The sequence below is a fragment of the Nannobrachium achirus genome (assembly GCF_963921795.1).
Source record: "Nannobrachium achirus genome assembly, chromosome: 1".
In the NCBI taxonomy this organism is placed as follows: Eukaryota; Metazoa; Chordata; class Actinopteri; order Myctophiformes; family Myctophidae; genus Nannobrachium; species Nannobrachium achirus.
In genome coordinates this window covers 9,141,779-9,213,867 of record NC_137810.1, presented here as the reverse complement: position 1 = coordinate 9,213,867, position 72,089 = coordinate 9,141,779, and the positions used below count along the sequence as shown (strand labels likewise).

At 43.0% G+C, this 72,089-nt stretch overlaps 7 protein-coding genes across 7 annotated transcripts; 1 reads left to right on the top strand and 6 right to left on the bottom strand.

The window, feature by feature from the left end:
* Window positions 1-3,225: 3,225 nt before the first annotated feature.
* On the bottom strand, window positions 3,226-4,432 carry LOC308285911 (large ribosomal subunit protein mL62-like; the record flags this gene model as incomplete). The annotated part of the gene is made up of 2 exons (XM_080726810.1): window positions 3,226-3,618; window positions 4,403-4,432. 2 exons carry the CDS (start codon window positions 4,430-4,432, stop codon window positions 3,226-3,228), a joined length of 423 nt encoding a protein of 140 aa, XP_080582936.1.
* Window positions 4,433-17,265: 12,833 nt separating this feature from the next.
* LOC308283592 (large ribosomal subunit protein uL13m-like) lies at window positions 17,266-17,805 on the bottom strand (the record flags this gene model as incomplete). Its single annotated transcript, XM_080724029.1, has 1 exon — window positions 17,266-17,805. One exon carries the CDS (start codon window positions 17,803-17,805, stop codon window positions 17,266-17,268), a length of 540 nt encoding a protein of 179 aa, XP_080580155.1.
* A 1,050-nt stretch (window positions 17,806-18,855) lies between these two features.
* On the bottom strand, window positions 18,856-35,442 carry LOC308285904 (uncharacterized protein; the record flags this gene model as incomplete). The annotated part of the gene is made up of 11 exons (XM_080726800.1): window positions 18,856-19,510; window positions 19,879-20,340; window positions 24,640-24,762; window positions 24,899-25,051; window positions 25,897-26,016; window positions 26,640-26,800; window positions 27,315-27,550; window positions 27,864-27,883; window positions 28,453-28,574; window positions 34,038-34,686; window positions 35,024-35,442. 11 exons carry the CDS (start codon window positions 35,440-35,442, stop codon window positions 18,856-18,858), a joined length of 3,120 nt encoding a protein of 1,039 aa, XP_080582926.1.
* A 3,535-nt stretch (window positions 35,443-38,977) lies between these two features.
* LOC308282116 (apelin receptor B-like) lies at window positions 38,978-40,388 on the bottom strand (the record flags this gene model as incomplete). The annotated part of the gene is made up of 2 exons (XM_080722460.1): window positions 38,978-39,632; window positions 39,970-40,388. 2 exons carry the CDS (start codon window positions 40,386-40,388, stop codon window positions 38,978-38,980), a joined length of 1,074 nt encoding a protein of 357 aa, XP_080578586.1.
* Window positions 40,389-43,923: 3,535 nt separating this feature from the next.
* On the bottom strand, window positions 43,924-45,776 carry LOC308283005 (apelin receptor B-like; the record flags this gene model as incomplete). The annotated part of the gene is given in 3 exon segments (XM_080723392.1): window positions 43,924-44,583; window positions 45,426-45,761; window positions 45,765-45,776. Coding segments are annotated over 3 exon segments (1,008 nt in total).
* A 6,432-nt stretch (window positions 45,777-52,208) lies between these two features.
* Window positions 52,209-52,799, bottom strand: LOC308285897 (ATP synthase subunit s, mitochondrial-like; the record flags this gene model as incomplete). Its single annotated transcript, XM_080726786.1, has 1 exon — window positions 52,209-52,799. One exon carries the CDS (start codon window positions 52,797-52,799, stop codon window positions 52,209-52,211), a length of 591 nt encoding a protein of 196 aa, XP_080582912.1.
* Window positions 52,800-54,546: 1,747 nt separating this feature from the next.
* LOC308282319 (apelin receptor B-like) lies at window positions 54,547-56,075 on the top strand (the record flags this gene model as incomplete). The annotated part of the gene is made up of 2 exons (XM_080722664.1): window positions 54,547-54,965; window positions 55,421-56,075. The coding sequence occupies 2 exons, from the start codon at window positions 54,547-54,549 to the stop codon at window positions 56,073-56,075; spliced, it is 1,074 nt and encodes a 357-aa protein (XP_080578790.1).
* Window positions 56,076-72,089: the final 16,014 nt, after the last annotated feature.

Below are 72,089 nucleotides of genomic sequence, written 5' to 3'. Positions count from 1 at the left end.
TCACCATCTATGAAGATAACAATTGAAATAAAAATATTATCATTAAATATAATTAAAACGATCATTCATTAGTGTGCAATAAGTGTTAAATGGCTTTATAGTATGAATAGCACTATAATCATTTCTTGATCACCCCTTGTCTTGATTGTTTAATCGGGTTTGTAGCAGGCCCTTGTTTTGAGCTCCATCCCTACATGGCGGTGGGAGTGTCACTGTGGGTGTTCTCCAGTGGTCATTAGTAATGGTCTTCACTCTGCTCACCGGTAGGGTGAGCTGTCCTCAAATTACTGGATAATTATATCCCCTACTAGCTTAACAGGGGTTTATTTTTGTATTATCATTATTTTTTTAATATTTTTATCCCACGTTTTTTTGCAACCCATTTTCTCACCCAGTGCCAACTACCTAACCTGTAGTCCTGGTTTCCAAATTTCACCCTTTGTTAGCCTCCTGGTTGGTCCCTGACTGACCAACCAGCAGGCTCTATCTGCAGTAGGAGCGAGATCATTTAGCGACCTACAACCGGGTCGCGACGTGGTCGGTAGTTTTCAGCGACCGGGTCGCTAAATCGAGCGACCGGGTCGCTAAATCACCGACCGCGCCGCTAAATCGACCGACCCGGTCGCTAAATCTACCGACCTGCCTGCAGTTTTAGGTCGGTAGATTTAGCGACCCGGTCGGAAGATTTTGCGCCCCAGTCGGTCGATTTAGCGACCCGGTCGCTCGCTTTAGCGACGCGGTCGGTGATTTAGCAACGCGGTCGGTGATTTAGCGACCCGGTCGGGAGGTTGCGTGGCAGGTTAGCCTAACTGAGGTAACGGTCGGGAGGTTGCGTGGCAGGTTAGCCTAACTGAGGTAAGGTTACTGAGGTTAGGTTTAGGGTTAGGGTTAGGGTTAGGAGGTCGGTGGAAGCGACCACCGGTCGGTGGATTTACCTACCCGGTCGCTGGATTAGCGTCCCAGTCGGTGGAATTAGCGTCCCGGTCGATGGAATTAGCGTCCCAGTCGGTCGATTTAGCGACCCGGTCGCTCGCTTTAGTGCCGCGGTCGGTGATTTAGCGACCCGGTCGCTCCATTTAGCGACCCGGTCGCTCGCTTTAGTGCCGCGGTCGGTGATTTAGCGACCCGGTCGCTCCATTTAGCGACCCGGTCGCTCGATTTTGCGACCCGGTCGCTGAAAACTACCGACCACGTCGCGACCCGGTTGTAGGTCGCTAAATGATCTCGCCCTCTCTCTCTATCTGCCTTGTCCCGCCCTGGTTCTGCCTTTTTTATGTTGAATTAGCTAAAACATAATTTTTGGAGAAATAAAAACTTTTAAAAGCATGCTGATTCACTATGCTGCCACTGAGAAGCTACAATTGACTGAAACAAAGTTTGAAATTAGAATAAAGCACACAGAATAACAATATGAAGCAACTGAATTAACATGGCAGTGGATGGAATGTCCCACTGAATGTCCCACCAAGACACAGCAACCAATGGGTGTGGAGAGGGGCAGGACAATGGGCGGGACTTGACAAAGGGTGAATTGTGGAGCACCTGGCTGGCTAGGGGGAGGTAGCATAGAAACCAGGACTACTGCATGTTTTTGTGAGGGCATCTACCCTAGGAGACACGGGGAGATCATGCAAACTCCACACAGAAAGGCCCTATCGCCAACCCCACCCCCCAGCGGGAATCGAACCCAGGACCTTCTAGCTGTGAGGCGAAACCACTGCGCCACTGTGCCCCCTAACAGGGGTTTATTTTTATTTTTATTACTGAATGAAGTATTACAGTAGTAGTAGTAGTACTATCAATCAATCAATCAATCACTAAAAGCTGGGAAGATAACTCTGTTAACCACATTTTTGAGAAATACTTATTGTTTCCTGTATTTTCTTTGCCCAGACATACACATTATTGGAAACATTTGTATTATTTCATGTGATACAGAAATACATTTAAATACATTTTTTGAACTTGAGCTTTTCGTAGAGTGAATCCTTTAAGTGTGTTAGTGTTTAAGGTATCTATCACCCACGCTTGGCCTGCCAGCTGATTGATTCAGCCTCGACACCAAGTCTAGAGGGTTTAAGTGGTTAAATATCTCATGACTTACATATTCATAAAAGTATTTATCATGGTCCTTCAAACGTGCATTAAAAAAAAGTTTTAACTAAACAATCCACTCCATTGAGCCTCTGTGTTCTGAAGCCTTTCGAGTTTCCATGAAAGAATACTATTTCTCATTAGTCAGACACATTTGCACTCAAAAACCACTGTGGAAATAAACTCTTGAACTTGTTTGTGTTTAATCACTTTTACATACACACATGTACAAATATCAAGTATGGTCAAAGGTCATCGTGTAGGCCTTGTGTATTGTAGGAGCCAAACAGGGTTACATTTGAATTTTGTTCACTGAATGGGTTCATTGATGGTGATTTATGTAGGCAGCACATTGGCACCTCATTGGTGGGAGTCTCTGTGGGTGGCCTCCAGCAGCAATAAATAATGGCTCTCACCTGGACACCTGCTCACCTTTATGGCTGGATGGTCTGTGGAGGTAGGGTGAGCTGGGAGAGCTATACTTTGTTGACCACACTTTCACACTTTAACATTTTCATCACTGTTAATTTATTGGCACATATTTATTGCATATATGTATTGGAAACATTGTAGGTAGTAATTGGTGTCACTGAATTAAGTAAAGCATTTTAAACTCATGAGCAATCATTTGTAGTTGTGCACGTCCTACATATTTATCATCTCCCTGGCTTAGCCTACCAGTTGACGGTAATGCTAATCTATTGCGGCATAGCGGCATAGCTCAGGGGTAGAGAAACTGGTATTAGAGCACGAAGGGTATAAATCCCGAAGGGTTCCCAGTTCGAATCCGGGCTCCCCCTGAGTTAAAGTCGAAGGGTCCTTGGGCAAGACTCTGAACCCCTAATTGCCTCCGGTGAGTAGGTTGGTGCCTTGCATGGCTTCCTCCGCCACCGGTGTATGAATGTGTGTGTGAATGGGTGAATGTAATGCACAATCTATGTAAAGCGCTTTGGATTAAAAGCGCTATATAAATGCACCATTTACCATTTATTGCATTGTTTCCAATTTGCAGCACTGATATGACCAATATGCCTATAGGCATATATGGAGATTCGGTTGTCCAGAACCTCTGGTTGATATGCCCATAAATGGGCTTGTCCATATATGGGCGTCAGTCAAAATCCATGGGCATCAGTCAAAATCCACTCGTCTGCTCGTCTTCATTGTTGAATGCATCTTCTTCTCCTTCAGCCGCTCCTTGTTCCTCCTGTCAAGCCTGGATTCTCTAATGGCTATTTCTTCTGCAGTTGGTTCATATGGCTTCTCACTGGCTTCAGCTATAATGTCAGAGATCTTCTTTATACAGTCACCAAGGTTACGCTGCTGGCTCCTACTTAGCTCTGAGGACACGAAAAGCTCCCCTGCCTTGTTGATCCGCGTCTTGTTCTTTACAAGGATGCTTTGTCTGACATCTTCTGCTATCCAGTCTGCTGTTTTCACATGGAATCGCACCTCAGCTTTTGTACTGACTTTATTGACATGCTGACCCCCTGGACCACCGCTTCGGCTGTAAGATACTGTAAGCTGATCCACAGGAACGTGAACCTGGGCGTCCTGCGTTTTATCGGTTCCTCGGTTTCTGTACCTGACAACACTCAGATAGGTGGAAGATCTGATCCGAGTGTTTCTTTCGCACACAGCACACGTTTGATTTGCTTGAAGATTAATCAATCTGTTTAAACACGAATAGCCACTAAGTAAATTCAAACGTGCAATGGAAGTCGCCATGTTGAATCAGCCTCTATTTCTTTTTTTCAGAGCCGATAGCCTAAGATTTGTGACCACGTGGAGAAGGGAAATGTTTTATTTCAATTAGCGTACAGTCCGTATAATCCACTTAATTCACGCATATGTTATTACATACAGTACAGTGGGCCTGCTCGAAGGACCATGAAAAGTACTTCTTGTAGTATTTGGCTGGAACCAGGACCCACTGAATTGTGTCCGATCAGGACTTTGTTTGCCCTGTATGTTTACCTGTGATCTGGAAATAGCTTCAGGAGTGACCTCATCAGGAGCCCTGAAGTTCTCTTGACTCTTGACTGAGAATGCACTTGACTTAACTGTACATCATTCAGCTGTGTTTGCTTCTGTCATTGCAATGACGTCACAATGAGTCATTCATGTCCAACTATGGAGTCCCGGGTAGTAGAAAGGTAGCGCTCTACCCTGGGCAGGGGGCTCAGGGTCTGCCAGGTTGTGGTTCCAGCTCGGCCATGAACACACAAAACTGCTCCAGGTCTCACTTTCTGCAGCGCGTCCTTCCTTCTTCTGCCCGTGGCGGTAAAAGTTCCTGCTAGAAGTTCACCGGGAAAGAGGCCAGATCGCTGAAATCCATGGTGTGCTAGCTAGCTGTTTGAGAACCACTGCTCTATCCCATTAAAACCGGGGATCAGTGTCATCTTTCAATCTATTCAATCAGTCTAGATCCCCACCTACTGTATCCGGTAATATACACGTACACATAAATCTTAAAGTGAATCTACAAAGCTGTTACCATGTCCCTAGTGGAGTAGTAGTAAAAGTATTGGAAATTGGAAATACTCAAGTAAGGTACAAATACCTGGAAATTGTCTCACTCCAGAGGGCCACATTGCATATACAGTCAAAAATAGCAAAAGCAATGGGCAAAAGTCTTGCAAATTCTCCATCTTCTCAGGGCGAACCCACTGGCATTTATATCAGGGGTTCTCAAAGTTTTTATAACAAGTCGTGACCCCATATATTGAAGTAAATCTCTCTTTTTTTTTCCTTCTCATGGCCTCACAGGTCGAGAAGCACAGCAGGGGTGCTGCTGAAGATGAAAGAGCCTTCCTTTACATCAGAGATGGTTAAACCAACTGCACCAGATGAATGGTCAGGGTACTAAAGTATCGTTAGATTTTCAATAGGAATTCAATTTTAAAAAATCTTTTTTCTCTCAATTTTCAAATTTTCTAGCTCCCCATAAAATCAAATATTGGTTCATTTTTCCAATTTTCTAGCTTGCAAAAAAATCAGGAAAATGCTTCAATTTTTTAAATGTGTGATTCATATTTGTCATTATTTGATTTGGAACCGACAAAGGAAAAACATCTTTAAAAAAGGTATTTTTCATTTTTTTACCACATTACGAATATCAAAAAATGGACCAATTTTTCCAATTTTCTAGCTTGCAAAAAAATCAGGAAAATGCTTAAATTTTTTAAATGTGTGATTCGTCTTTGTCATTATTTGATTTGGAACCGACAAAGGAAAAACATCTTGAAAAAGGTATTTCTTAATTTCTTACCCCATTACAACAATCAAAAAATGGGCCCATTTTTCCAATTTTCTAGCCCACAAAAAAATCAGGAAAATGCTTAAAATTTGCTCAATTTTTTGAATGTGTGATTCATATTTTGGCATTATTTGATTTGGAACCGACAAACAAAAAATAGGCCCATTATTCAATTTTCAAGTCCAGGAAAGAAATCGTCATCATGAATGTCACGTGACCACGTGTCAAGTCACATGGTACACAACTTCAAAATAAAAGATAAAAGATCAACATGCAGGCAGGCAGGGGGTCCATGAGGGGTTTACAAGGGGGTCCATGGCTGGTTCCCAAAGTGTGGTTTGGGGACCCCCAGGGTTTCTATGGCTGGTTCACAACAGCCTGGTACACGTACAGCCATGGCTGGTTCCCAAAGTGTGGTTCGGGGACCTCTGGAGGTCCATGACGGATTTCCAAGGGGGTCCATGGCTGGTTCTCAAAGTGTGGTTCGGGGACCTCTGGGGGTCCCTGAGGGGTTTCCAAGGGGGTCCATGGCTGGTTAGCAATAAGTGTGTTTAATTGCGACCGTAGTAGGTCGCAGTTACTTTTACACTCTCTACTATCCAAACCTCCACCAGCCATCAGCCTGTCCTTCCCTCCGTCACGTCACTCGTCACACGTCACACTTTCCCCCTACTCATATCTCCGCCACCGTTGCCCCGATCCATGCCAAAATTTCCATACAAACTCCTTGCCTGCCAAACTACAACCTCGAAGGACCCCCGGAGCTCCAGGGACCCCCAGGTCCCTGGGGGACCCCCAGGTGTAAAAAATGACCAAATGTGCAAAAAAGACCACCCCAACGGGGCTGCTCACGGGGAATTCCCGGGGACCACCGACTCCTGGTGCTCCAGAACGGATGCAAAAGTGGTGGCGCCCCCAGTGGAGGACCCCCTCCACTGCAGCTCACATAAAATGCCTTAACTCGGGCTAGGAGCGACCGGGAGAGCCGGGGCCGGTACCTATTCGTCCGCCTCGGCGGCGCGGAGACCCCACCTCTCATTTCTCATATGGCCCTCTTCTAGCGCCACCATGAGGCCGATTCTGCAAAACACATTTTTGGACACTGCTCCTAAAATTTTTGCCCTAAAATCACACAAATCGGTACACAGTATGTCTACACTCATGTCATCAACTTGGATCTGTCCCATATAGCGCCACCTTCAGGCCGATTTTTTAAAACACATTTTTGGACACTGCTCCTACAATCTTTGCCCTAAAATCACGCAAATCGCTACACAGTATGTCTACACTCATCTCATCAACATGGATCTGTCCCATATAGCGCCACCTTCAGGCCGATTTTTTAAAACACATTTTTGGACACTGCTCCTACAGATTTTGCCCTAAAATCACGCAAATCGCTACACAGAGACACTGCTCCTACATATTTTACCCTAAAATCACGCAAATCGGTACACAGTCTACACTCATCTCATCAACATGGATCTGTCCCATTTAGCGCCACCTTCAGGCCGATTTTTTTAAACACATTTTTGGACACTGCTCCTACAGATTTTGCCCTAAAATCACACAAATCGCACAGTATCTCTACAGTCATGTAACCAGTAAGACTCCCTAATCGGGAGATAAGCGACCGTAGGTCACATGTATACACAAAGAGGGCTGTAACTGCCATTGGTTCCTAGTTGTGTGGGCAATGTGTAGACATACTGTATACCGATGTGCGTGATTTTAGGGCAAAATCTGTAGGAGCAGTGTCCAAAAATGTGTTTTGCAAGAATCGGCCTCATGGTGGCGCTAGAAGAGGGCCATGTGAGAAATGAGGGGTGGGGTCTCCGCGTTGCCTTGGCGGACGAATAGGTACCGGCCCCGGCTCTCCCGGACGCTCCTAGCCCGAGTTACGGCATTTTATGTGAGCTGCAGTGGAGGGGGTCCTCCACTGGGGGCGCCACCACTTTGGCATCCGTTCTGGAGCAGCAGGAGTCGGTGGTCCCCGGGAATTCCCCGTGAGCAGCCCCGTTGGGGTGGTCATTTGGTCATTTTTGCATATTTGGTCATTTTTTACATCTGGGGGTCCCCCAGGGACCTGGGGGTCCCTGGAGGTCCGGGGGTTGTCCCTGGAGGTTGTAGTTTGGCAGGCAAGGAGCGTGTGTGCAAAATTTGGCATGGATCGGGCCAACGGTTGCGGAGATATGAGCAGGGCAATAGTGTGACGTGTGAGGTGTGACAGACAGAGGGACAGACAGACAGACAGACGGACAGTTTGTGCAGGCTGTGATAGTAAGTAGCGACCTACGGTCGCAATTACACTTATTGCTAACCAGCCATGGACCCCTTTGGAAACCCCTCAGGGACCCCCAGAGGTCCCCGAACCACATTTATTGCTAACCAGCCATGGACCCCCTTGGAAATCCGTCATGGACCTCAAGAGGTCCCCGAACCACACTTTGGGAACCAGCCATGGCTGTACGTGTACCAGGCTGTTGTGAACCAGCCATAGAAACCCTGGGGGTCCGCAAACCACACTTTGGGAACCAGCCATGGACCCCCTTGTAAACCCCTCATGGACCCCCTGCCTGCCTGCATGTTGATCCTATTACTTGGATGTTAGACTAGCCTAGCCTACAGCTTTTATTTTGAAGTTGTGTACCATGTGACTTGACACGTGGTCACGTGACATTCATGATGACGATTTCTTTCCTGGACTTGAAAATTGAATAATGGGCCTATTTTTTGTTTGTCGGTTCCAAATCAAATAATGCCAAAATATGAATCACACATTCAAAAAATTGAGCAAATTTTAAGCATTTTCCTGATTTTTTTGTGGGCTAGAAAATTGGAAAAATGGGCCCATTTTTTGATTGTTGTAATGGGGTAAGAAATTAAGAAATACCTTTTTCAAGATGTTTTTCCTTTGTCGGTTCCAAATCAAATAATGACAAAGACGAATCACACATTTAAAAAATTTAAGCATTTTCCTGATTTTTTTGCAAGCTAGAAAATTGGAAAAATTGGTCCATTTTTTGATATTCGTAATGTGGTAAAAAAATGAAAAATACCTTTTTTAAAGATGTTTTTCCTTTGTCGGTTCCAAATCAAATAATGACAAATATGAATCACACATTTAAAAAATTGAAGCATTTTCCTGATTTTTTTGCAAGCTAGAAAATTGGAAAAATGAACCAATATTTGATTTTATGGGGAGCTAGAAAATTAGAAAATTGAGAGAAAAATGATTTTTTAAAATTGAATTCCTATTGAAAATCTAACGATACTTTAGTACCCTGACCATGAATCACACAGGAGAGCAGGAGAGAGGCTCACCGTAGGCAGTGTGGGAGAAAGTTCAGCGATAGGACTGTTCTCAACTATCACCAGCGTATTCATACAGGAGATAAACCCTACCACTGTGATAAGTGCGATGAATGGTTCAGCACTGACAAAGGCCTCAGATCTCACCAGAGGATTCATTTTGAAACCCATTACTTTTGTGACGAGAGTGAGAAAATGTTCAAACGTTGCAGTGACTTAAAAAAGCACCAGAGGATCTACCACCTACTACCTACCACTGCGACCGGTGTGGGAGAAAGTTCATCCACAAACCTCATCTCAAACGGCACCAGAGAATCCATACAGGAGAGCAACCCTACCACTGTGAGCAGTGTAGGAGAAAGTTCAGCCAAAAAAAACATCATCTCAAACAGCACCAGAGAATCCATACAGGAGAGCAGCCCTACCACTGTGAGCAGTGTGGGAGAAAGTTCAGCCAAAAAAAAAACATCATCTCAAACAGCACCAGAGAATCCATACAGGAGAGAACCAGTGACCGTCTGACTGTGAATTGTGTGGGAACAGTTTTCCCATTGATGAATATGCTACCTCTTTTCTTTCTGTTCAACATGTTTTGAGGCATTATTTATATTCCCATTGAAGAAAACATTGAAGAATAGGCTACCTCTTTTCTTTTTGTGTAACATGTTTTGAGGCATTATTTATTTTTTCTATAATTGACATGAGGTTATTTTGAAAAATGGTCTACCTCACTTTTTCTAAGATGTTATTATATTTTATTTTGTTTAAAAATCTGAATATTCATTCAGAACTGAAGTCAAGAACTATAGAGCATATTTGTGTGTGACTGATTATTTTGTTGAGGAGAAATGCTGTAGATAAATAAATATATTATTTATAAAGCAACTTTGTGAGTATTTTGGGTTATTTTAGTGTCTCCAAGAGGCCTGGTAAATTGTCCTTTTTGGGGGAGTTCAGAATATGTGTTTAACTGAGTTAGGAGCGAGTATGGCACCTGACCCAACCCGAAAAAAAACGAGGGGAAAAGAATATTGTGCTCCCCCCACCCCGCATGGCAGTGTCCTCTTTTTGGGGATTCAGAATATGGTCACCTCACCGTACTATTGACGTTACTGGGGAAACATTATTTGGGTAATTAGCTATTTTGTAGCAAAAATGTCAATGACCGATGGTGATTTCTTTTAAAGCAAGCCCCCAGAGCGAAAGAATGTCTCATGGTGCGGAACTACCGCCTCAAGTCACTTGGGAGGCTCACCATCATTGCAGTGAATGGCCAATGCAAAGGGCCAAATAAATCTGTCCTTAAGTGTATTTAACACAGAAAACACCTGCTCTTTCTATGGCATACACATTTTAAAAACAAAATACAGTGCATTTTGTCACCAAGATGCCTAATAGGCTGAAAAGTTACGGGCTGAAGCCGAAGCTTATAATACCCACCTTATTTCAATTTAAAATTACATGATCAACAAAGCATAGAGAAATAAAAAAATAAAAATAAAATAAAATAAAATAAGAGCAAACAATGACATTTTAACTATCATGAAGCTTCAAATATTTCAGATCAGACAAAAGAAAAGAAGATATACTGTAAATATACACATAACACTTCTATGTAGTATATTATATGAGCTGAGTAGTAGTCTTTTTTTTCCTGTTCCTTTTACTTAAGTAAAACATTTGAGTATTTTTTTCCACCACTGCTTGGACGTGGCATTGTTGCAAGCAGAGATGTAGCTTTACAATGCAAAGCATTTGAAAATATACACTGTGTTGTCTGTGGCCACATTTTTTTTTCAATCCTGCAAACTCTAACATTGCCTAAGATAATAAAAATCCTGAGAATCTGTACTTAAGTAAAGTACTCAGGTACATTTACTTGAGAAATATCCACCAATGCATGCTGGGAGGTGATGTACGAATGTTGCCAGATTGGGTTGTTTTCTGCCCAATGGGATAGTTTAAGACTTATTGAGCTGGGAAAATAGTATTAAGCAGACACTTAAAATTTGGTATAGTTTTTAGCATATCTGGTAGGTTTTATTAACCTCACAATCACTATTTTTTCGTGCAGTGTGTAAAGCCTGGTTTCTGTCTACTGCTGAATACTTTGATCTAGCTTAGCACCATATGGCAACCCTAGCCTGCCACATGTTGACACAGCAGCCAAAGACGTATCATTTCGTTGTGGTGTTGTTTCAACTGGTGAGTACCTATAAATGATAGTTACATGGTAAGGAAATTAGAACAGGATTAAAAAAAAGTTTACAATTAAAATCTTATGTGCTGGGGAGCATTTTCATTGGACTGAATGATTTGAGAATCTGTAACTCTGTGCTATCATAGTGGCTGGTTGTCTGTCTGTCTCTCTCTCTCTCTGTGTGTGTGTGTGTGTGTGTGTGTGTGTGTGTGTGTGTGTGTGTGTGTGAGTGTGAGAGAGAGAGAGAGAGAGAGAGAGAGAGAGAATGAGAGAGAGATTGTTTAATTGCTGTAGATGTAGTATGTTTGAACTGAATAAATAGGCCTACATTATATTAAAAAAGAGTGAAAGAGAACAGATCTGCAAACTAACAAGGCTGTGTTGAGATGGATTGACACGATAGGCACCACGTTGACTTTGTAAATGGAAATGTAGCTCAGTCAAAATGTTACCCGAGTAATTTTGCGTTCAGATGGGCTCAGGCAAGCGGTAGACGGCAAACCGGAAGTCATTTTAGTGGACGGGAGTAGAACGGCCAACGGTACGGTAGTCCGGCAGTCGAAACCGGTGACAGTAAACGGCAGTCGGCATGCCGTTCAAAGTTAAATTATGTTATCTTTTTACCGTAGTACAGGATGCCAACACACACAGAACACACATCAGCCAGCAGCAGCAGACAGAGCAGCATGGAGCGAATGGAGCCACCTCAGCCACCACAGAAACCGCCTGATCCGATCGACAACGAGAAGTCAGTTATCATTATCAGTTCAAGAATACCCTATTTTATATGACACCACATTGAAGACATTTCGTGATTCAAACAGAAAGGCTGGTGTTTGGCACATGATATAAGAGTAAAACAAGTACTTGCTTTTAAATGTACGTATAAGTATTCAAGAGAACATGCTTTTACATTTAATTAAAGTAAGAGTAAGAGTACATTTCTAATTTTTCACATCAATGAATTACTGTAATTTTTCCACAATTAATTCATAGGACCTTGGACGCAGTGTTGTAAAGTAACTTTGTACATTTACTCAGTACTGTACTCAAGTACACTTAAGTGTACTTAAAAACCAGATGTGAGGTTCGAAGGTGACGTCATCCCCACAACCGACCACTATAATTTGCGCTATACAGTTGTCCTTCCTTCATCGCCAACGTGGACTGCTATTACCATGGGCCGAACGCAAATGATGGTGGTTGGCTTCCCAGGACCCGCGCCGTCTCCAGCGTGTTGCCTTCCCCTCGGAGAGGTGGGCCTTCTGTTTAGGTGGGATGAAGGGGCGAGTGGGGCGTTTCCACCCGGATTCCCTCCAGGGCTGTGGGTTGGTGCAGCTCCGTTGGAATGTGCGGGTCTCGGACAATTCATCACTTGGAATGGCGGGATCGCCTTCCCTTTCCCACTTTTCTTTAGTGTGTTCTGTGTTGTGTTGTTTTTTTTGCGGTGAATTCGAAGTGAAAACTATAGATGAAAAAAAGAATGAAAAGAAAAATTGTCATGTATAGTATGTGCATTGACCTGACAGAGTTAACAACAACCATCCATCCATTTTCTTGCAATTAAAAAAGAACAATTCGGCAATTCGGTTCAGCGGCACAGGGTTTTACAACTTCCACGTCCTATTCGCCACACAAGCAGCAGCCAGGCTGCAATGTCGTTTCAAATGCATTGCTTTTTAGAGAGTAAAAAAGAAAAAAGACCCATGTGATCTTGGCAGGTTGCCCCAGGAAATGTGCCAAACTCAACAGGAAGTAACGGTACCTCCCCTGTTAACCCGCATGTGCTCTGCACCCCCCCCCCCCCCCCCCCCCCCTCCAATAGTGCCCAGACCTCGTCAGCCACTCAGTCCAGTGCAACTGACAAACAGGGGAGGCCCATATCGGTACAGGCGTGTCGTACCATATGTAACAATTTCCTCACGATAGCAGGTCGTTACGAGCAGCCAGACACCATCTCTCCCCTTATGCAGTTAAACCAGCTCCACCCCAACCCCTCGCCCTCCACCCAGGAAGCGCCCTCAACCTCCGGGTGCCTCCCACCTCCCCGGCTTCAGCCAGTACAGCTGCCCCAGACCTCATCTCTACCTGACCCAGCCCAGCTTTTCTCCCTACTGTCCAACATCTATTCTCACAACGCCCACGCAGTCCCCAGTACCTCTTCGGCTCCCATCCCGCCAATCTCCACGGCCTTCGCCTTCAACACAGTCCCTCCACCGGCTTCATCCTTCACCCTAGCTACAGCCACCCCAGCTTCAGCACCGGCGTCCGACACAGCACGGCCCTCTCCAGATATTGAGTAAATCATGAACTGCCTACACTAACTACCCAAGTTAATGTATGCTAAAAAAGTTATGTGTATTTTTTTCAATTGCCTCAGGGATACTCTTATTTTGAAGAGATCGTCAACCGGAAGTCTTATTGCTACTCCGATAATGCTGCCCACCCCCCATAACTCTATGCTCTACACAGTGCGTTGACAGCAACAATAAGAACAGAAGAAAAGTGTGTTACTTGAGTGGCCACAGCAGCGGTGAAGAGTTAAGGTAATTTCTACTTGTTTTGAAATGTTTTGACCCGAGTCCAGAAGTTGTATCATATCCAGTGTTTTTTACTTTATGTAAAAGTATCAATACTACAACGTAGAAGTACTCTGGTTGTTGTAAAACGTTGAACCTGTGTGACCCAAAACGTAACATGACGGTCGTTGATAATCTGCAACGACCGTCATGTTTCAGGGCTAAACCTCACTGTCTGGAGTTAACGGCTAACGTTGTTGTTCGCTAAACAGACTTTTGGGGCATAGGCATATAGGCCACTAGCTTGGTAATTTTAGCTTACATAGTTGTTCGTTTGTTTACTAAACTGTTTTTCGATGTATTTATTAAACAGACTTTTGGGGCATAGGCATATAGGCCACTAGCTTGGTCATTTTAGCTTACATTGTTGTTCGTTTGTTTACTAAACTGTTTTTCGATGTATTTTCTTTATTATTTTACGTTATTTTGTCCTTCTAGCGACCACGACCATGCCTTCCAAGGCGGCGAAAGCTGGTTTTGCAAAGCAAAGTAAGTGCGTCGTTGGTCAAGTATAACAATAAAAAGGCTACTCGCATGTTCACTTTGCATTGTGAGCTAGAACTAGAAGTGTTATTGATGATAACCAAAATCTACAAAGTAACTAAGGTTTTCAAATAAATGTGAAGTATCTATTATCCTAGATAAAGTACTATGTTCTATCCGTCTGTCTTTCAATGTGATATGAGATACTTAAAGTGTGGTTCCTGTGGAAATAAGCCTTGGCATGAAACTGTACTTTTTTCTATTGCAAACTTATAATAAATTCTTCAATCAATCAATTAAGTATATATATTTTGGAACTGCAGCCAGCGGTGTATGGTAGACAGGACCAAATGCTGCACTCCAATTGGCTATAACGTCCTATTGTCAAGGTTACGGTTCGGCCATCAAATGCTGCACTCCAATTGGCTATAAAGTCCTATTGTCACGGTTACAGTCCGGCCAGTCCAGGGGATCTTATCGTCCGCCCAGCCCATGGGATCTGTGTCATTATCATCACCAAAGTATCGGAGAGAGGGAGGGGGGCGGGGGGCAGATGCACCGAGAGAGAGAAAAAGAGAGAGATAGAGGCGGGGAGAGAGACACGGAGGGGTGTGTGTGTGTGTGTGTGTGTGTGTGTGTGTGTGTGTGTGTGTGTGTGTGTGTGTGTGTGTGTGTGTGTGTGTGTGTGTGTACAGAGAAGAGAAGGAGCGCATCGACGAGTTGTCTGTGTGAAGATCTGATGTTTTCCACACCGGAATGTGAAGCCAGTTACAAAACATTTTGTTACCCATTGAATTCCGTTCACCTCTGCATGGATCCATGACGCCACAGCAATGGAGTAGCAAATTTGCTGCAGCTTACAGCAGAAAAGGGACTTAATTGTGTTACCTTTTGCGCTCTTCTGTGCACAGAAATAGATATTAATGATGAATAATAGTAAATGGATTTGGAAATGGCACGTATATGTGAGCGATGGCTTGGAGGACATTGCATGTGCGTGTGCGTGCATGCATGTTCGCGCACGAAGTGCGCGAACTCTGGAAATTGGAAATACTAAAGTACAAACATCTAAACTGGACTTAAGTACAGTAATTAAGTAAATGTAGTCTACTTCGTTACTTTATACCACTGAAAAATGGGCCCAGAGAGAGTGCAATAATTCATCTGGCTGCTCTTGTTTTTCTGTGCCTGCTACAGACATCTCTTCGAACCTCCAAATAAAGAATAATAACAAGGTGCTGGCCCTGGCCTTTGGTTCCTTTAAAAACAAGAACATAAATCTGGTGATGTGCAACCTACAACTATGTCGAGAAAACATGGACCTGAAGTTCATGTTGGCCACTTGCAGACACAAGGAGAGGAAGCTGGTGAGTGTTTTATCATCATAATCATCATCATCTTCACATGTTTTACTCAAGTAAATGTATCAATATGGCTGAAGTGTTTTGTAATGATAAGTAAATGTTCAAATACATTTAGTGGAGTAAAAGTACAATATTTGAATCTGAGATGTAGTGAAGTAAATGTACTTAGTTACTTTACACCCGTCAGTCATATAGTGCAGTATGTTCTCAACCTGTGGTCCCCAGATGACGTGAAGTGACTTTAAATTCTAATGACTTGTAAAGCCTTTTTAATTCCTAAAAAGACCAAACTATTCACCTTATTCCTGGCCCCGCCCACTGCTTCCTGCTCATATCCTGAAAGTTCCTAGAAAACATCAATATTAGATGTCTAATAGACATCTATATATAGACATCAATTAGACATCTAATCAATGTCTAGTCTATGCTTAGACATCTAAAAAAAAAAACGTTCTAGACCAGAGTTAGACAAATTTTAGTCCTGTGCTTAATGGATTGTTTGTGCTGTCGTGAGAACACAGCATTTTCCAAGTCAAATTGTGTGCGTTGTTGAGTTTTTAGATCTTCCTTTTAGAAATAAAACGGGGTCATACAAAAAAGCTAAACAATCTGGGATCAATTGGGGAAATAAATGTCACTTTTGACCGTTGTATAATTTGATGCCAATACTTTTGTACTTTATCTCAAGTTACATTTTGAATGTAGGCCTTTTACTTGTATAAGTTGATGCCAATACTTTTGTACTTTATCTCAAGTTATATTTTTAATGTAGGACTTTTACTTGTACTGTATATCTATATTATGCTATCGTTTTAGACTGGGAAAGCCTCTGTGTCAGTTTACAGTAGATTTTAGCAGATCCTCTCGCAGATCATTTTGGGAAAACTACTGATTTAGAGTTTGTTTTTCTTTTTTTGTATCTGCCTCAGGACATAATGGGTTATGTTAATACTTTAATCATTAAAGATAACCTCAAACTTAACACTGAGCCAACAAACTGACAGCATCAAACAATGAACTAGAAGGCCTGACCACTCAGGCACAACAAGCCAACATAACTGTTATCTCAGGCAGTCTTTATAGAGGCTCAGCTCGTTGGCACACCAGTCACAGCTGGTCATCACAGGTGAGTCTACTCAAAGCAATCAGACACAGTAGGAGTAGGAGGGGACTCAAGGCAGTAAGGCACAGGGGTTGGTTCCTGGAATGAGAACAATGTTTCACAAAGTGGGGTCCAGGGACCTCCAGGGGTCCTTGGAGGGATTCCAGGGGTTTCTCCAGCACCAAAATAAACTCAAACACTTTAATGTTGGCCTTTTTGAATTAGGTGATCTACAAGCTGCTGCTGGTGCTGTTACTACTACTACTACTACTACTACAAAAAGAAACTCTCTCCTGAATTGAAAATCAATGTTATGTTTACTTAAGAGCTGTTGTTACTGAACAAACACTATGTGTAGGCAGCTGAAAAATAATGTTCAAAACCACTGTTGGGTTTTCTTGGTCTAAATGAACAGTATTGTACATACTCAACAGAATGATGGTAGTAATGCAGTTTACTGTAAGCCTAATACAGTTTATGCTTCAGTGAAACATTTCATGTGACACGCAACGAAAATGATGCTTCAGTGTTTAGATAAGAGTTACTTTATAATAGAAATAAATGAATGAAAAGCGCAAAAGTTTTAAAAAAGTGTAAAAAGATAAAAAGTTAAAGAAGATAAATATATTAATGTATCCAGCTCCCGATGAAGACACAGAGCCATTGGCTCCCTCTACACATCAAGAGGCAATCTGGCACCATCCAAAACAGTCCGATATTCCTTTTCAATCGATCAACAATTAGCTCTAAAGGACAACAAATGGACATCATATGGCCTGGCCCAAACTCTGTTTCTGATCTTCTTCTTTCGTATATCATCGTCCTTGATGATTGGTTGACGACATTTTATTTCACAAGATCTGATAACGAGTTCACTTCATCTTGTAGTCTTCAGGCGGTGTCCACAGCATGGGGAAAGCATCCATCTCCTCCTGTGTGTACTCATTCAGCTTCCTGGGTATCTTTCTGGGCTGAGGTAGCTCCTCAGTCAGGTTAGCCAGGATATGATCTGGAACAACGTCGTCGGCATAGAGGTGCAGGTGTTGCATCATTGTGCGCCGGTGCAGGTTCCTGGGTAGCATTCCATAAACCGCCAGCTTCACGATAGCTTTTGGGTCTTTGAGGTGGAGCTGGGTAGCCGTGACTTGTTTGAATCCGCCCGGATACCCGGTGTGTGACGAGTACACCTTCTGTTCCCACTTGTTCCCAGAGAAGGCGATGTGTCTGGTGTTCATCACCACCACGTGGTCACCACAGTCACTCAGTGCGTGGTAGATGGGTTTGTGTTTCCCTTGTAGTCGAACAGAACACATGGCAGCTATCTTCCCCGGTGGCTGCATATTGACGTCGATCAGGAACCACGAACGGGCGAAGGTTGCCCATTGCTGGGCAGATCTGGAGAAACTGGACATTCTTCTCTTTGGTTGCTAATTCAAATAGGCTCATTTACCTCGACATTGACTTCTTTTATTATTTCATGATAATGCCGGCGCAGACAGTATTTATACAACTCACGGCACAGCCAACCTATTAAAGTTTACTGAAAAATAGCTTTGGGAGTTGAATTTGATTTGCTAGTTGAGTTCAAGGCTGCAGTGCAATTGGAACTTTACTGATATCATTCCGATGAAGACTAGTGACAGTCTTGATAAGTTGAGTCCAAATAGAAATGGATTAAGTTGGTTCTGTGGTCGAACGAGCGTCGGTCTCTGTGCTACTTTGAACTTGCTGATCACGTCACTGACTCAGCCGTAACCATATATAGATTTCCCACTGCAGCTACACCCAAATATGGGGTCCGGCGTCTAACCTAACTGTGTCAGCATGACATCACACCCAAACAAATCAGCCACAGTAACAGACGGAGCAGTGTAATAGTTTTGGTTAATCCACCTTTTTATTACACATTATAAAGATGAACTTTATGTAATGCACATTCACAATGTGTATTCACATATTTACACAAATAAGCACACAAATAACCAGCCAACAATAACATATTGTTGGCTGGTGTATGTACATCCCATAAGAGGAAGTGCACCTCAAGTGCTTGCAAATGAAAACAACAACAAAAGGCATAAGGCCAAAAGCATGAATAATAGACTACAAGCTAGAATATATCAGAGTTCCAAGTGCTATAAGCACTATAAGTGCTACATGTTGCATATCAAAAGAAGTTCCATTACATACGTAATGTTTGACACAAATCCTACTGTGTCCCAAATGTCCCCTTGTTTTAAGAAGTTTGGTTTCGCCTCAAATATCCCTTCGTCTCAAAGCCACAGAGGAAAATGAGCTAATACACAACAATCCTCACTTAACTTGTTTTCAGTCAAACAGGTGATGTTTCTGTAGCTCTGTTCCTGCACAGAAAATCATAGTAAAGTAAAACATGTCATCATGCTCAGCAGATACAATTTTTATCTGCAATGTTCAGTTGGAGGTAGTTAATTGTGGTGAAATCACACCTTAGTGACCAGGGACTGCACCTGTGTCTTTTGGAAGGACAGCAGGATGGCAGGGCTGGCTTGCAAAGCCTTCTTCAGGTTGAGCAGGCCCAGGCACTGGGAGCGAAAGCGCGGGTCGAAGAAGGCATACAGGAAGGGGTTGAGGCAGCTGTTGACGTAGGCCAGACAGGTGGCGTAGGGGTGAGCCAGCAGGAGGAAACGTAGGAAGGAGCAAGAGTCAGGAGCCAGGTTCAGGTAGGAGAGAGCGTCAGCACTCTTCAGCACATGGAAGGGAGTCCAACAGGCAGCGAACACCACCACCAGCGTGCTGATGGTCTTCAACAGTCTCCGCTTGCGCTGCTCTTCCTTGCGCAGGCCGTGGAAGTGGCGGGTGACGGTGCGTCCGATGAACCAGTAGCACACCATCATGGCCAGGAAAGGTAGAAGAAACCCCAGGACTGAGGAGCAGAGGCTGAGGCCGGCCACCAACAGGCTCTCCTGGTTCTTATCTGTCACCACCAGGCTGAAGTCCATGACGCAGGAGGTCCAGTTGCTTGTCTCCTCATGTTTGGTGGTGCGGAAGATCAGAGTGGGAGCAGCCAGTAGAGCAGACAGCAGCCACATCACTGTCAGGGAAGCCCTCATGTGGCCCCGGGTACGAAGCTGGGAGCTGGATATGGAGGAGAGCACGGCTGTTATAGTTAAATAAAAATAACTAAATACAAATAACTTAAATTTAACAAGATGAATGAGATTAATAAATAGTTAACTGAAATAATATTAAAGAATATAACTAACTGAAACTCTATTGTTTGTTTAAAAACACCTACAAATAAAAACCTTTCATAGAGAAAGAAGTGCTCAGTTTTTGACTTTGTTAATGTTTCACTTGTAAGCCTTAAGTTTTCTTTATAAGTAGTGAAAACAGCCAATCTACAAGGTCACATCACAACACATTGTGGACTTATAGAGAGGGATATTCTCTCATAGTCAACAGACACTAACATAGCAAACAAACTAAGTGAAAACTGTAATCACCTTGAGGAGGAGCGTACGATGGCCAGGTAGCGGTCGTAGCTCATACAGGTGAGGCAGTAAACGCTGGCGTACATGTTTAGATGGACCATGTAGCTGCTGATCTTGCACAGGGCCACTCCAAAGGGCCAGTGGTAGCCCATGGCAGTGTACACTGCCCACAGAGGCAGGGTGAGCACAAAGGTCAGGTCAGCCACAGTCAGGTTGCTGATGTAGACGTCAGCGGTGCGCCGTTTGCCCTGCGCTCTCCACACGGTGAGGATGACCACTCCGTTTCCAGACAGGCCCAGGATGAAGATGAGCATGTAGAGCACTGGGATGACAGAGTATGAAGGCCCCCACTCTGAATAGTCACACATGATGGAAGTCTGGTTCTCCTCATAGTCATAGTAGTCATAAGCACTTTCATTTTGCATCTCCATCTCCATTTGTTCCTCTGTGATGATCCGTTGTTGTATTTGGAATCTGTTAGGAAGTATTTAGTCTCTGTATAGGTTCCAATGAACTTCACAATGTCCAATGTGAAGATAGACAAATATTTCTGATGGAAGTAAATCCCAGGAGAAGTTGTCAGCACTCTGAAGTGTGTTTGTTACATCAGGGAGGTCTGGTCTTTATATACCCTTCATGCACTGCATGCCCTCCTTGGACATGCCTTAGCACCTCCTCCTATATGTTCTAGCCCCTCCCTCTTAGGACATGTCCGAACCACTCCTAGGACATGCCCTAGCTCCTCCCTCCTAGGACATGTGCCACACCCCATCCCCTACCCCTCCTCCTCCTCTCTGGAGTGAAGAGCATGTCCAGTTCATTGCTCTCTGATAATTTCATATTATGTGCTTGAGTTCATTCATTCACAGAAAGTAATCTTCTCCAGGTCCATGTCATAAATCAACATGTCATAATTGAAGTGGACATACATTACATGAATGCATTTTACACAAATGCACAATAATCAGGCTATCAAATAATTTAAATTCAAATTGAATTCAAAGAAGCTTGGCATTAGAAAATGTATGGCCTGGACCGCTGTCCTAGTGGTCCGGGCACTTAGGCTCCAAGACTGACAGAGAATCGCGAGGTCCAGTCCCGATCGCAACAGCCTTTAGTTTACTTACTCTATCTCCCTGTTTCCTGTCTGCCTACTGTACTGTCAATAAAGGTATAAAAAGCTGAAAAGCAGGCTCACTAAACATTACTATGACCACCCCTGTGTCTTGCTACTGTGGGCAGTTGGTTAGAACATGTAGCTCTGTTTCCACCACATGTGTGCATTGGTTGCGTTATCTGTCTTCCTTTCTCTATTGCAAGGCTGCGATCACAGAGTATGTAACCTTTCCTTAGTTTTGGGCTAGTCACAGTGCTACTGTGTATTCTCTATTCAGGGCCAAATAGGATTCCATTTTGCTTTAGCTTTGTAAACATTTTATGTTTTATGTTTTTCTCATCATTTGGTTTTGTTGTCTTTGTATGTCTGGTAGCGGTGCTTGTTGTGTTTCTATCACAAATGATGTTGCAGCATTGACAAAAAAGTTTGTTCAGGTGAGATTAAGCAGTTTCCATGGTATACATTTATTGTATCAGTAGTCATTAATTACACATCTGTACGACTATGTCTGGACATGTCATGGGTTGTTTCACTCATGAGGAGTTGTACAATTGCTGTGTCTTTCACTGGAGCACTGTTACTCCAAGTTGAATAGACTGCATCATTTGCATTTGAATGATTGTTGTTTCAAGGTTGAAACATGTACAGGCAACTAAGGGGGTCTTTATACCAGGACGATTGGAAACGCTGCCGGTCTCGTTTTGGATTTATTACCCAAAAAACGTCGCGTTTACACCTTGTTGTTGGTTCGTTTTTCTGTGTTTATACTACAAGTTGACAACGCATGAATTCAAGCAAAATGTGTCATGTTCCCAGCCTACATAGGCCTATACTGTGTATTTACCCTTCAACTATAAAATATAGGCCTATATTGTTTTTAATGAGACATGCTTTGTAATTAGGCTATGCTCCCAAATCCATATTATTATCATCTGTTCGCATATTCAATGAGTCCCGCAAAAGGAGGTTTTTAGCGAGGTGAAGTGAAACACCAACAAAAGTCACCTGGAAGATGAAGGTCGGAACATTTATAGCCTATGGAGCATATTTCTGGACATTATCTACGGGGATGGGCTATATTAAGTGAGTTCTGTCTTCTAGCTGCAACACAGAAGTATAACGCACCATGCGAGGCAACTAACGGAGTAGGCTAGCCTACAGAGGCACATATGGGTATGGTAGTCTACCATACCTTGATTACAAGGGAAAATAATAAAATGTACTTCTTAAAATAAATTCATCATGCCTGTTGCTAAGTATTGGCAACATGACTGTCTTGCATGCGTGCCTTGCACGTGCAAGACCAGACAACAGTCATGTTGCCATACCTTAGCTCTTACTGAACTGACGCACTGCACTGGGATGCGGCGCAATGGAGGATGATGTGCCGTCGCCGTTGCAAAATAAATGTGGGAATCCAGGTGAGTGCACCTGACCTAGTCACATGATAGGAACCAGGAAGTATAAAAGCCTGGTTCCTCCCTTCAGAAAGCCATTTGACTCTGGCGCAGAGAATGGCATTTCCCTCTCATAGGGTGAAAGAGATCGAGAACACATGGTAGGCTAATGCTACTGCTAGCCTTGTCTTTGTTTGCCGAGCACATGCACTGTGTTTTATCCTATTTTAATTGTATTTATTATTTCAGTTCACAAATGAAGCAACCTCCAGTGCTGTGCTGAATTCACCGGTTCCTGTGAGATCTGGATATAGAGATACTGGTAAAACAGTATACATTCTATGTGTTGCCTCGTATTGTATTTTAATGCATTGTTTCGTTTTGTAACATCAATGTCTTCTTTTACACAGTAGCTGTTGGTGCTGATGGTCCCCTGCCTTTGCCCTTGCATTGTGTATGCATTACCTGCAACACAAAGTAGGTTTTAAGCTGTTTTGTTCTTTTTATGATTTGAATTCGATTTAGATACTAGGGCTGGCAACTGATGTATTTTATGATTTGAATTCAGTGGTTGCTGTCTATTCTACTAGGGCTGGCAACTAATGTATGTTTTGTTTCCTTAAAGGGACCAGTCCAGCCACTGTTTTCCCCACTGTTATTTTACCATTTTGATTTGTTTGGTTTATGAGTTGTTTATTTGAGGTACAATAGTTTGGCATGATTTTAGGTTGTATTTACAGTGACATGTTTTAATTGGTTTTCTCTCCTCCCTCTGTTACAGTGTAACCTTGTTCAAGGCCGGGTCCGCCCTGTTGCACATAGCTTCTCCTCTCTCCTGGGACTGCACTGTGGGACCTTTGGTTTTTATTGGTGTGTACGTTTAATTTCTGGCACTGCATGTTTTGTATTGAATCCTTTTTTATTATTGCATGAGTTATATTGGTGCCAGGCCTGTCCCCTCTTCTTTCCCTAGTATTGTTGGTACATAGCATAGTGTGCACGGGCCGACCCGCCCTTCCTCATAGGAGAGTTTTCTGCTAACTTGTCACTTTATTAATTAAGTCTTGCCTTACTTACCTGAGTGCCCTGATACTTTTATTAAAGTTACATTAATGTATTTGGTAGCTACTTTGTAATAAAGATTTGTACTATTTTTCATAACAAAGTGCCTCTGTCCAATTGTTCCTGTTTAAGGGGAAGTTTGGTCACACTACATACAGTGTTGTATATTTAAAGGTCTAAACGTTAAGGGGTTCCTCCTGTCCCCTCTATTTACGGGAGGTGGCGTTGTCAGGCTTATTACGCCGGTACTACATTATGGCGTTGTCGGCAGGATTTAAAGAGGCATTTTGTGTATGAACTTAGGGTTTTATTTTATTTTTGCTGAGTGGGAAAACAGTGGTTGGTGTTGGACGGCAGAGGAAGACTCGTGGACTGCCACAATCGACCCGTCCTTGAACCCAAGGCCCGTGGCAACGACTGGACCCCATTATTGGTTTCGCTGTGATAACCTTTGTCTTTGTCATTATAGCGAAGTGTTGTAAAACAGTGCTGCTGAAATGGGTGATGAACAGGAGGAGGAACTATTGGCTCTGCGTGAGGAGGTACTGAGGCTCAGGGTGGCTAATGAGCAACTCACTCAAGGAAGAGGTGCCAGCTTAGATGCAGGTAATACTACTCCTACTACCAGTAGAAATTCTGCCGGGTTCACCCCCAGCGACAATTCGGCTCCAAACGTGCTCGCACCACAAGCTGAGCGTTTTGTCTATATTCAAAGAGAGAGGAGATGCCCACATTTCTCTGGCTCCAAATCTGAACAATCAATCCATGATTGGCTAGAGAATGTAGAGTCATGTTTGAGAGATAGGCACATGAGTGCCAGAGAGAAGGCCCTCTTCCTTTATGACCACTTGGAGGGGGAAGCAAAAGCAGAAATTAGTTTCCGTTCATTGGCAGAACGGGAGCAGCCAGATACCATATTGTCCATTCTAAAAGAGCTGTATGGTTCCTCCTCTTCTTTTGTTAGCCTTCAGAAACAGTTCTTTGATCGAAAACAGAAAGAGGGGGAGTCTTTAAAAGAGTTTTCTCATTCCCTATCGGCATTAATCGAGAATATAAAACGTGCATATCCAAATAGGTTGACAGACCTAGATACTCTTGTTCGAGACCAGTTTTTGGAACATGTGCGTGATGTATCCTTGCGACGAGAGTTAAAGAGCATTGTAAGGCAACGCCCCTTGATTTCTTTCTTGGCATTACGTCAAGAAGCCATTAAGTGGGCGGAGGAGGGGGAACGGCCTTCTGGACAGACTCGGGCTGGTCTTCATCACTGCGGGGTTGATGTAGAGGGGGCCTGTCATGCGGTGGGAGGCGGGAAGGGATCTGAGTTTTCAGTGTTGCAGGAACAATTTAAGCAACAGCAGTCACAAATTGACAGCATTATGAAAAGTCTATCTAAAATAGAACGTGTACTAGACCAGCCTGCTGCTCGTCCCTATAAACCAAATCTCCAGTTTACCCCAGAAGGCCTGCCCATCTGCCTCCGTTGTCAGCAGCCGGGACATGTCCTCCGCCAGTGTCGCCAGGGGCCGAGGCCACGTTCATCCAGCATGCCCAGTGTTCAGCCCGAATCAGGCCCAGCCCACCCTGCTGTGGGATCTTCAGGTATGGGCTTTGTAAACAGTGCAAATGTTAGTAATCAGACCATTGGCAATGCTCAACCTACACAGCTCCCACCCTTTTCGACCGCTGCCCAGCAACTTATAGGTAGATGCCCTGAAGTAGAGGTGGAGATGGGTGGAGTAATGGTGAAATGCTTGCTGGATACAGGTTCCATGGTTACTACCATTACAGAGTCATTTTTTAATGATGTATTTAAGCCCTGGGGTGCCCATAAACTTAAGTCATGTGGGTGGTTGGCATTGAAGGCAGCTAATGGGTTAGCTATCCCCTATGTGGGATACCTAGAGTTGGATGTCCAGGTTCTGTGTAAAAAGATTCCAAGTCGTGGGATTTTGGTTATAAAAGACACTGCTTGTACACCACAGCAACACGCTGTCCCAGGATTATTGGGGATGAATGTGGTCATAGAATGCTACAGAGAGCTATTCATTGAGCATGGGGAAGCTATTTTTGCCTCTTTATCCGCCATTCAGGCAGATGTAAGCTGGGGGTCAGCCCTACGCCACTGTCATAGGCTGGAAGCCTGTCCATTGCTTCCTGAGGGCCGTGTCCGTGTTCTTGACAAGGCAGGGGAGTTTATACCAGCAGGGTCTGTCAAATTTGTCCAAGTTAATTGTCCAAAGGTCCCCCATGCCCCGACAAAAACTATGCTCTTGGAGCCTGGTGGCTCAGACCTTGCCCCTGGCCTGTTAATGTCCCCCGCCCTTGTGACTGTCAGCAATGGTGTGGCATATGTACCTGTGGTTAATGTTGGAGCTACAGGAGCTACCGTCCACTCTAAACAGGTATTAGGTGTGTTACATCTAGTTGAGGGAGTAGAAGAACCTCAGCTACACTTTGAGGAAGGTAGCAAAGAGGTTGCTCAGGTGACATTGGTCAGTGCACAGGCTGCAGGAGGGCTTCCTCCGACCATCCCTGACTCCATTGCAGCGTTGCACTGGCCAGAACTCCCACCTGTAGCAGAGAAACAGGCAAAGGAGTTATTGGGGAGGTATAGCGAAGTCTTTGCTAAACAGGAGGGAGATATAGGGTGCACTGATGAAATTACACATGAGATACCCCTTCTTGATGAGGCCCCAATCCGTCAAAGATATAGGAGAATACCCCCTACTCAGTGGCAGGCTGTGAAAGACCACATCAAGCAGCTCCTTGATAGTAAAGTGATCAGGGAGAGCAGCAGTCCTTACGCATCCCCCATTGTCTTGGTGAAGAAGAAGACTGGAGAGCTGAGGATGTGCGTGGACTACCGGCAGCTCAATTCTAAAACAAGGAAGGATGCTTACCCACTACCCCGTATTGAAGAGTCTTTGGATGGCCTTTGTGGTGCTCAGTGGTTCTCCACCATCGACCTAGCAAGCGGTTACCATCAGGTCCCTGTAGCTGAAGCTGATAAAGCAAAGACAGCCTTTTGTACACCTTTTGGCCTCTTTGAATTTGAACGAATGCCTTTCGGCTTATGCAATGCCCCTGGGACCTTTCAAAGGCTCATGGAAAGGATCTTCGGTGATCAAAGCCTTCAGTCTGTTCTGCTTTATCTTGACGATGTCATTGTCTTTTCCACTTCAATCGAACAGCACCTGAAGAGACTTGAGATGGTTCTCAGCCGACTACAGCAGAAGGGGCTGAAAGCAAAACTGAGCAAATGCCAATTCTTCAGGACGGAGGTGCAGTATCTTGGACACCGGGTGTCCAGAGAAGGAGTAGCAACTGATCCGGAGAAGGTCTCGGCAGTGGCGAACTGGAGGCGGCCCCAGGATGTATCAGAGGTCCGTTCATTCCTTGGCTTCTGTAGCTATTATCGCCGTTTTGTGAAGGGCTTTGCTCAGTTAGCTGCCCCTTTGCACCAACTGGTGGCTGATGTCATCAAAGTAGCCAAAGAAAACAGAAAGAGGCCAGCCGCTGTCCTGCCCACCATGTGGACCGAGGCGTGCGAGCGGAGTTTCAGTGACCTGAAGAAGATGTTTACGAGTACACCTATTTTGGCTTTTGCTGATTTTACCAAGCCCTTCGTCTTGGAGGTGGATGCTAGTCATCAAGGCTTAGGAGCTGTCCTTTCACAAGAGCAGCAGGGCAAGTTAAAGCCAGTAGCCTATGCTAGTCGGTCACTGCGGGGTTCTGAGCGCAACATGGAGAATTATAGCTCTATGAAATTGGAGTTCCTAGCATTGAAGTGGGCATTGTCTGAGAAATTCAGAGACTATTTGCTGGGTAGTAAATGCAAAGTGTACACTGACAATAACCCTCTAAGTCACTTCCAGACTCTCAAGCTGGGTGCCGTCGAACAACGGTGGGTAGCCCAGCTGGCAGCCTTTGATTTCACTGTGCACTATCGACCAGGAAAGAACAACGGAAATGCTGACTCGCTCTCCCGCCAGTACAGTGAGCCAGTGAGACGGCATGAGGAGCCTGACCAGCAGGCCCAAAGTGCTCCAGACTCTCAGCATGATCCAGAGGAACCAGAAGTTGTGACACAGCTGCAGATTGGTGCCTTGCCCAGTAGAACAACAGCTGAATTGGTAACCTTACAGGGTTCCGACCCAGTTCTAAAAGCTTTTCTTACTTTTTGGAGGATGGGGAGGCCTCCAATTAAAGAACAGCGGTCACAGCTCCCAGAGGATCTTCGGCTTCTACTTCGGCAGTGGGATCGTATCTTGGAAAAGGACGGCCTGCTGTATAGACAAATCAATGCACCACAAGGGGGGTTGTTAACCCAATTTCTTCTTCCCACATGCCTTCACCAGGAACTGTTAAACAGCATCCATGACCAACATGGACATCAGGGCGTGCGAAGGACCACTGACCTGGCAAGGCAAAGGTGTTACTGGCCAGGGATGGGAACAGAAATTGAGAGGTACTGTCAGAATTGCCAGCGCTGTGTACTTTCCAAGGCTGTTCAGCCTGGGGTGAAGACCTACCAGGGTGCCCTCCTTGCCAGTGAGCCACTAGAGGTACTTGCCATTGATTTCACCCTGCTTGAACCGGCAACAGACGGGAGAGAGAACGTGCTTGTGATGACTGACGTTTTCACTAAATACACACAGGCTGTGCCGACTAAAGACCAAAGTGCTGTGACCGTAGCAAAGGTCCTGGTTGACAACTGGTTTACCCGGTTCGGAGTGCCCAAAAGAATACACTCGGACCAAGGGAGGAACTTTGAGAGTGCCCTGATCCGCCAACTTTGTCAGTTGCATGGCATAGAGAAGTCCAGGACCACAACATACCATCCACAAGGAAATGGTCAATGTGAGAGATTTAACAGGACCCTTCATGACCTGCTTCGATCTCTTCCCCCTGAAAAGAAGCGCATGTGGCCAAAGTACATCTCGCAGTTAGTGTGGTCGTACAACACCTCTATCCATCGCTCCACAAGTCATTCCCCTTATTCCCTACTCTTTGGTGTACCACCTCGGCTTCCAATTGACTTCCTTCTGGAGGCAGATGACTCTGCTGATACGAGGTCCTGGGATGAGTGGGTCTGTCAGCACCAGGAACGGCTTCAGGTGGCACGAGATCTAGCCCGCAAGAACCTTGGGGAGGCAGCAGAGTACCGCCAGCAACACCACAACCAACATGTGCGTGATCCAGGTTTCAAGGTGGGACAGTTGGTCTACCTAAAGGATCATCACGGTCAAGGTCGTAGGAAGATCCAGGATGTTTGGTCACCAGTCCTTTATCAAGTGGCCAGAGTGCCGACCGAACCAGGCGGGCCATACACTATTACACTAGCTGATGGCACTGGTAACGTGCGACGTGTCCATCGTACAGAGATGAGGGCAGCACAACTTGAGGCACTACCTTCTGTGCCAGAGGTGACAGAGCCATCTCCTCAGTCTAGCCACCAAGATAAGGACCCTGAGAGTAGTGGAGACGAGGACACCCTGGCATGGATTGGTAGGGAAATGCCAACTCGGCCTGCTGCTGCAACTCAACAGCCCCCTGTACTCAACAGAGCTGAGAGCATGGATAGAGTGGAACACGAGGCCCCTGAAGACGATTCCATTTCATCCCATAGTGGCCAGGAGATGCCAACCGTTCGACGCACTACCCGGCCTACCGCTGGGAGGAATCCTAACCCACACAATCTGCCACGGTCAACAGTGGCAAGCCACAATGCAGGGGTGGTAGGGACTGCTGCTCTATTGGGTCTTGAGACAACAGTTTAAGCCACTGTTATGAGTCAGTTGATCGTCGGGGCGACGACAATTTTTGGGGGGGATGAATGTGGGAATCCAGGTGAGTGCACCTGACCTAGTCACATGATAGGAACCAGGAAGTATAAAAGCCTGGTTCCTCCCTTCAGAAAGCCATTTGACTCTGGCGCAGAGAATGGCATTTCCCTCTCATAGGGTGAAAGAGATCGAGAACACATGGTAGGCTAATGCTACTGCTAGCCTTGTCTTTGTTTGCCGAGCACATGCACTGTGTTTTATCCTATTTTAATTGTATTTATTATTTCAGTTCACAAATGAAGCAACCTCCAGTGCTGTGCTGAATTCACCGGTTCCTGTGAGATCTGGATATAGAGATACTGGTAAAACAGTATACATTCTATGTGTTGCCTCGTATTGTATTTTAATGCATTGTTTCGTTTTGTAACATCAATGTCTTCTTTTACACAGTAGCTGTTGGTGCTGATGGTCCCCTGCCTTTGCCCTTGCATTGTGTATGCATTACCTGCAACACAAAGTAGGTTTTAAGCTGTTTTGTTCTTTTTATGATTTGAATTCGATTTAGATACTAGGGCTGGCAACTGATGTATTTTATGATTTGAATTCAGTGGTTGCTGTCTATTCTACTAGGGCTGGCAACTAATGTATGTTTTGTTTCCTTAAAGGGACCAGTCCAGCCACTGTTTTCCCCACTGTTATTTTACCATTTTGATTTGTTTGGTTTATGAGTTGTTTATTTGAGGTACAATAGTTTGGCATGATTTTAGGTTGTATTTACAGTGACATGTTTTAATTGGTTTTCTCTCCTCCCTCTGTTACAGTGTAACCTTGTTCAAGGCCGGGTCCGCCCTGTTGCACATAGCTTCTCCTCTCTCCTGGGACTGCACTGTGGGGGACCTTTGGTTTTTATTGGTGTGTACGTTTAATTTCTGGCACTGCATGTTTTGTATTGAATCCTTTTTTATTATTGCATGAGTTATATTGGTGCCAGGCCTGTCCCCTCTTCTTTCCCTAGTATTGTTGGTACATAGCATAGTGTGCACGGGCCGACCCGCCCTTCCTCATAGGAGAGTTTTCTGCTAACTTGTCACTTTATTAATTAAGTCTTGCCTTACTTACCTGAGTGCCCTGATACTTTTATTAAAGTTACATTAATGTATTTGGTAGCTACTTTGTAATAAAGATTTGTACTATTTTTCATAACAAAGTGCCTCTGTCCAATTGTTCCTGTTTAAGGGGAAGTTTGGTCACACTACATACAGTGTTGTATATTTAAAGGTCTAAACGTTAAGGGGTTCCTCCTGTCCCCTCTATTTACGGGAGGTGGCGTTGTCAGGCTTATTACGCCGGTACTACATAAACTAACGGAATAAATTAATGAACTGACGCCATACGCCACTGGCAGTCTGTTATTTCACTGGAAGTCACAATCATAGCCTTCCGTTATGGCTTTAAGTAAATTGCCTAGTTTGGAAGCAACATGCGTGCCTTAAGAGGAGGCTAGACGCACTGGAGAGAAAAAGCGACATGATTTCTTTGACTGGAGGAGAGGGAGCGAGGATATGGAGGAAGTTTTTGTGATGGTCTCTGACTGACTGGACAGTTATGTTTATTCTGTCTGTCTGTCTGTCTGTCTGTCTGTCTGTCTGTCTGTCTGTCTGTCTGTCTGTCTGTCTGTCTGTGTCTGTCTGTCTGTCTGTCTGTCAGCAAGACTCAGCATATTACAATAACTCACTCATTACCTGAAGTCCGCTGCGTCTGTGATGTGGCGCGGTGCATGAAGAATTAATCCAGTATTTTTTGGTGAGAAGTTGAAAAAGGGGGACGCAAAATAGTCATTAATCATAGCTTTGCTTAGAATGGAATACCATAGCCTAATGGTTTAATTTAACTTTGCGGAGAGGAGAGCTGTTGCAACTCCGACAGGCCAGCTAGGGTACCAGCCCAGGTGCGACGACTTGTGCGTAATTAGACATTTTTAAAAGGCTTTCATATAGACTACTCCTGACATTTTTCAAATGAGGTTTGTGCTAATAGATCACTGGGCTATTTTCTGGGTTTTAATTAGGCCTACAACAACACAAATAATAATAATACATTTTCGGTTAGTCTGACAGACTGACACTTATATGCAGCAGGGGAAGGGGAGCAGAGGAGGGGGTGCTATGACATCATCACACTCTCCCTCACGGCCGAATTCCGATATTACACCGTTGCGAAACTGATGCGAAACCGCAGAAATGCACTTTCAGAGCCGAATTCGGAAAAGTATCGGTTAGGGTCATGAAACCGCGTCTCCGTGTGTCAAAATGGCCGAATCAATAGTAAAAACTATCGTCTACAAAAAAATCGACCTCATGTAATGACCCCCTAAATGTAAATGTCTTGTGCCCTGCTGTGCATTGGCAACATGTCCAACTTTTTAACCCTTAAGTTCTGTTCAGATTCACTACACCTTCGTTCTGTTCGGGTCATTTTGACCCGGTGGATATTTGGTTTAAAAAAAACAACACCAATATAAATTTTAACTTAACAAATCATCATGATACATTGACTTTGACTCAATACCAAACAATTCATATGATATATTTGGTAAATGTTTGCATTTCTGCTTTGCTATATCACATTAAACACTGAAAGAGCTAGGCGTTTTTACTGATTTAGCTGAAATCCATGTAAAAAAAAACTACTTCATTTAATACTGGGCAATATTGCTCATGCTTATAGGAAGGGGGGGAGGGTTCGGAATGGGGCTTCGGAAGGGGGTGTTAGAAGTGGGGGTTACTGTGTGTCTGTGTTTTGGCATAATACTGTGTATTTCTGTGCTTCCGGGTCAAAATGACCCGAACAGCACTTAAGGTTCAAAACATATGAGGGGGGTGTAGCATGGGTGTAGTGCAAAAATATTTTTTTACATGTTCTTCTCAGAAGAATCTTTAAGGCCAGAGAGTTTCAGGTGGAAACATTTTTAACTTCTACCTTTTTTTTCCAAATGAAAATGTAAAACGGGTCAAAATGACCCGAACAGCACTTAAGGGTTAATGTAACTTTGCAGCCATAATGAATACTATGCAGTGAGCGAAAGCGAAACAGTGAATATTTTGAAAGTATAATTGAACATATACAATTCCAGGGGACAGTTGAATATAATGGACGTGACAGTGACACAGACAGTGTATAGCACTTTTCAAAACAATATACAAAATGTGTTTTGTTTATAATGGAAAAATCACACTATCTGGCACCACATGAAACACGAGTCAAAGTGAACTCATAGTTCCCCATTGTCCACCGTATTGGCCCAGGAGTAAGAACACGTGAATAGCCTAACAGTGGTTCTCAATCTTTTTTGGCTGCAGTACCCCCTTACACTGATTTCCGAAGCCAAGCACCCCCTTCCCCTGGCTACAACAAAATTGACATTAAAAGTCCAGTTCCAATACCAATACGTTCAAAATAAAACAGCATAATGGCAAATAAACATTGCTAATAACAGTTATTACTATAGTCAAGTAATTGATGTAATTTGGTTCACACCATCTCTGTCAACGTTTTATCATTAACCATAACAGTAAAATACATATTCCCATTTTCTAGTTTTTTCTCATGTACCCCCTGCAGTACCCCCGTATACCCCTAGGGGTACACATACCCCCATTTGGCTTATAATATGCAACATGCGCCAGCGCAGCTCTCATCTTTTGAGCTATCATCAATTGAAAGCGAGACAGTTTCACCCTTGTCTTTCTAATGGAATACACAATCCCTATAGCTAGTACTGTAGTCTACAGTTCAATGCTGCACAGTCAGCACGTTAAAGCCTGATTTATTTTTTGTTGCACATTGGTGGATAACACATGTGCGTGTGTGTGTTGCAAGGCGGAGCACAGAGGGGCCGCCGGTGACATTTTGTATTCATTATATTATTATATTATTTATTATTGCTGCTTTCGTGCCCGACTCAATCTGGATAGAATCCTGTAGTGTGCGGAGCGCCCGATTAATTAAATTGTGTAGTGTGTGCATGTTTAGATTATCTGGTAAGAGCATCTTAAACGATTATCTTGTAGTGTGTGATGCTACCAGATTTCATTGCCCCGATTATCTGCTAGTGTATGGCCACCTTTACAGTACCTTTAAGATGCAATAAAAAGGAAAAGACAGACCAGTGTAATTATTTTAGGTTAATCCACCTTTGTATTATACATTATCAAGATGAACTTTACATAATTCATATTCACAATGTGTATTCTATTCACATATTTACAAAACAAGGCTCCTTACAAAAATAACCAGACTCTCAATCACCCCTTGGTGACTGGAAAATACTATTCACACAAACTCAACATATTGTTAGCTGGTATATATTAGCTATATACATCCCATAAGAGGAAGTGTAACTCAAGTGCTTCCAAATGAAAACAGTTACAGGCAAAAGTATGACTAATACACTTCAAATAAGCTAGAAAACATCAGAGTTCCAAGTGCTACAAGCACTAAGTGCTACATGTTGCATTTCAAAAGAAGTTACCTAACGTTTGACACACATCATAGTGTGTCCCAAATGTCCCCTTGTTTTAAGAAGTTTGGTTTCGCCTCAAACATTCCTTCGCCTTAAGAAGTTTGGTTTCGCCTCACACATTCCTTTGACTCAAAGCTACAGAGGTAACGAGCTGATACACTACAATTCTCATTTTACTTGTTTTCAGTCAAACAGGTGACATTTTAAAGCTCTGTTCCTAAACAGAAAATCAAAGTAAAGTAAAAAAGTAAAGTTGAAGATAGTTCAGTGAGGTGAAATCACACCTTAGTGGTCAGGCTCTGAATCTGTGTCTTTTGGAAGGACAGCAGGATGGCAGGGCTGGCTTGCAAAGCCTTCTTCAGGTTGAGCAGGCCCAGGCACTGGGAGCGAAAGTGCGGGTCGAAGAAGGCATAGAGGAAGGGGTTGAGGCAGCTGTTGACGTAGGCCAGGCAGGTGGCGTAGGGGTGAGCCAGCAGGAGGAAACGTAGGAAGGAGCAAGAGTCTGGAGCCAGGTTCAGGTAGGAGAGAGCGTCAGCACTCTTCAGCACATGGAAGGGAGTCCAACAGGCAGCGAACACCACCACCAGCGTGGTGATGGTCTTCAACAGTCTCCGCTTGCGCTGCTCTTCCTTGCGCAGGCCGTGGAAGTGGCGGGTGACGGTGCGTCCGATGAACCAGTAGCACACCATCATGGCCAGGAAAGGTAGAAGAAACCCCAGGACTGAGGAGCAGAGGCTGAGGCCAGCCACCAACAGGCTCTCCTGGTTCTTATCTGTCACCACCAGGCTGAAGTCCATGATGCAGGAGGTCCGGTTGCTTGTCTCCTCATGTTTGGTGGTGCGGAAGATCAGAGTGGGAGCAGCCAGTAGAGCAGACAGCAGCCACATCACTGTCAGGGAAGCCCTCATGTGGCCCCGGGTACGAAGCTGTGAGCTGGATATGGAGGAGAGCACGGCTGTTATAGTTAAATACAAATAACTAAATACAAATAACAGAAATTAGAAAAAATATATACAACTGAAATATTACTAAAACAATAATAAACTAAAACTGGATTGTCTGTTTACAATAGTCACAAAGCAAACTAATCATGTGGGAAAACAATGGGTTTCTTAATATTGCATTCATAAGCTTTATATTTTCTTGTAGTTAAAACATGATTCAATCTACAAGCTAATAATTTAGAAACTCCACTTTGAAAACTAATCAAAACTAGAAACAAACAAACAAGTCAAAACGAAATAAGAATACAAGTGAAAACTGTAATCACCTTGAGGAGGAGTGTACGATGGCCAGGTAGCGGTCGTAGCTCATACAGGTGAGGCAGTAAACGCTGGCGTACATGTTTAGATGGACCATGTAGCTGCTGATCTTGCACAGGGCCACTCCAAAGGGCCAGTGGTAGCCCATGGCAGTGTACACTGCCCACAGAGGCAGGGTGAGCACAAAGGTCAGGTCAGCCACAGCCAGGTTGCTGATGTAGACGTCAGCGGTGCGCCGTTTGCCCTGCGCTCTCCACACGGTGAGGATGACCACTCCGTTTCCAGACAGGCCCAGGATGAAGATGAGCATGTAGAGCACTGGGATGACAGAGTATGAAGGCCCCCACTCTGAATAGTCACACATGATGGAAGTCTGGTTTTCCTCATAGTCATAGTAGTCATAAGCACTTTCATTTTGCATCTCCATCTCCATTTGATCCTCTGTGATGATCCGTTGTTGTATTTGTAATCTGTTAGGAAGTATTTAGTCTCTGTATAGGTTCCAATGAACTTCACAATGTCCAATGTGAAGATAGACAAATATTTCTGATGGAAGTTAATCCCAGGAGAAGTTGTCAGCACTCTGAAGTGTGTTTGTTACATCAGGGAGGTCTGGTCTTTATATACCCTTCATGCACTGCATGCCCTCCTTGGACATGCCTTAGCCCCTCCTCCTATATGTTCTAGCCCCTCCCTCTTAGGACATGTCCGAACCACTCCTAGGACATGCCCTAGCTCCTCCCTTCTAGGACATGTCCAACCCACTCCTTGGACATGTGCCACACCCCATCCCCTACCCCTCCTCCTCCTCTCTGGAGTGAAGAGCATGTCCAGTTCATTGTTCTCTGATAATTATGTGTTTGGGTTCATTCATTCACAGAAAGTAACCTTCTCCAGGTCCATGTTATAAATCAAAGTGTCATAATTGAAGTGGACATACATTACATGAATGCACATTAAACAAATGCACAATAGCAGTCTATCAAATCATTTAAATTCAAATGTAATTCAGAGAAGCTTGGCATTAGAAAATGTATGGCCTGGACCACTGTTCTAGTGGTCCGGGCACTTAGGCTCCAAGCCTGACAGTGCATCGCGAGGTCCAGTCCCGATCGCAACAGCCTTTAGTTTACTTACTCTATCTCCCTGTTTCCTGTCTGCCTACTGTACTGTCAATAAAGGTATACAAAGCTGAAAAGCAGGCTCACTAAACATTACTATGGCGGCCACCCCTGATGTCTTGGTACTGTGGGCAGTTGGTTAGAAAGTGTAGCTCTGTTTCCACCACATGGGTGCATTGGTTGCGTTATCTGTCTTCCTTTCTCTATTGCAAGGCTGTGATCACAGAGTCTGTAGCCTTTCCTTAGGGCTAGTCACAGTGCTACTGTGTATTCGCTATTTAGGGCCAAATAGTATTCCATTTTGCTATGGCTTTGTAAACATTTTATGTTTTTCTTATAATTTGGTTTTGTTGTCTTTGTATATCTGGTAGCGGTGCTTGTTGTGATTCTATCACAAATGATGTTGCAGCATTGACAAAAAAAAAAAAGTTCAGGTGAGATTAAGCAGTTTCCATGGAATAAATTAATTGTCTCAGTAGTCATTAATTACACATCTGTACAGAAACCTATGCATTATATGTCTGGACATGTCATGGGTTGTTTCACTCATGAGGTGTTTTACAATTGCTGTGTCTTTCACTGGAGCACTGTTACTCCAAGTTGAATAGACTGCATCATTTGCATTTGAATGATTGTTGTTTCAAGGTTGAAACATGTACAGGCAACTAAATGTAAATGTCTTGTGCCCTAATGGACTGCTGTGTATTGGCAACATGTCCAACTTGTAACTTTGCAGCCATAATGAATATATATTACTATGCAGTGAGCGAAACAGTGAATCTTTTGAAAGTATAATTGAACATATAAAATTCCAGGGGACAGTTGAATATAATGGACATGACAGTGACACAGACAAACATAAACAAAAATGTGTATAGCACTTTTCAAAACAATTTACAAAATGTGTTTTGTTTTTAATGGAAAAATCACACTATCTGGCACTACTGGGTGAAAAGATGAGAATTTGACAGTTAATTATGAATGCTTTATGAATAAATAACTTACTTAAAACTTGAAATAATTGCAGCAGGATTATGTACCTAGAATTGTTTCAAAGCTTGTGAATCGTTTCAGAGGAAGAGAGCATAACAGTTATTAATCAACATGTATATTATTAAAGTTTCTATTCGAACGTGGTGCGGATGGGACACATTGTGGTATTGGAGATCTTGTATGTTCTGCGCGTGCTACATAGTCTAATGACTGATCAAAAATCAGGCATGAGAAGAAGCAAGCCGCAGCGGCAGCAGCAGTGTTGAAGCAGTGGAAAGAGAGGGACAAGTCAAAGAGTTGAACAGATCCATGGATGGACATGAAACACATGTCAAAGTGTCAAAGTGAACTCATAGTTCCCCATTGTCCACCGTATAGGCCCAGGAGTAAGAACACGTGAATAGCCTAACAGTCGTTCTCAATCTTTTTTGGCTGCAGTACCCCCATTTCCGAAGCCAAGCACCCCCTTCCCCTGACTACAGCAAAATTGTCATAAAAAGTCCAGTTCCAATACCAATACGTTCAAAATAAAACAGCATAATGGCAAATAAACATTGCTTTCTATTCAATAACAGTTATTACTATAGTCAAGTAATTGATGTAATTTGGTTCACACCATCTCTGTCAACGATTTATCATTAACCATAACAGTAAAATACATATTCCCATTTTCTAGTTTTTTCTCATGTACCCCCTGCAGTTCCCCCGTATACCCCTAGGTGTACACGTACCCCCATTTGGCTTATAATATGCAACATGCGCCAGCCCAGCTCTCATCTTTTGAGCTATCATCAATTGAAAGCGAGACAGTTTCACCCTTGTCTTTCTAATGGAATACACAATCCCTATAGCTAGTACTGTAGTCTACAGTTCAATGCTGCACAGTCAGCACGTTAAAGCCTGATTTATTTTTTGTTGCACATTGGTGGATAACACATGTGCGTGTGTGTTGCAAGGCGGAGCACAGAGGGACCGCCGGTGACATTTTGTATTCATTATATTATTATATTATTTATTATTGCTGCTTTCGTGCCCGACTCAATCTGGATAGAATCCTGTAGTGTGCGGAGCGCCCAATTAATTAAATCATGTAGTGAATCTTAAACGATTATCCTGTAGTGTGTGATGCTACCAGATTTCATTGCTCTGATTATCTACTAGTGTAAGGCCACCTTTACAGTACCTTTAAGATGCAATAACAAGTAAAAGACAGACCAGTGTAATTATTTTATGTTAATCCACCTTTTTATTATACATTGTCAAGATGAACTTTATATAATGCATATTCACAATGTGAATTCACATATTTACAGAACAAGGCTCCTTACAAAAATAACCAGACTCTCAATCACCCCTTGGTGAAAATACTATGCTCACAAACTCAACATATTGTTGGCTGGTGTATATTAGCTATATACATCCCATAAGAGGAAGTGCAACTCAAGTGCTTCCAAATGAAAACAACTGTTATAAGGCAAAAGCATGACTAATACACTTCACATAAGCTAGAATACATCAATCAGAGTTCCAAGTGCTACGAGCACTAAGTGCTACATGTTGCATTTCAAAAGAAGTTACCTAATGTTTGACACACATCATAGTGTGTCCCAAATGTCCCCTTGTTTTAAGAAGTTTGGTTTCGCCTCAAACATTCCTTCGCCTTAAGAAGTTTGGTTTCGCCTCACACATTCCTTTGACTCAAAGCTACAGAGGACAACGAGCTAATACACTACAATTCTCATTTTACTTGTTTTCAGTCAAACAGGTGACATTTTATAGCTCTGTTCCTAGACAGAAAATCAAAGTAAAGTAAAAAAGTAAAGTTGAAGGCAGTTCTGTGAGGTGAAATCACACCTTAGTGGTCAGGCTCTGAATCTGTGTCTTTTGGAAGGACAGCAGGATGGCAGGGCTGGCTTGCAAAGCCTTCTTCAGGTTGAGCAGGCCCAGGCACTGGGAGCGAAAGCGCGGGTCGAAGAAGGCATACAGGAAGGGGTTGAGGCAGCTGTTGACGTAGGCCAGACAGGTGGCGTAGGGGTGAGCCAGCAGGAGGAAACGTAGGAAGGAGCAAGAGTCAGGAGCCAGGTTCAGGTAGGAGAGAGCGTCAGCACTCTTCAGCACATGGAAGGGAGTCCAACAGGCAGCGAACACCACCACCAGTGTGCTGATGGTCTTCAACAGTCTCTGCTTGCGCTGCTCTTCCTTGCGCAGGCCGTGGAAGTGGCAGGTGACGGTGCGTCCGATGAACCAGTAGCACACCATCATGGCCAGGAAAGGTAGAAGAAACCCCAGGACTGAGGAGCAGAGGCTGAGGCCGGCCACCAACACGCTCTCCTGGTTCTTATTTGTCACCACCAGGCTGAAGTTCATGACGCAGGAGGTCCGGTTGCTTGTCTCCTCATGTTTGGTGGTGCGGAAGATCAGGGTGGGAGCTGCCAGTAGAGCAGAGAGCAGCCACATCACTGTCAGGGAAGCCCTCATGTGGCCCCGGGTACGAAGCTGTGAGCTGGATATGGAGGAGAGCACGGTTGTTATAAATAAATAAAACTATTTAAATACAAATAACAGAAATTAGAAAAAATATATACAACTGAAATATTACTAAAACAATAATAAACTAAAACTGGATTGTCTGTTTACAATAGTCACAAAGCAAACTAATCATGTGGGAAAACAATGGGTTTCTTAATATTGCATTCATAAGCTTTATATTTTCTTGTAGTTAAAACATGATTCAATCTACAAGCTAATAATTTAGAAACTCCACTTTGAAAACTAATCAAAACTAGAAACAAACAAACAAGTCAAAACGAAATAAGAATACAAGTGAAAACTGTAATCACCTTGAGGAGGAGTGTACGATGGCCAGGTAGCGGTCGTAGCTCATACAGGTGAGGCAGTAAACGCTGGCGTACATGTTTAGATGGACCATGTAGCTGCTGATCTTGCACAGGGCCACTCCAAAGGGCCAGTGGTAGCCCATGGCAGTGTACACTGCCCACAGAGGCAGGGTGAGCACAAAGGTCAGGTCAGCCACAGCCAGGTTGCTGATGTAGACGTCAGCGGTGCGCCGTTTGCCCTGCGCTCTCCACACGGTGAGGATGACCACTCCGTTTCCAGACAGGCCCAGGATGAAGATGAGCATGTAGAGCACTGGGATGACAGAGTATGAAGGCCCCCACTCTGAATAGTCACACATGATGGAAGTCTGGTTTTCCTCATAGTCATAGTAGTCATAAGCACTTTCATTTTGCATCTCCATCTCCATTTGATCCTCTGTGATGATCCGTTGTTGTATTTGTAATCTGTTAGGAAGTATTTAGTCTCTGTATAGGTTCCAATGAACTTCACAATGTCCAATGTGAAGATAGACAAATATTTCTGATGGAAGTTAATCCCAGGAGAAGTTGTCAGCACTCTGAAGTGTGTTTGTTACATCAGGGAGGTCTGGTCTTTATATACCCTTCATGCACTGCATGCCCTCCTTGGACATGCCTTAGCCCCTCCTCCTATATGTTCTAGCCCCTCCCTCTTAGGACATGTCCGAACCACTCCTAGGACATGCCCTAGCTCCTCCCTTCTAGGACATGTCCAACCCACTCCTTGGACATGTGCCACACCCCATCCCCTACCCCTCCTCCTCCTCTCTGGAGTGAAGAGCATGTCCAGTTCATTGTTCTCTGATAATTATGTGTTTGGGTTCATTCATTCACAGAAAGTAACCTTCTCCAGGTCCATGTTATAAATCAAAGTGTCATAATTGAAGTGGACATACATTACATGAATGCACATTAAACAAATGCACAATAGCAGTCTATCAAATCATTTAAATTCAAATGTAATTCAGAGAAGCTTGGCATTAGAAAATGTATGGCCTGGACCACTGTTCTAGTGGTCCGGGCACTTAGGCTCCAAGCCTGACAGTGCATCGCGAGGTCCAGTCCCGATCGCAACAGCCTTTAGTTTACTTACTCTATCTCCCTGTTTCCTGTCTGCCTACTGTACTGTCAATAAAGGTATACAAAGCTGAAAAGCAGGCTCACTAAACATTACTATGGCGGCCACCCCTGATGTCTTGGTACTGTGGGCAGTTGGTTAGAAAGTGTAGCTCTGTTTCCACCACATGGGTGCATTGGTTGCGTTATCTGTCTTCCTTTCTCTATTGCAAGGCTGTGATCACAGAGTCTGTAGCCTTTCCTTAGGGCTAGTCACAGTGCTACTGTGTATTCGCTATTTAGGGCCAAATAGTATTCCATTTTGCTATGGCTTTGTAAACATTTTATGTTTTTCTTATAATTTGGTTTTGTTGTCTTTGTATATCTGGTAGCGGTGCTTGTTGTGATTCTATCACAAATGATGTTGCAGCATTGACAAAAAAAAAAAAGTTCAGGTGAGATTAAGCAGTTTCCATGGAATAAATTAATTGTCTCAGTAGTCATTAATTACACATCTGTACAGAAACCTATGCATTATATGTCTGGACATGTCATGGGTTGTTTCACTCATGAGGTGTTTTACAATTGCTGTGTCTTTCACTGGAGCACTGTTACTCCAAGTTGAATAGACTGCATCATTTGCATTTGAATGATTGTTGTTTCAAGGTTGAAACATGTACAGGCAACTAAATGTAAATGTCTTGTGCCCTAATGGACTGCTGTGTATTGGCAACATGTCCAACTTGTAACTTTGCAGCCATAATGAATATATATTACTATGCAGTGAGCGAAACAGTGAATCTTTTGAAAGTATAATTGAACATATAAAATTCCAGGGGACAGTTGAATATAATGGACATGACAGTGACACAGACAAACATAAACAAAAATGTGTATAGCACTTTTCAAAACAATTTACAAAATGTGTTTTGTTTTTAATGGAAAAATCACACTATCTGGCACTACTGGGTGAAAAGATGAGAATTTGACAGTTAATTATGAATGCTTTATGAATAAATAACTTACTTAAAACTTGAAATAATTGCAGCAGGATTATGTACCTAGAATTGTTTCAAAGCTTGTGAATCGTTTCAGAGGAAGAGAGCATAACAGTTATTAATCAACATGTATATTATTAAAGTTTCTATTCGAACGTGGTGCGGATGGGACACATTGTGGTATTGGAGATCTTGTATGTTCTGCGCGTGCTACATAGTCTAATGACTGATCAAAAATCAGGCATGAGAAGAAGCAAGCCGCAGCGGCAGCAGCAGTGTTGAAGCAGTGGAAAGAGAGGGACAAGTCAAAGAGTTGAACAGATCCATGGATGGACATGAAACACATGTCAAAGTGTCAAAGTGAACTCATAGTTCCCCATTGTCCACCGTATAGGCCCAGGAGTAAGAACACGTGAATAGCCTAACAGTGGTTCTCAATCTTTTTTGGCTGCAGTACCCCCATTTCCGAAGCCAAGCACCCCCTTCCCCTGACTACAGCAAAATTGTCATAAAAAGTCCAGTTCCAATACCAATACGTTCAAAATAAAACAGCATAATGGCAAATAAACATTGCTTTCTATTCAATAACAGTTATTACTATAGTCAAGTAATTGATGTAATTTGGTTCACACCATCTCTGTCAACGATTTATCATTAACCATAACAGTAAAATACATATTCCCATTTTCTAGTTTTTTCTCATGTACCCCCTGCAGTTCCCCCGTATACCCCTAGGTGTACACGTACCCCCATTTGGCTTATAATATGCAACATGCGCCAGCCCAGCTCTCATCTTTTGAGCTATCATCAATTGAAAGCGAGACAGTTTCACCCTTGTCTTTCTAATGGAATACACAATCCCTATAGCTAGTACTGTAGTCTACAGTTCAATGCTGCACAGTCAGCACGTTAAAGCCTGATTTATTTTTTGTTGCACATTGGTGGATAACACATGTGCGTGTGTGTTGCAAGGCGGAGCACAGAGGGGCCGCCGGTGACATTTTGTATTCATTATATTATTATATTATTTATTATTGCTGCTTTCGTGCCCGACTCAATCTGGATAGAATCCTGTAGTGTGCGGAGCGCCCAATTAATTAAATCATGTAGTGAATCTTAAACGATTATCCTGTAGTGTGTGATGCTACCAGATTTCATTGCTCTGATTATCTACTAGTGTAAGGCCACCTTTACAGTACCTTTAAGATGCAATAACAAGTAAAAGACAGACCAGTGTAATTATTTTATGTTAATCCACCTTTTTATTATACATTGTCAAGATGAACTTTATATAATGCATATTCACAATGTGAATTCACATATTTACAGAACAAGGCTCCTTACAAAAATAACCAGACTCTCAATCACCCCTTGGTGAAAATACTATGCTCACAAACTCAACATATTGTTGGCTGGTGTATATTAGCTATATACATCCCATAAGAGGAAGTGCAACTCAAGTGCTTCCAAATGAAAACAACTGTTATAAGGCAAAAGCATGACTAATACACTTCACATAAGCTAGAATACATCAATCAGAGTTCCAAGTGCTACGAGCACTAAGTGCTACATGTTGCATTTCAAAAGAAGTTACCTAATGTTTGACACACATCATAGTGTGTCCCAAATGTCCCCTTGTTTTAAGAAGTTTGGTTTCGCCTCAAACATTCCTTCGCCTTAAGAAGTTTGGTTTCGCCTCACACATTCCTTTGACTCAAAGCTACAGAGGACAACGAGCTAATACACTACAATTCTCATTTTACTTGTTTTCAGTCAAACAGGTGACATTTTATAGCTCTGTTCCTAGACAGAAAATCAAAGTAAAGTAAAAAAGTAAAGTTGAAGGCAGTTCTGTGAGGTGAAATCACACCTTAGTGGTCAGGCTCTGAATCTGTGTCTTTTGGAAGGACAGCAGGATGGCAGGGCTGGCTTGCAAAGCCTTCTTCAGGTTGAGCAGGCCCAGGCACTGGGAGCGAAAGCGCGGGTCGAAGAAGGCATACAGGAAGGGGTTGAGGCAGCTGTTGACGTAGGCCAGACAGGTGGCGTAGGGGTGAGCCAGCAGGAGGAAACGTAGGAAGGAGCAAGAGTCAGGAGCCAGGTTCAGGTAGGAGAGAGCGTCAGCACTCTTCAGCACATGGAAGGGAGTCCAACAGGCAGCGAACACCACCACCAGTGTGCTGATGGTCTTCAACAGTCTCTGCTTGCGCTGCTCTTCCTTGCGCAGGCCGTGGAAGTGGCAGGTGACGGTGCGTCCGATGAACCAGTAGCACACCATCATGGCCAGGAAAGGTAGAAGAAACCCCAGGACTGAGGAGCAGAGGCTGAGGCCGGCCACCAACACGCTCTCCTGGTTCTTATTTGTCACCACCAGGCTGAAGTTCATGACGCAGGAGGTCCGGTTGCTTGTCTCCTCATGTTTGGTGGTGCGGAAGATCAGGGTGGGAGCTGCCAGTAGAGCAGAGAGCAGCCACATCACTGTCAGGGAAGCCCTCATGTGGCCCCGGGTACGAAGCTGTGAGCTGGATATGGAGGAGAGCACGGTTGTTATAAATAAATAAAACTATTTAACCCTTAAGTTCTGTTCAGATTCACTACACCTTCGTTCTGTTCGGGTCATTTTGACCCGGGGGATATTTGGTTAAAAAAAAACAACACTAATATAAATTTTAACTTAACAAATCATCATGATACATTGACTTTGACTCAATACCAAACAATTCATATGATATATATGGTAAATGTTTGCATTTCTGCTTTGCTATATCACATTAAACACTGAACAAGCTAGGCGTTTTTACTGATTTCGCTGGAATTCATGTAAAAAAAACTACTTTATTTAATACTGGGCAATATTGCTCATGCTTATAGGAAAAAATGAAAATCAGACAGGGGGCTTTGGAAGGGGGGTGTTAGAAGGGGGGGGGCTGTGTGTCTGTGTTTTGGCACAATACTGTCTATTTCTGTGCATAATTATGTGCTTCCGGGTCAAAATGACCCGAACAGCACTTAAGGTTCAAAAAATATGAGGGGGGTGTAGCATGGGTGTAGTGCAAAAATATTTTTTTTACACGTTCATCTCAGAAGAATCTTTAAGGCCAGTGAGTTTCAGGTGGAAAAAATTTAAACTTCTACCTTTTTTATTCAAATGAAAATGGAAAACGGGTCAAAATGACCCGAACAGAACTTAAGGGTTAAATACAAATAACAGAAATTAGAAAAAATATATACAACTAAAGAATTACTTAAACGATAATAAACTAAAACTGTATTGTCTGTTTATAAAAGTGGGAAAACAATGTCTTTCTTAATATTTAATTCATAGGCTCATAAAACTCATAAGCTTTTCATTCATAAAACTGTAATCACCTTGGAGTGTACGATGGCCAGGTAGCGGTCGTAGCTCATACAGGTGAGGCAGTAAACACTGGCGTACATGTTTAGATGGACCATGTAGCTGCTGATCTTGCACAGGGCCACTCCAAAGGGCCAGTGGTAGCCCATGGCAGTGTACACTGCCCACAGAGGCAGGGTGAGCACAAAGGTCAGGTCAGCCACAGCCAGGTTGCTGATGTAGACGTCAGCGGTGCGCCGTTTGCCCTGCGCTCTCCACACGGTGAAGATGACCACTCCGTTTCCAGACAGGCCCAGGATGAAGATGAGCATGTAGAGCACTGGGATGACAGAGTATGAAGGCCCCCACTCTTAATAGTCACACATGATGGAAGTCTGGTTCTCCTCATAGTCATAGTAGTCATAAGCACTTTCATTTTGCATCTCAGTCTCCATTTGTTCCTCTGTGATGATCCGTTGTTGTATTTGGAATCTGTTAGGAAGTATTTAGTGTCTGTATAGGTTCAAATGAACTGCACAATGTCCAATGTGAAGAAATACAAATATTGTTGATGGAAGTAATCCCAGGTTGTCAGGACTCCTGTCACTCTGAAGTGTGTTTGTTCCATCTGATCAGTGGTCTGGTCTTTATATACCCCTTGATGCACTGCATGCCCTCCTAGGATATGCCCTAGCCAAGTCCCTCCTCCAAGACATGCCCTGGTTCCCTCCTAGGACATGCCCTAGTCCCAAGGACATGCCCAAGCCCCCTCCCTCCTAGGACCTGCCCTAGCCCCCTCCCTCCTAGGATATGTCTTAGTCACATCCTAGGACATGCCTTAGCAGTCTATTGTTCCTCAAATGGAGGTAGCCCTAGAGTTAAATAGGGGAAGCAAGAATAACTAGAAGCAGTGCTCTTCCGAGCACAGGTCTCCACCAGGCCGTGCGTCCTGGTGGTGCTACTGTATTATAGGCCAATGTAAAAAGGGTGGCATGTGTTCTTCACCTTAGATCCTTCATGGCAATCGGACGCTGCATGCATGATTTGAAGCATTGTTCCAAAAATATGTTTTGCTAAAGTCTACCTGCTGGTGGCGCTATAACAAGCCAATGTGAAAAAGGTAGCATTTGTTCCTTGACCTAGTGGGAATATGTGTGGCAAATTTCACGGTAATTGCAAGCATGGTTGATGATTTGAGGCATTTTGTTCAAAAACGGAGCAATCCTGCAAACTTTGGAAGCTAATATTAGCCAATCAGGATGGAATATGAAATATCAGACGGATCGTACTTGATCACATGACTATAGAGATACTGTGTACCGATTTGCATGATTTTTGGATAAAATCTCAAGGAGTAATATCCAAAAATGCGTTTTACATAAGTCGGCCCAAAGGTGGCGCTATAAAAGGCTGATGTGAAAAATGCAGGGCAAAGGTTTATCCTTAGCCTCTAGGGAGTGCGCTTACAAAGTTTGAAACTGATCGGTGGAGTTATAGGTAAAACCACAAATCGGCCTGTTATAGCGCCACCATGAGGCTGTTTAAAAAAAAAATAAGTGGCATTTCTTCCTCGGCCTAGTGGGAATGTGTGTGTGCGATTTCATGATAATTGCACTTTGCGTTTGTGATTTGAGGCATTTTGTTCAAAACGGCTCAATCCTACAAACTTTGAAAGCCAATTTTAGCCAATCAGGATGGAATATGCAAATTCGGATAGATCCGTGTCGATCACATGACTGTCGAGATACTGCCTACCGATTTGTAGGATTTTTGGACAAAATCTGTAAGAGTAGTGCACAGAAATGTGTTTTGCGAACATCGGCCACTAGGTGGCGCTAGAAAAGGCCCATTTGAAAGATTTAGGGCAGAGGTTCTAGATTGGCATCCAGGGAATGTGTGTGCTCACTTTGGCAGCGACCGGGCCAACGGCGACTGAGATTAGGTGCTCACAAACTGCGAGGACGCACAGACGGACGGACGGACGCACGCACGCACGGACGGACGGACACACGGACGGACGGAGGGGAAAACATACTCTCCCCCATGCCTTCGGCTGGTGGAGACAACAATAATGACAAAACATTGGCACATGTTTTAACATGCTGATCTGTTAAGTGTTTAAACCCAATTAAATGCATACAGATTTACCAGTGTGACTGTTGTTGAATTGAAAGTATTTATAGGTTTAACTTAGTAGCCATTGTGCTGTCTCATTTTGAGTCTTAAGCTCCCAAATAGAGTAATTTATTGCAACGTTTCGACCCGCAGTGGGTCTTCGTCAGGCACGTTTCGACCCGCAGTGGGTCTTCGTCAGGCATGGCGACATACAGAGAATGTGAATGTTAAATACAAGCACAAGAAGTGGTGAGTAGCAATGCACACAGCTGATCACAATGTTACAATCAAAGTAACCCCACCCCCCTCTCATTACCACGGTAACAGGCTGCAGTGACCAAATGACAAGCCTCTGTAGGGTAAAATACATATCAAATTATATCAGGGACTAAGGGGGTTACAAAGGGGACAAATTATCCAAGATGCAGAGTGATAAAAATAAATAAACTGCACAGCAAAAGCAAAGAAACATTGTGTTGAGTGACTCAAAGTCTACAAAATGTCACCATTCAATTAATAAAAGTACAGCATATAGCAATATATAAATGTAAATGTAAGTAAGAACAGGATACAAAAGGGCATCAAAACAAACAATGACAAATGCAAAAACAATGGAAATATTAAAAAGGCAAGTATACAAAACAAACATAAAGCTAACCTAAGAATGGTTTGATATCAAATTCCTCGTTAAGGCCGTGAGGGGCCATAGTGTTCATTGAGTAGATGTAAAAAGCCTCGCGTTGAAGCAGAAGCCTATTATGGTCACCACCACGAGGGGGTCTGTTGACCTTTTCAATACCCCAGTACCTTAGACTAGAGATACTGTGGCCCATTTGTTTAAAGTGGGCAGCTACAGGGTTACGAATATCACCACACCTGATGTTGCTTCTATGCTCACTTATTCAAGTCCGAAGAGCTCTGCTGGTTTTCCCTATGTAAGCTAATCCACATGGACATTTAATAAGGTATGCAACATAGGTCGTGGCACAAGTAATGGCTCCATGAATGCTGGACATTATCTTGCCACTATGAGGATGAGTAAAGGAGTTGGTCTTGGTGGTAAAACTGCACTGAGCACAATGTGAACATTTGTAGTTGCCAGGAGGAATGTCTGAGAGAAATGTATTTTTAGTAGAAGGAATGTACAAATGTACTAGCTGGTCCCTGATAGTGGGGGACCGCCTGAAAACAAGTTTAGGGGGCTCTTTGAAAACAGATTTGAGTTTAGGGTCTGTTTCAATGATATGCCAGTGTCTGAGTAGAGTACTTCTGAATTCAGAGCCCAATGGGGAATACTTCGTGATACAAAGGGGAGATACATTTTTCTTTTGAGTACGTTAAGTGGGATTCAGACATTCTTCCTGTGTGGCAGTGTCAAAACGTTTAGCTGCATTTTCAATCCATTCAGGTTTGTACCCTCTAGTTAAGAACTGTCTCATTTTGAACACAATTTTTATGGCCGTTGATTAAATACAAATGTTCTCAGGAGGCACTAAATGCAACTCCATTTCTTATATTTAATGTTATATTATTCAAAAATAATATAATGTAACTTATAACAGCATTTATTAAGTTATTTGTAATTTTGTTAGTTATAAACTCTATTTTTATAAGTTTTCATGCATAGGCCTACTTATAAACATTTATAATGAGTGTTATGAAGACTTATAAGGGCATTACAATGCACTATGAATGCATGTATAATGCATGCAGTCTGTGTGTTAGCAAAAGCTGTTCTAAATGTTGGACAATTCTGGGTTTGCTAGTAGGATGGATAATTGAAGGAGTTCCCTATAAACAATGTTGTCAGTATTGCCCTCAACATAATCCACAATGAAAACCATGCAACCTTGACAGCTTGTCATGTTTGTGTTTCTATCACAAATTATGTCGCAGCATTGACAAAAAAAAAAATATTTCAGGTGAGATTAAGCCGTTTTCATGGTATAAATTAATTGCCTCAGTAGATTAATTAAACATCTGTACAGAAACCTATGAACCATAATGTCTGGACATGTCATGGGTCGTTTCACTCATGAGGTGTTTTACAATGGAGCACTGTTACTCCAAGTTGAATAGACTGCATCGTTTGCATTTGAATGATTGCTGTTTCAAGGTTGAAACATGTACAGACAACTAAATGTAAATGTCTTGTGCCCTAATGGACTGCTGTGCATTGGCAACATGTCCAACTGTTTTAATGTAACCTTGAATTACTATGCAGGGAGCAAAACAGTGAATCTTTTGACATGTACAATTTCAGGGGACAGTTGAATATAATGGGCGTGACAGTGACACAGACAGACATATACGAAAATGTGCTTAGCACAAACTTTTCTTTCTTCAAAAATCTGTGTAAAAGACGGTTGTGTCTATAATGCTTAATATGTGCACTGATAGTGCATTATAATGCACTTATAAGGCATTATAGCAATCATTATAAATGTTTATAATTAATTATGCATAACCTATAACAGCGTTTATGAGGTCATTTGTTATTTTGTCAGTTATAAAATATCTTTGCTATAAGTCGTCATGCATAATTATATACATAAATATACTAAGCGTGATGAGGCCTTATATTATAAGGGCATTACAATGCATTATGAATGCATTTATAATGCATACTGTTGAAGCCAAAATACAATAGTTTATTTTGTTTATTACTTTTCATTCATCACAGAGGTGTGGTACTATCTGTCACCATGGCAACCACCACAGGGGGGTGGGTACTACAACACCACTACCGCCAGGGGGTGTTGTTGTGTTCGGTCTGGTCTATTAACCAGACAAAGCCAGCACCAGAGGCGCGACCACCGCTCGTCTCCCAGCTCCTCCAGGATGAGCCGCTAAACATCCCGCATCCCGCCGGCTAACATCGGGGACTGGGACTGACCATGGCGGGACTCTAGAGGCAGCTTCAAGCCCGCTGGATTTGCTTCCCCGGTCAACGAACAATGCCGGGCTCTTACCAGCTGTACCAGGACAATAAATATGATAATGTCTCTCCCTGCAGGTCAGAAGACCTAAATATGATAACGTCTCTTCCTGCAGGTCAGAAGACTTACAGATGCCCAATATGTGGGAATGAATATAAAAATCGTAAATCCAGTCCTACAAGGCACATGAAAAACAGTCATGAAAAGGTGGGTCTCTCTCTCTCTCTCTATCTTTTCTTTCCTCCCTCCCTCACCAACAGCCAGGGACGAGCTGGGCCCTTGATTCAGCCCGAGAAAATGAGTTGAAGAGGCCCTTATTCGAGCGGTTACTGTGATTTTAGGTCTCATCGTTTTTGAGCGGTGCAAACCGCTCCTATAAGTGGCTGTGCGTGTGTCTGTAGCCTTTTTCCTCAGCGTTTTGCCATAGCAAAATGTGTGTACGTAGCATCATGTTTGACTAGTGATGTCATATGTCGTATGTCTGTAGCCTTTTCCCTCAGCGTTTTGCCATAGCAAAACGTTTGTGTGTGTAGCATAGCCTCTACATCCTAGACTCGTTACGCAAGCACGACCACCGCTCACTTCACATTGGGTGTGATTTTTCTGGTATAAAGAGAGTCTAATTATGTTGCATGTAGACCATCTAGGAGTAGTCAAGGAAGCTAGGGAGTAGTGGGCCAGTATTCAGATCATATACAAGCCAGTGGGGCCAATGTGAAGGCTCTGTGGGCTGCTGCTACGCAGCGCTATAGAGAGAGATCTCTCTCTATAGCTGCTGCTACTCAAAGATTGTTCATTTCAGATCATGAGACAAGCCAGTGGGCCTATAACATGAGTTATATTTACTTTACCGGGAATGGACCAGCCCTTTGGGAGTTGTCCCGCTTTTCCCAATGGCCAGCACTTCCCTGCCAACAGCACTTCTATGGCCACACCTGGTATGAGTGCACACCAGGCTCTGATGCTTTCACTTTCCCTTTAGTCACACAGTGTCCTAAGGTCCTCAGTGATGATGCATTGTTGATGGCATGAAGTTGAATACCTGAAAAGGGAAGGGAGACTACTACCTTTCCTGAAGAGGAAATGGTGTAACCTTTTTCTCCTTCTTTTTTTTCCTTTTTTTTTTACATGTCTTAACTTTCCAAACTTTCCTGGAGAGGAAATAGTTTACCACCAGATATTTCATTTTCATAAAGAGTTTGTTTAAATGCCATGTGAGTGCGTTGGCTGTTCCCACAGTTAACTTACACTTTATACAACAACACTTCTCCATTTCCTAAACCACAGTTGGTGTGTTTAGAATAAATAATGTCATGTTAAAGGGAAAATGACTTATTTTCTTTCAATTACACACCCCATGAAGCCTTGAATACATTCATATAGTACTATAGTATACATACACACACAGCCACACATACACACACTTACCGTACCCACTGCAACTGAAGTGTTGTGGGCACATACAGCCACACATCACACTCAGGGCGGACCGGCGCAGGCCACCCACGGAGTGGCTGAGGAATCGGAATCTTCCTTTCCACATCCATTCCTTCCGAGTCCTGGTGGTGGTGTGGCTCAAATTGAATGACTTCCTCCGCTGGTGAGTCCGCTGGTGAGTCTGTCTCTGCCACCGGTGTGATGATATACTGTAGGTGCGAGGCGGTAGCCACTGTCACAGGAATATGCTTGCGCCGAACTCTCACCTGGCCGCCCTCTCTCCCATTTACATATAAAAGAGTGCAAAGTTTGACATTTTGGACATTGTCATTCAAGGTCCAGTTCTATATCCAAGCGTGGAAGTGCTGTCTGAAGTCTCTCTACGGTCTTATCTTTCTCTTTTATCCCAGGCAAATCGCTGAGAAAGAGACGCTCTAGGTTCCTGAGTTGGTGCAAAGCGATAAGTCCTTTATCTGTCACATTTCCACAGGACACAATCTCCATCGTGTGCAAACTTTCCTGCAGATTCTCAATGCAGCTCAGCCTCTCTAGGCATGCGTCCTCAAGGTACATGCACTTGTTGAACTTGACTTCTTCCAAGTGTTTCAGGCCATCTAAATAATCGAAACCCCTGTGCATGATGCATGATTCTGTGGCGTCAATTGCCTGGATCTTATAAGGGCCCGGAGGACCAGTCAGCAGACCATTGTAGTCATTTTGGAAGAGATCAAAGCCCTGGAACCTAACTTTGGCCCCGCATCTCAGGAGCCACTCCGAGGCAGCTCTGTCTGGACCCACAGCCATGATTCTCTCGTGATCTACCCTGTTGAAAACGGCATTGAGCCATCCCCAGAACTGCCTGCTGCCCACGTTCTTCTGAGACAGAGCAATCCGTGCGACATTTGATAAAAGCCTCATATCTCAATTCTGCAGTCTGTGGTGCTGTGTTTAACCTTTTTATTTTATTTTTGAGTGGCCACTCTGTGTGTCAGCCATAAAGTAACTGACGTCACAGACAGAACAGCCCATACAAGGAGATGTGCATGTGTGTCGTGTTTGCACCGCTCACTTCACACTGGTGTGATTTTTAAGTAAAAAGTTCATGACCAAGAACTGACGTGTTTATGGAGCCATCTCAAAGGGCCCTACTTTCAGTTAGGAGCAGGTTTTCAGGAGTCACAGGGAAATAGCTATGAATGGCCAGTATGTTATTTTATTTAATTTTCAGATTTTTCCATCATGTCAGGCGAATTCTCAACATTGCTGCCCAGCAATAACCAAGCTGACCTGACGGAGACCTGTGCACAGAGGAGCACTTTTAGTTCTTTTAAAATTGTGGACCTGCTATTTTTACTGATAGAGAAGTCCACCAGGGCTCAAGCCATTGTATTTATTTGTGTGTAGCCTGCATGTTTAGCATGTACAGTGGCAGCCATGAAACGACACCTATTGAAATGTAAATGTTGCTGTCTATTCAGCTATTCAGCTGATGGACAACACATTTGTAAAACAGCTCATGACATGTCCACACATGGTCCATAGGTTGTTTAATAACAGTGTAATAGATTAATAGATTTCACAGATTCAATTGTTTTTTGTTTTTGTTTTCGTAACATTGTTTGAAATATCCTGATTATTGTGTCAATATGCAGTATGTACACTTAAGTGATGGCATTGTGATTCATAACTTATGCCTGGAGAAATGCCTTTGCTGTGAATTAATGCACTCAAAACATTAGCTAGTAACAAAAATAGCTGATCTACAAGCTCACAGCTGCACGTCCCATTGTGATGCGTTGTGAGCTTGCAGAGTTGCTAGTTTGCAGTCAAGTTTAACCATTGGAAAGTATAAACAAGAGGGTCTAACTAAATAGTAACTACATTGGATCGATTGGAAAACTGGTTATTTTCCCATTTACTGAAGAGTACCCGACAGTGATATGATGAACAAATGATAATCTACATTTTGAATAATATAACATTAAATATAAGAAATGGAGTTGCATTTAGTGCCTCCTGAGCACATTTATGCGGCCATAACATTTTCACAAGTTTGTGTTCAAAATGAGACAGCACAATGTCTACTAAGTTAAACCTATAACCTACTTACTTTCATTTCAACAACAGTTGCACTGGTAAATCTGTATGCATTTAATTGGGTTCAAACACATAACAGATCAGGCATGTTAAAAAGTGCCAATGTTTTGTCATTTTTGTTATTCTTACTACCCCATGTACTTGTCATTTCTGTTATTCTTACAACCCCCTGTAGTGTTCTGTGTAACTCTAGGGCTACCTCCAACTGAGGAACAATGGGCTGCTAGGGCATGTCTTTGGATGTCCTAGGAGGGAGGGGGCTTGGGCATGTCCTTGGGACTAGGGCATGTCCTAGGAGGGAACCAGGGCATGTCTTGGAGGAGGGGCTTGGCTGGGCATATCCTAGGAGGTCATGCAGTGCATCAAGGGTATATAAAGACCAGACTACTGATCAGATGGAACAAACACACTTCAGAGTGACAGGAGTGCTGACAACCTGGGATTACTTCCATCAACAATATTTGTATTTCTTCACATTGGACATTGTGCAGTTCATTTGAACCTATACAGAGACTAAATACTTCCTAAGAGATTCCAAATACAACAACAGATCATCACAGAGGAACAAATGGAGATGCAAAATGAAAGTGCTTATGACTACTACGACTATGAGGAGAACCAGACTTCCATCATGTGTGACTATTCAGAGTGGGGGCCTTCATACTCCGTCATCCCAGTGCTCTACATGCTCATCTTCATCCTGGGCCTGTCTGGAAACGGAGTGGTCATCCTCACCGTGTGGAGAGCGCAGGGCAAACGGCGCACCGCTGACGTCTACATCAGCAACCTGGCTGTGGCTGACCTGACCTTTGTGCTCACCCTGCCTCTGTGGGCAGTGTACACTGCCATGGGCTACCACTGGCCCTTTGGAGTGACCCTGTGCAAGATCAGCAGCTACATGGTCCATCTAAACATGTACGCCAGCGTTTACTGCCTCACCTGTATGAGCTACGACCGCTACCTGGCCATCGTACGCTCCTCCTCAAGGTGATTACAGTTTTGACTATTATTTTTGATTTTGTTTTGACATGTTTGTTTTCAATTTCAGTTTAGTTTGATCAGTTTTCAAAGTGGAGTTTCTAGTTTATTATCTTTATATATTTCCTATTTTTAAAGGCGTATTTTCTTGTTATGTTAGTTTCTGTTGACTATGCGAGAAAAGCCCACTTTATATCCCCACAGTGTGTTGCGATGTAAGCTTGTAGATTGGCTGTTTTCACTACTTAAAAAATAAGGCTTACAAATGAAATATTAAGAAAGACAAAACCAAACACATTTTCTCTATGAAAAGTTTTAAGTTTTGGTAACAGACAATACAGTTTCAGTTAGTTGTCTTCTTTAATATTATTTCAGTTAACTTTTTTTTTTCTTGTTAAATTTCAGTTATTTGTATTTAGTTATTTGTATTTAACTATAACAGCCGTGCTCTCCTCCATATCCAGCTCCCAGCTTCGTACCCGGGGCCACATGAGGGCTTCCCTGACAGTGATGTGGCTGCTGTCTGCTCTACTGGCTGCTCCCACTCTGATCTTCCGCACCACCAAACATGAGGAGACAAGCAACCGGACCTCCTGCATCATGGACTTCAGCCTGGTGGTGACAGATAAGAACCAGGAGAGCCTGTTGGTGGCCGGCCTCAGCCTCTGCTCCTCAGTCCTGGGGTTTCTTCTACCTTTCCTGGCCATGATGGTGTGCTACTGGTTCATTGGACGCACCGTCACTCGCCACTTCCACGGCCTGCGCAAGGAAGAGCAGCGCAAGCGGAGACTGTTGAAGACCATCACCACGCTGGTGGTGGTGTTCGCTGCCTGTTGGACTCCCTTCCATGTGCTGAAGAGTGCTGACGCTCTCTCCTACCTGAACCTGGCTCCTGACTCTTGCTCCTTCCTACGTTTCCTCCTGCTGGCTCACCCCTACGCCACCTGCCTGGCCTACGTCAACAGCTGCCTCAACCCCTTCCTGTATGCCTTCTTCGACCCGCACTTTCGCTCCCAGTGCCTGGGCCTGCTCAACCTGAAGAAGGCTTTGCAAGCCAGCCCTGCCATCCTGCTGTCCTTCCAAAAGACACAGATTCAGAGCCTGACCACTAAGGTATGATTTCACCTCACTGAACTGCCTTCAACTTTACTTTTTTACTTTACTTTGATTTTCTGTTTAGGAACAGAGCTATAAAATGTCACCTGTTTGACTGAAAACAAGTAAAATGAGAATTGTAGTGTATTAGCTCGTTACCTCTGTAGCTTTGAGTCAAAGGAATGTGTGAGGCGAAACCAAACTTCTTAAGGCGAAGGAATGTTTGAGGCGAAACCAAACTTCTTCAAACAAGGGGACATTTGGGACACACTATGATGTGTGTCAAACGTTAGGTAACTTCTTTTGAAATGCAACATGTAGCACTTAGTGCTTGTAGCACTTGGAACTCTGATGTTTTCTAGCTTATTTGAAGTGTATTAGTCATACTTTTGCCTGTAACTGTTTTCATTTGGAAGCACTTGAGTTGCACTTCCTCATATGGGATGTATATAGCTAATATATACCAGCCAACAATATGTTGAGTTTGTGTGAATAGTATTTTCCAGTCACCAAGGGGTGATTGAGAGTCTGGTTATTTTTGTAAGGAGCCTTGTTTTGTAAATATGTGAATAGAATACACATTGTGAATATGAATTATGTAAAGTTCATCTTGATAATGTATAATAAAAAGGTGGATTAACATAAAATAATTACACTGGTCTGTCTTTTACTTGTTATTGCATCTTAAAGGTACTGTAAAGGTGGCCATACACTAGCAGAATCGGGGCAATGAAATCTGGTAGCATCACACACTACAAGATAATCGTTTAAGATGCTCTTACCAGATACTCTAAACATGCACACACTACACAATTTAATGAAATGGGCGCTCCGCACACTACAGGATTCTATCCAGATTGAGTCGGGCACGAAAGCAGCAATAATAAATAATATAATAATATAATGAATACAAAATGTCACCGGCGGCCCCTCTGTGCTCCGCCTTGCAACACACACGCACATGTTATCCACCAATGTGCAACAAAAAATAAATCAGGCTTTAACGTGCTGACTGTGCAGCATTGAACTGTAGACTACAGTACTAGCTATAGGGATTGTGTATTCCGTTAGAAAGACAAGGCTGAAACTGTCTCGCTTTCAATTGATGATAGCTCAAAAGATGAGAGCTGGGCTGGCGCATGTTGCATATTATAAGCCAAATGGGGGTACGTGTACCCCTAGGGGTATACGGGGGTACTGCAGGGGGTACATGAGAAAAAACTAGAAAATGGGAATATGTATTTTACTGTTATGGTTAATGATAAAATGTAAATTACATCAATTACTTGACTATAGTAATAACTGGACTTTTAATGTCAATTTTGTTGTAGCCAGGGGAAGGGGGTACTTGGCTTCGGAAATCAGTGTAAGGGGGTACTGCAGCCAAAAAAGATTGAGAACCACTGTTAGGCTATTCACGTGTTCTTACTCCTGGGCCTATACGGTGGACAATGGGGAACTATGAGTTCACTTTGACTCGTGTTTCATGTCCATCCATGGATCTGTTCAACTCTTTGACTTGTCCCTCTCTTTCCACTGCTTCAACAATGCTGCTGCCGCTGCGGCTTGCTTCTTCTCATGCCTGATTTATGATTAGTAATAGTCGTATGACTGTGTAGCACGCAGAACATACAAGATCTCCAAGACCAGAATGTGTCCCATCCGTGCCACGTTCAAATAGAAACTTTAATATACATGTTGATTAATAACTGTTATGCTCTCTTTCTCTGAAAAGATTCACAAGCTTTGAAACAATTCCAGGAACATAATTCTGCTGCAATTATTTCAAGTTGTTAAGTAAGTTATTTATTCATAAAGCATCCATAATTAAGTGTCAAATTCTCATCTTTTCATCCAGTGGTGCCAGATAGTGTGATTTTTCCATTATAAACAAAACACATTTTGTATATTGTTTTGAAAAGTGCTATACACTGTCTGTGTCACTGTCACACTGGTGATTTGTGGGTAATATACAAGTCCTCCTCCAGCCCACCCACACGTACATTCTCTCAGAGTTGCCTCTCTCGTTCAGCCAGACCCGGCGGGACTGCAGAGAACTTCATAACGACCCAGCCCAGAGGAACATTTTGATCCTCCCAGCGTTTTCATCAATGTCACACACAGGAATAATAATGGCACAGGTGCAGTAGATTAAAAGTCCTCTATTTCTGGGGCAGCGGTTTGGCTCCTAACTTCATAACGAGGAGGGGAGAAGAAGCATAGTTAATGAACTTGAGCAGCAGCAGCAGCAGCAGCAGCAGCAGCAGCAGCACTCACCGTGTCCACATTATTAAAGGTTATGTACACATCTTGCAAGAAGATCAGTCTACGACTTGGCCCTGCCAAGCTGGCCGACAGAGATATGCTCCTCAACCGAGGTGGAAGAAGTCAGGGGCGTCACACCAAATTCTGGGCCCTGGGTACAAGGATTCACTGCGGGGCCCCTGTGCTTTAACTATTGAAAAATAGCAGATATACAAGCTCACAGCGCGGCACCGAGTGCCGCGCTGCGAGCTTGTAGATCTGCTATTTTTGAAAAATCATGAAAATCTTTGAATATTTCAAATCCTTCTGAGGTTTTTTGAAAAACCTATGTTTCTATGTCAGTGGAGCTCAAACCTTTTCATGTGAAGGACCCTCAAAATGATATGTATTTGGCCACGGAACCCCATCTCAAAATATTGAGTTCCAGGGACCCCCCTGAAGCAAAATTTGAGTTACAAATGTTCGCTTAAAAAATACATATATTCAAAGATTTGCACACATTTTCACGACTTTTCAAAAATAGCAGATCTTCAAGCTCGCGCGCTGTGAGCTTGTATATCTGCTATTTTTCAATAGCTAAAGTATAGTCCCTAGTAACTCAGTCCCACTTTCCTACCCCTTGTGACACCCCTGGAAGAAGTACTTGCATGGATTACTTAATTAAAAGTATCAAAGCCACACCGACACCGTAGAAACAAGTTTAAAAAAACTCATGTGTTCAAAAGTTACGTGAGTAAAAGTACTGATGGAATTTGGATCATATTCCATATGGATAAAGAGTTTTCCCCAACCATAATAAAGTACTCCACACACAAGAAATGATGAATGTCCACACCAGGGAATATGCGTTTTGTGTTGAAGTTTAGTCAGAGTTCAAATTACTGTACAGCAGTACAGTAGAGCAAAATCACCCATCGTAGCTCTCTCTGAGTGACAAGCATAATCATTTCACATATATAGTTGAATGTGTACAGCATAAAATACATTAGTCACATTATGATTGGACAATTAAACATAACATGGATATCAGATGTTGTTGTGACTGAGTCTCGTGGACTCAGAAGCCAAGGATGTAGAATGTTTTGGCTTTTCATTATCCAGTGTCCTGGACACTTTGACATTTCGCTGGTCAATCTCTCTGTCCCTGGAGTGGGGCAGATTCTCGTCTCGTGCATTAGTTATCAGATCAAAACAAAATAACCTTGACACTTTTAAAACTGAAAGTGTAGTCTAACACTAAAATGTAATTTTAGATTGATATCAATCAATCCTTATCCATCAAATCCCCCCTAGACAAGACTTGAAGTGTTAAATGTCAAGGCAACATAAACAACAAGGGAAGAAGACATGGGTTAAACTTTTTAAAGGTATTTGAAACAGAACATAATAATTGAACAATTTAAGTCAAAAACATTTCGATAGTTTTTGAAGAGGAGAGTCAAAAGAACTGTATATTTCCAAAGGTATTTAAATCTTTTTTTAAAGGTATTTAAATCAGAATACAACCAAAGGTAAAAATATTTTGATAATGAAAGATAAAGGACTGTATAATTTGGAATCATTAGGGGGAGTGCGTCAAAGGGCAGTCTGAGATTAAACCAAGGATATTTTCTCTTATAATTTGGGGCCTGTAACGTTTAGTTAACATGAGTTAGAATATTTTTATGAGAGAGAGGAGAAAATCACACGTTCCTTAAAATATATTGATAGGAAAAGGAAACCTTTGATCCATCAAGTACAAAAGTATAATTGGCATGAAAAGAAGGACAACTTTAGTTTTTTAACAAGGGTTCATATTTTAGATTGTAATTAGAGAAAAGAAAAGGTGAGTGTTAAAATGTTTTCATTTACTTCGTTCTATTGGTTTATCACGTTTAGCATTGATTGATTGATTGAAGACTTTATTAGAAGTTTGCATAGGAAAAGGTACAGTTTCATGACGGTACAGTTCACTGGTACAAGGTCTACTAAAAGGAGATCCATGAAAAGACTAAGCTTATTTCCACTGGAAACCATTGAAGTATCTCATATAACATTGAATGACAGACAGATAGAACACAGTACTATGCAGTAGATATGTAAAGAAAAACAAAACAAAGACAGTAATTCTTAAACAAACAGTATATACAAAGAAGGGGCAGGGGAGGGTAGGGTTGGGGCTAGGTTCATTATTACCAGTTGCGAACGGCTGCTGCCTGTAAGTGGCTTTTCAGGGCAATTTTAAAGGATGCAAGTGATCCACACTCCTTTATGGCCTTCGGTAAGGCTTTCCACATTTTGGTGGTATAGCAGAAAAAAGAGTTTGACCCTTTGTTGGTTTTGACTCTGGGTTGAAAGTGATCTGTGGCGCTGCCTCTGGTGTTGTAATTATGGACATCCTTAATGTTTATAAAGTATTTTGACAGGTACTTGGGTATCATAGTGGTGTAGTGTATCTTGTACACCAGGCCCATTGCAAGCTGCTGTACTCTGTCATCTACTCTGAGCCACCCCACTCTTAATTGGTGAGTAGCGGTGAGGTGAGTCTGATAGGGAAGGCTAAGCAGGACCCTAATTAGTTTATTTTGGGCTGTTTGGAGTTTAGTTTTCAGGGCTTGTGGGGCGTCACGATACCATACGTGGACTCCGTAGTCAAAGAGGGGCTGGATTATTGCACCAGCTATGGTCTTCAGTGTGTTAAAATGTGGGGGCATGCATACGCACGGGGGCATGCGTACAAGTGGCTAAATATGTAGACACAATAAGCCAGCAATTTCTTTATTACTATTTACAGTAACACTTCTAGCCCCCATAAAAACTATGAAAGGTTGCGTTGTATCTTGGGAATGGGCTTATTCTGTGTAAAAAGACATATTTAGCCACTTGTTCGCATGCCCCCAGCCACTGAAATCAAAATAATTAAAATCTCTAAAACGATAGAAAGAAGTAAATACAAACATTTTAACACCCATCTTTTATATTCTTTAATTACAATCTAAAATATGAACTCTTGTTGTAAAAAAACAAAGTTGTCCTTTAATACTTAAAGTATCAAATCGCAATATAAAACGGAACTAGTAACTAAAGTTTTCCAATGATTACAGTGGAGTAAAAGTACTATATTTGCCTCTGAGATGTAGTCGAGTATAAGTAAAAGTAGGCTATTGACAATTGTGAAATCGTAGGTCTACTTAAAACTTCAGTACAGTACTTCAGTACATGTACTTACCTGTTATTTGAAATCACTGCACCTCACACCCAAAAAGGTTTGAACTGGCCAACTCTTATAAAGGGGCTTATAATGAGAGAGAAAAACAAAGAGAAAGAATAATACATGTTTATATCCAAGAGGTAAGTAAGCTGGAAAGTAACAACCTATCCAGTGGAAGTTGGCAGCCTCCCAACAAATCGCTTTCCTGAGGGACATTGTTTCAGGAAAAGTCAGCAAAGGTCAAGAACGTCCTAAATTATCTCTCAGACGAAGCAGGAAAAAAAATTACGCTGCTGGCTCAGGGCTGCGAAGGAAAGAAACATTCACACCCACACTGCGTTCACGCAGACAGACCCATGGACTGGAGAGCACATGATGACCCTGCCCAGTTATTTGAAAACTTTAGTTTCTGGTTACTTTGGAGATTTACATTATTATTATTATTATTATTACAAAACATAAACTGACCATTTAAGGCCTATTAAAAACAATAATAATACAAGTCTTGCCACAGACACGTTTGATGATCCAAGAATACTAAACACAGAATTGCAACAATGCAAAATACATATGAATTCACAAACATTATTTACAAGTAAGACCACAATAAAATGACAAATCTAGGAGACATAAAGTCACTAAGTCCAATACTCATTGTCAGAGAGTGGAGAAATTGATGTATAATTTCAGTATAACAGCTCTTACCAGACTGCTGTATATTCTGTGGATGTTTGTGCTGAGCTGTAGTTTTAACGTTCCCATAGTTTACATCAGTGGTTCTCAAACTTTTACATGTCAAAGATCCATGTTTACACTTTTTCATGTCAAAGACACAAATTTACACTTATTAGCCCACGGACACCCAGTTGAAAATATATATGCCAGGGACCACCAATCCACCATATAAGATTTTTACATCTCCAGCAGTGGTTCTCAACCATTTCAGTTTGATGCATTATGCTACGGACCCCCTACTCCCCCATGTAATGGTTTTTCTTTGGTATCTATATACTCTTATCTCCGGAACCGTTTCCCCTATCCATGCCAAACATTGCACACACACTCCTTGGCTGGCAAACCACAACCTCTGCCCCTGATTTCTCACAATGCCCCTCTTCTAGTGCCACCATGAGGTTGCTAAGGCCAATGTGTGCATACATGCGACCTGACAATCTCTTATCTCCCAATTAGGGAGTCTTACTGCGCTCTCTCTCTCTCTCTCTCTCTCTCTCTCTCTCTCTCTCTCTCTCTCTCTCTCTCTCTCTCTCTCTCTCTCTCTCTCTCTCTCTCTCTCATTTTTAACACAAGCTTTTGACTAATTAATTAACTGCATTGGATCCATTAGGGAAAAAATATATATACAGTATATCCTCCATTTGCTGGAAAGTAATGGTTTGGACAAGGTTTCCACACGGCAGCGATATGAATTCACAATGTTGCCCCCCACCCATCACCCATAAACCACTCTCCTTCCTCCTCTGGTTTCCTCAGCCACAGACAGTATAGCGGAGGCAGTGAGGCAGTGAGCCCACACCTCCTTCCACCACTCTCAGTCTCGCACACAGTGACAAACTTGTCAAGAATCAAGAGGGTTTTATTTGCCACTCACTCCATAATATATACTTGATACAAGCAGTGGCATGTTGTTGTGACATCATGGTACCTGCAAGACTGTGCAACAGCAGTAATACAATAATATCACAATAATAATAAGAAGAAGAAGAATGATAATAAATGCACAGTATTGTATGTCATAAAACTGAATGAGATTAAATAATACAGCAGTAACAATGGGGAATATGCTGAATGTCTGAATGTCACCTTTTTAATGAATAAAAACAAAGTAATTATAGTCAAATCTGTATGGTAGAGTATGTTAATTGCGACCATAGGTCGCATTTAGTATAAAAACCTGCAGATCATGGCTGTCCGTCCGTCCATCCGTGCGTCACACCTCATGTCATGCTCCATATACGGTATGGCCAAGTCATCTCCATATATGGATCTGACCTCACGGACTCCAAATATGGATATAGCTGATCTGTTCTGACATCACATGATGACTCGACCAGCCAGATTAATTGCGACCGAAGGTCGCAGTATACCATGAGAAATGTCGTAGCTTGTCTGTCGGTCTTTCAGTACAGGAAGTGCGTCTTTCAGTACAGGAAGTGATGTCATGTGACATCACCTCAAAAAATCTTACCCTGGATATTCATACTGTCACTGTGACATCACAGGTGATATCACAGTGACAGTCCATATATGGGTATCCCTTTTATTAAATTCGGCATGGATCGGGGCAATGGTTGCGGAGATATGAGCAGGGCAAAAGTGTGACGTGTGACGTGTGACGTGTGACGTGTGACGTGTGACGTGTGACGAGTGACAGACAGACAGACAGACTGACGGACTGACGGACGGACGGACTGACGGACAGCTGATGGAGGTTTTGATAGTAACTGCGACCTGACGGTCGCAATTAAACACTTGTTCATGCAGCCGTCACTTCCACCCATTGTCCATCTGGCCAGATGATGTCCCATAGCCCATTGGCTATGGGACATCAACCACATCAAATAGCATAGTCTGCGATGACGCTAATTAACAGCTTACATTTGGGAAAAGTAAAAAAAAATAAAAAAACATGGCACGCACTCTGCCAGTGGTCAATGCATGTATGCACAAAGTCAAGTCAGATTCAATTGTTTGTAACTATTGGGTATTGTTTTAAAAATATTCCTAATTAAAGAAGTAAAGTTGCTGGGAACTCCAGCCATTCCTGGGACATGTGAGAATCTTCCTGCAGCCCCTGAGGTGGGGTGTGAAATTTGGTATAGCCTATAGTCTTTTTATTGGCCTAAAATATTGTCTATATGCATACATTCATGAATCCACCTGCTGACCGGCTGTCAGCATTGAGCAATTATTTTATAGGGGGTAGAAGTTTGGGTCCCATTAACTTTATTTTACAGGAAAAAATACAAAAAATAAATCTGTTTTATAGAATGATAAGGGGTCAAACTAGGGTTTTTTCATGATTCTGAATCCATTACAATCATTTGTTTTACAAGAGAAACATTCCTTCGGCTAAAAACAAAGCCATTTGAGACTGGCTTGTGAAATACTTTTAATGAAAGGGGCCACGGTGGCGCCTGCTGTGACTTCTCTGTCGAGGTTGGCGGGCCAATCGCGGTCCCCGTTTCCCGGCGCTACGCTAGAAAACGGACCAGTCAAATCTCTCGCGCCTCTGCCAAAACGGCCAATCGCTGCAGCGCAATCCTGGCTTCTCTCCATCCCGACCAATGAAATCGTCCCCACGCAGGATTCCCCGCGGTCAAGCTCCCCCCACCTCCAGAATCAACTGACACTCACCCAGACAGCCATTCTTCCGCGTTCTTGGACGCAGAAGCCAGCCAAGGAATAAATACAAGATAACGTTTGATTTTGATCGATTTTTACACTTTGTCAGCTTGTTCTTTTGTCATTCTATGGTCTAGTTACTGTGGTTTTTAACGTGACCCTATTTAGAAACCATTTGGCTGTTCATTGCAACGAGGACAAGCCTTTCTCATTTGTTGTCATGGCCTGCTACAGTATGTGATGCACCGGACCTGCCAAACTACACTACAATACAAAAGGTGGGTAGGAGGTTAATGTTGATCGCCCGAGCTGCTTCAATTCCCAGACCCTATATGGTCATTTCTACTTTCTATTTATGCTATCAATTAAACATCACGCCTGTGTAGTGTGGCTGTGGCGCTCTGGCGCGCCATGGACATTGTCTTTATAAACTTTTGCAAGAAATATAACCCCGATTGCAATAACAGTGGTCAGTAGGCCTACATGCAGGCTATAGTGTTGTCTGTCAAAATATCTTTTATTTCAAGACTATAAAAAGCTTAGGCTATATGGTCACCGCATATCCTATAGCCTACATGATTATGTGCCTATTCATATGTTTTTCAAACAAGCAAACACATCTAAGAAATTACATGAAAATAGCCAATCTACAAGCTCACAGCAAGTCGAGACGCGTTGTGAGCTTGTAGATCTGCTGTTTTCACTAGTTTGGGTCCCGGCCAGGAAAACGTCTAATCAATTGATGTCGGATATAAATTGCGTCTGCTAACACGGTAACCGGACAATATTTAGGTGGTTGTCAGAAAGAAACGTTCATGCACGCACCGTGGCGCACGCACTGTAAGTCACCCAGATACATCTCTCGTTCTTTTGATTGAATACTTTAATAGCAGTTTGCATATAAAAATCACAGGGACAGGGGCAGTATTACTTCATGTCACGTTCGTTCATGTTAATGTGTTATGGTTACGTTATGGTATAAAGGCTCCGTCTGGACTCGATCTTGATGTCCGGTGTGTGTGGTTTAGTATGATTGGCGGAGCGTATCATTTTCTGTTGCCGCGACCTCGACAAACACGCGATGGCCTTGGCGCAGTGGTTAGCGCTTTGCCTCACAGCTAGAAGGTCCTAGGTTCGATTCCCGCCGGGGGACGCTGTTGGTGCCTGGGGCGTGTTTCTCCCTCCGCGTCATCAGCGCCCACACCCTAGGTGGGGTCGGCGATAGGGCCTTTCTGTGTGGAGTTTGCATGTTCTCCCCGTGTCTCCTAGGGTTGATACCCTCACAAAAACATGCAGTAATCCTGGTCTCAATAATGCCTCCCCCTGGCCAGCCGGGGCGCCTGATGGAGGGGAAGGAACTGGTTGGAATAATGTGTTCCTTCCACGTGCTATGTCCATCCTGGGGAAATCCCCCCTGTCAGATGAAAAGAAACAACTTGGACTACTCATGCATTGAAGGAAGCATGAGGTCAGTCCGTTGTCTCCCCAGGCGCGGCAGAGGGAGAACAGAGCCCAGGATTACATAGGCAATTGGCACTGGGTGAAAATGGGTTGCAAAATCGTGGGATAAAAATTATATAAAAAAAAAAATACCTTTAATGAAGTTGATCCGCACAGGCACAGCAAACAGTCTCTCTCTTGGAAGACTCTGTGTGTGATGAAAATCGAAAACAGGTGTTTGATATCATGAAAGTATGATCCTTTCAGTGATGAATAATGAATGAGACAAGTATACTTGTGTTTGGAGTTAACCACTAATCTTCATTTAGGTTTTAACTAGACTGTTTGGTTAATTTTAGGTTTTAACTATACTGTTTGATTCATTTACTGTAGGTTTTAACCAGACTGTCTTTGACTGTTTGGCCACCGGCCCACTGGGTAGCGATGCAAGTTGGTATTGCATGCCCCATCCATGCAATACCCGTTGTACAAAAAATGTCATAGTATCTGTTGTACCCGAATAGAATACCCTGTGCAGTACCCACTACCATATGTATGGTAGCAGCACGACTCTGGTCAGGAGAGTTATGTACACTAATGAAAACGATTCACTAGCAGAGCCACTCAATAAGGTTAGGACGTTACGATTACACATTAAATATCTACTTGGAATGGAGAGAGGTAAAGAAATGCATTCAATTTAATTGTTCAGGGACCCATAATACAGTTGTTTATTGCAAAATACATATCCTATGGGCTTCATTTTATGGTTTAACTGTTGAGCCTTGTTGATTATTTTTATTAGACAAAAATGGAGAACAGTACAAGTATAGTCAATACAATTGGAATGTAGTACAGTACAAGTGCAGTTAAACACCCTGCCTAAAAGGAACATCCCAAAGACTTTTTACAGTCTTTTTTACGTTGGTTTGCTTCTGTGTTTTAAATCTCTCTTCTCTTTTCTAGTCATAGTCGACGTACATGCACGCACGTGGACAGACAGGGGCGGAGACAATAATAACTTCATTTAATCCTTTTGGGAACTGGATCCAGTGAGCCTCCCTTTGTAGTAGTACCTGTCTCCGTCCCCAAAGTTTGGTGCCCAACAACTGAAAGATAATAGACAAACAGTGCAACACTTTAGGCTACTTGACACACAAATATCGACAAGGCTCAGTTAGACTACACACCCGTGTACCACCCATCATACCTATTTATAATATATATATTGATGGCACGTGAAGCTTGACCAATCCACAAATCCATTGTCCAATCAGAAAAGGGAAAATTGCTGCAGACCTCTCCATTCTGCAATTTTCTCCATTCGAATCTGTCTGTGTTCCATCTGCATCTGGTCCAAAATGCTGGTACCATGAAAAAGACTGTATTAATCTAACCTGTTTAAAAAGCTGTATCCTTAGGCAGACATCTATTGTATTCCTTTGTGCTCTGCATCCTGTGAGGCAGGGGTCGGCAACCCAAAATGTTGAAAGAGCCATATTGGACCAAAAAAAAAAAAAAAAAATCTGTCTGGAGCCGCAAAAAATGATACAAGCCTTATATATCGTCGTTGTCGGGTGGAAACCTTGTATGTCCAAAACTTCGTTTTGTATTTATCATTTAAAAAATGAACTAAACTAGTGAAAACAGCCGATCTACAAGCACACAACGCCTCGCACCGCGAGGCGTTGTGTGCGTTAAAACAAAAGCCACTAAAAAACAGGTAGCCACTAGGGTGGCGCTAAAGAGCCGCATTTGGCTCTAGAGCCACGGGTTGCTGACCCCCGTGCGAGGGTATCCGCTGGGGGATCCTCACTGGATGATCCCTGGTACTCATATTGTGTACAGAATGTCCCATTTCACATGCACCTTTTCAAAAAATGTATAAACATCTTAAAATAGCGGATCTACAAGCTCACAACTCGTGACACGTTGTGAGCTGGTAGATCATCTATTTTCAAATAGTATAGGGACAAATTGGGCTAATGGGCTTAATGCTTGTTTTGACAATACTAACAATCTACAAAGTAACTTTGTAGTGGAACACACTGTTTGCCTCTGAGGTGTAGTGGAAGTATTCAAAATTGTAAATAGACTACTCCAGTAAAAAAGTCTTTCCACCACTGCATACTGTGACATTCTGTGACTGAGCTTTATTTATTTGCCACTTCACTCACACAGGTACAAGGTGTGACATGTTGGAGTGACATATAGTATCTGCAAGACTGTGCAACAGCAGCAATACAATATTGTTGGTGTCGGGCAGAAACCTCTTCTATCTATCTATCTATCTATCTATCTATCTACCTACCTACCTACCTACCTACCTACCTATCTATCTATCTATCTATCTATCTATCCATCTATCTATCCATCCATCTATCCATCTATCTACCTCTTCTATCTATCTATCTATCTATCTATCTATCTATCTATCTATCTATCCATCTATCCATCTATCTCTTCTATCTATCTATCTATCTATCTATCTATCTATCTATCTACCTCTTCTATCTATCTATCTATCTATCTATCTATCTATCTATCTACCTACCTACCTATCTATCTATCTATCTATCTATCTATCTATCCGTATTCCGTATCTATTCCGTAAATTAGCAACCTTTTTTTTTGTGTGATTAATACCTTGAAATGATGAACAGGCCTACACAGACGTTTTGAACAGAACACAACACATCATCACAAGCAATGCTATTCGAACAAGAGCAAAGAAACGTGGATACACAAATAATTAACACCCTTCTTGATAGCGTCCCACAAAACTACCAAAAGTATCAGATCTGCGAGCTCAAAACGCTAGCTCTGTTTTTTCAATCAGCTATTCCTGAATAGCCAACGTATACAACATGGTTAAAGTTGTCAAAATAATTGTGACGCTGTATTATTAACTCATTTTGCTGGGGACCCCATATTGAGAACCACGGGCCTATACTTTTCCATGTAGGCCTACATGTGTGCAAAATAACCATCTTCGATGTGAAACACTCATAGAACAGATACTGTAGTAAGGTAAGGTGGTGACGTGAGCCTCATGCTAATGGCAGGGTGCATTTTCAGAGGGAAAAACTAAAGTAAAAGAAAAAGATAACTTCTGTAAGCCTATAATGCTGATGCATTTTACCACCAGGTGTAACTACTGTATAATGCAGCTAAATAATAATCATATTAATAGCTACAATCTGGAGGAAGTGTGCGTGATAAAGTCAGGTGTAAAAAGGGGAACAAAGCAGAGCGACCAGAAAAAGAAACCAGGCCAGCCAGAGTTTCTTCCTTCCAGGAACATCCCCATGACTTTGACCATCGTGCCTACACTGTTAAAATCCTCAGTGTTCATTGAACCACGCAACACTAGCCTGGACTGACTGACTGACCTATGTCGCCTGCATCGAGCAAAAATCTTTTCTTTCAGTCAGGACAATTTTTTAACAATCCTGCGCCACATCGTTTGTGTGACGGCAGGTAGAGAAGGCCGCGTTTTGAACGTGAAAAGAAAAGATCCGGAGAAAACTGCATGTTTGTGCAGCAGCTTTACAGGGCAGTGAACGAGGCAGACAGCACTTCCTGGTCATGTGATCCCACGCTGCATTTTGGGAAATGGAGTTTGTTTCATCACCGTGGTAGCCAAGTACAGTAGCTACAGTACAGTATAGTTTACTGTACAATGCGTCGATGGGCACACGTAGACCTCAAAGAGATTGACGCACATAGACATAAAAGAGATTGATGTGTTGACACCTCGTGGGCATCAAATGAGTTAATGTTCTCCCTCGACGTAAGCACCGCTCACTTCGCACTGGAGTGATTTTTTTAAATTAATTTTACATTAATATTAATGTTATATTATCGTTACAATCTTGGGGCCCTATTTTTGTCCATGCTAAACCCTAAACCCCTAAACTTCTTTGCCTAAACATTTTAAAATACTTCAAATAGCCGATCTACATCGACACGTTGTGAGCTTGCAGATCAGAGATTTTAACTAGTTAAAAATGTTTTTCAAAATAGTAAAAAAACACACAAAGAAGTTTATGGGTTTAGGGTTTAGCTTGGTGAAAATAGGGCCCTTGGCGATTTGCCAATTATTTAGGGGCCCAGTAACGGTATCATCACGGCCCAGCAGTGGTCCCCAGCCCACAGGTTGAGAATCACTGGCCTAACGTGCCTGACATTGCGATGTGTTCCCTCGCGCAGCAGGGATTCCTGTTGTTTTGTAAACATCCATTAGCTGTGTCTACACAGACAGCGGGCCTCGTTTCAAAACTCACAGCTCACAGGAGAGAGAGAGAGAGAGAGACATAGAGAGAGAGAGAGAGAGAGAGAGAGAGAGAGAGAGAGAGAGAGAGAGAGAGAGAGAGAGATAAGGGGGGGGAGGTCACACACTCACAGGGGTGATGATTTTCAAAACCATAGAACAGCTCTACAAGAGAGCTTCTGAGAGTCTCTTAAAGTGTATGACTGACAGGAACTCTCACTCATAGCACCGCTGCAGCGTCCTTCAGAAAGTACCGTTTCCATGAGTGTTTTGATAATTTTAAGAACTTTAAACAGGTTTGTGTTACTGTATGCACGGCCTGTTCCCACCGCCTCCCCTCTGAGGGAGTTCATTAAGAGGAGGCCTGCGCCCAGCCGGCACCATGCAGGTCAACCACTAGAGGAGGCCTGTGAAGTGCAGCGCAGGGGAGCCGCATTCGCAGGGGCGTCACAAGGGGGGGACTGAGTTACTAGGGACTGAGTTACTAGGGCCCAAGGTGGAGGGGCCTTCATTATTTTATACTTTAGCTATTGAAAAATAGCAGATATACAAGCTCACAGCAAGCTTGTAGATCTGCTATTTTCGTGAATATGTGTGCAAAAATTTGAATATACGTATGTATTTTTTAAGCGAACATTTTGTAACTAAAATGTTGCTTCTGGGGGGTCCCTGGAACTAAATATTTTGAGATCTGAAACATAGGTTTTTCAAAAACACTTAGAAGGATTTGAAATATTCAAAGACTTTTCACGATTTTTCAAAAATAGCAGATGTACAAGCTCACAGTGCGGCACTCGGTGCCGCGCTGTGAGCTTGTATAATCTGCTATTTTTCAATAGTTAAAGCACAAAATAATTGTGCGGGGGCCCACAGTGAATCATTGTACCCATGGGCCCAGAATTTGGTGCGACACCCCTGCACATTCGGACCTTAATGTCCTATCACTACAGGGCTGCACAGCACACCGTGGAACAATCTCCCATTGGCCACCAGAGATTGTCCTACTTCCCCCATCCTTCAAGTACAAACCTAAAGAAATGGTTGCTTGCCATTTTTAAACAAACACTGCACTTTAGTTTTGCACTTTGCGGTAGGTGTGCTTGTAGAACCTTGTTTTACATTAGCTTGAAACTGTGTTTTTTTATCTATACTATTTATTGCGACCGTTAGGTCGCAAGTTGCTATGAAAACCTCCACCGGCTGTCTGTCAGTCTGTCCGTCACATCACATCACACTTTTGCCCTATACTCTTATCTCCCTATCCATGCAAAACTTTGCACACACACACTCCTTGGCTGGCAAACCACAACCTTCGCCCCTGATTTCTCACATGCCCCTCTAGCGCCACCGTGAGGTTGTGTATACATGCGACCTGGTGTAGCCGGTCTGGGCCTACATCTTAGCAGACCCTCGCTACTGCTCTGCGTTGTGTTTTAGAAGATGAGGAAGGAGGAAGAACACACACAGGTAAGGTGACGCTAGACAGGAAGTGAGGACTTAATAAAAC